This window comes from Stenella coeruleoalba, assembly GCF_951394435.1.
Source record: "Stenella coeruleoalba genome assembly, chromosome: 1".
NCBI lineage: Eukaryota > Metazoa > Chordata > Mammalia > Artiodactyla > Delphinidae > Stenella > Stenella coeruleoalba.
Genome location: NC_137169.1, coordinates 30,139,828 through 30,210,535, shown reverse-complemented (window position 1 = coordinate 30,210,535; position 70,708 = coordinate 30,139,828). Strand labels below are relative to the sequence as shown.

Here is a 70,708-nt window from a genome sequence, read left to right as displayed (position 1 = left end):
ACAGGGCTTGGCACACTGGTAGGCGCCAGATTCTCATTTCTTAAGTAAATGAATTGTCGGAAACTCAGGAAGAGGAGGAGCAATGTGGGAAATGTGGGTAGGTTTGGAGCCCAGGAAAGTACATTCAGGAGAATTCATGGGAGTGTCGACGAAAAATTAACCAGTCGATCTAAGACAGAAATGGAAAATATTATTCGAGTCATATTTGAGGTTTATAACCTGGGAAGAGCATCTCAGAAAGCTCTGAGAGCTGTTCCGCCCATTAAAAGTCAAGGCAGAGTTATATAGGTTTTTTTGAGACAGAGGGCTGTACGTTAAATGACGTATTATTGACAGTTTACATAATCCAGATCAAAGCCCCATGTGATCCCTTAGCAAGAAGGAATGTTATCCAAATGCTGGAGAAAGTGAGGAGAACCCTACTAGCGCTGTTGGTGGGAATGTAAATTGGTGCAGCCACTATGGAAAACAGTATGCAGGTTCCTTAAAAAAACTGAAAATAGAACTACCATATTATCCTGCAATCCCACTCCTGGGCATATATCTGGAGAAAACTCTAATTCGAAAAGACACGTGCACCCCAGTGTTCACAGCAGCACTATTTACAATAGTCAAGACATGGAAGCAACCTAAATGTCCATTGACAGATGAATGGCTAAAGAAGATGTGGTGTATATAGACAACAGAATACTACCCAGCCATAAAAAAGATTGAAAAATGCCATTTGCAGCCACATGGTTGGACCTAGAGATTATCCTACTAAGTGAAGTAAGTCAGACAGAGAAAGACAAATACCATATGATATCACTTATATGTGGAATCTAAAATATGATACAAATGAACTTATTTACAAAACAGAAACAGACTCACAGACATAGAAAACAAACTTATGGTTGGTTACCAAAGGGAGTAGCAGGGGGAGGGGGAGATAAATTAGGAGTTTGGGATTAGCAGGTACAAACTACTATATATAAAATAGATAAATAACAGGTCCTAGTGTATAGCACAGGGAACTATATTCAATATCCTGAAATAAACCATAGTGGAAAAGAATTTTTAAAAATAAGAATGTTATCTTTAAGGAGTTGGCTTATTGATGCTAGGAGAATGTTGCTCTTTATAGTTGAGCAGGTATTTCTGCTGATGGGGAAGATTTGGTCGATGCATGAAGCAGTTATACAATGCACAGTGTGGGGAGAGAGGAGGCCAAAGGGCACATAATTTTTTTTTTTTTTTTTGGTACGTGAGCCTCTCATTGTTGTTGCCTCTCCCGTTGTGGAGCACAGGCTCCGGACGTGCAGGCTCAGCGGCCATGGCTCACGGGCCCAGCCGCTCTGCGGCATGTGGGATCTTCCTGGACTGGGGCACGAACCCTTGTCCCCTGCATCGGCAGGCGGACTCTCAACCACTGCGCCACCAGGGAAACCCATGAAATTTTTTATGTTTAAATTTTTCTGGTCTTGCCATAAAATATGAATTTTATTTCACAGCATTAAGTGTGAATTAATATTAGAGAAATGCAAATCAAAACTACAATGAGAGGGGCTTCCCTGGTGGCGTAGTGGTTGAGAGTCCGCCTGCCGATGCAGGGGGCAAGGGTTCGTGACCCGGTCCAGGAAGATCCCACATGCTGTGGAGCAGCTAAGCCCATGCACCACAACTACTGAGCTTGTGCTCTAGAGCCCGAGAGCCACAACTACTGAAGCCCGCGTGCCACAACTACTGAGCTCGTGCGCCTAGAGCCTGTGCTCCGCAACAAGAGAAGCCACCGCAATGAGAAGACTACGCACCACAACGAAGAGTAGCCCCCACTCGCAGCAACTAGAGAAAGCCCACGTGCAGCAACAAAGACCCAATGCAGCCATAAATAAATAAATAAATAAATAAATAAATAAATAAATTTAAATAAATAAAATAACCTAATAAAAAAAAACTACAATGAGGTATCATCTCACACCAGTCAGAATGGCTGTCATTAAAAAGTCTACAAATACCAGATTCTGAAGAGAGTGCGGAGAAAAGGGAACCCTCCTACACTGTTAGTGGGAATTTAAGTTGGTGCAGCCACTGTGGAAAACAGTATGGCGTTTCCTCAGGAAACTAAAAATGGAATTACCATATGATCCAGCAATCCCATTCCTGGGCATATATCCAGACAAAACTGTAATTCAAGAAGATACATGTACCCTCTGGGACTTCCCTGGTGGCACAGTGGTTATGACTCTGTGCTGGGAGCCCGGGTTCCATCCCTGCCTAGGGAACTAGATCCCACAGGCATGCCGCAACTAAGAGTTTGCAGGCCACAACTAAGGAGCCTGTGTGCCGCAACTAAGGAGCCTTCCTGCTGCAACTAAGACCCAGCGCAAACCAAATAAATAAATATTTTTTTTAAAAAAAGAAGATACATGTACCCCTATGTTCATAGCAGCACTATTTACAATAGCCAAGACATAGAAACCACCTAAATGTACATCAACAGATGAATGCATGAAGAAGATGTGCTACAGGGGCTTCCCTGGTGGTGCAGTGGTTGAGAATTTGCCTGTCAATGCAGGGGACATGGGTTCGAGCCCTGGTCTGGGAAGATCCCACAGGCTGTGGAGCAACTAGGCCCGTGAGCCACAACTACTGAGCCTGCGCATCTGGAGCTTGTGCTCCGCAACAAGAGAGGCCGCGACAGTGAGAGGCCTGCACACCGCGATGAAGAGTGGCCCCCGCTCGCCACAACTAGAGAAAGCCCACGCACAGAAACGAAGACCCAACACAGCCAAAATTAAATAAATAAATAAATAAATAAATAAAGATGTGCTACATATATACAATGGAATACTACTCAGCTATAAATAAGAACAAGATAATGCCATTTTCAGCAACATGGATACAACTAGAGATTATCATACTAAGTGAAGTAAGTCAGAAAGAGAAAGACAAATACCATATGATATCACTTATATGTGGAATCTAAAATATGTTACAAAGGAACCTGTGTATGAAACAGAAACATAATCAGGGACACAGAGAATAGACTGGTGGTTGCCAAGGGGGAGGGGGGTGGGAGAGGGTTGGATTGGGAGTTTGGGATTAGAAGAAACAAACTGATATATATAGAATGAATAAACAAGGCCCTACTGTATAGCACAGGGAACTATATTCAATATCCTGTGATAAACCATAATGGAAAAGAATATGAAAAAGAATGCATATATATGTATAACTGAATCACTTTGCCATACAGCAGTAATTAACACATTGTAATTCAACCGTACTTCAATAAAAAATAAATTTAAATAAAAAAGAAAAAAAAGTGTGAATTAAGTAGAACGTGTTCAGCTCCAATAGCAAACACCTGATTCAAACTGGCTTACACAATGCGGAAACATATCTCACAGTGCAGGAAATCCAATGGGAGGGCAGCGTGGGTAGATGCCCTGGTTCAACAATGTCATTAGGGACCTGGGATGCTTCCATCTCACTGCTCTGCTGTCCCCATCATTGACTTCACACCAAAACTGGCTCCACTCAAAACACAAAATGACTGCCACAGGCAGCATGCTTCCTTTTGCCAACAAACAGACAACGGTAAAACTGATTTCTCTTTCCCAGAAGCCCTAAGAGGCATTGGTGGTACAGTGGTGAGCATAGCTGCCTTACGGAAGTCCTAAGCAAGCATTTCCTTGAATCACATTGGTCTAATATGATTTAGGCCTGTTCAACACAAACAGATTTTTGCCAAGCGGGAACAGAATGACCATGACTGGATTAGATTAAATTTTTGCATTGAGTTAAATGTTGGGGAGAAAACCGTAATGTCTACCATAGAATCAGATGACTCTGGGAATGAATAAGAGAAAAAGAATAAGGATGGAACTTTCAGGAACACCAGGATTTATGGGTTGAGCAGAGGAAGAACATGTGAAGTAAACTGAGAAAGAATCATTAAAGAGGAAGTAAGAGAATTGGGAGTGGGTAGTGTGGTCTTAGATAACTAGTGGGAAGGTTCCCCAGCTCTCAATTATTCCACTATTTCTGGGACTGCTCTGCAACACAGTGGTGGTCCGCACTGGCCATGCCTGGAGTCCTTGACACTACCACCCATCCCTAATGGTTTGACCCAGGGCTAGAACTCTGACCCAAGGTGAACCGACAATAGTGCTCTGTTTCCCATTGTACCAATCATGGACACTGACCCAGGAGTCCTCGATTACAGTCATTCTTTGGGATTTTTCTCTCTGGTGCTGAGGATAGATTCAATCTTTCTATCAAAAGGCAATGCCATTAAAACAGAAGGAAAAAGAGAAGAACTTATTGGTATGGAATTCCTGATTTGGTTTCCTCGAGGCCTGGTTTCAGTGTGAAACCCTGAAGTAACCTAGTAAGTTACAATTTTATTCTAAGTGAGATGAGCTCATGGAGGACACTTTATTGGTTGCACATGTTAACCTAAAACACTGAAACAGCCAGTTGTTTACCAGCAAAACAGGTTTATTCAGGAGCAGCAAAGAATTGGAATTTGGGACAAACAACTATCTGGGGAACCACATGCAAGTCCTGGTAAAACAAAGGAGAGGAAACTTTATAGAGAGGGGAAAGTTGGGAGGGGCAAAAAAATCTATTGGAGGATACTGTGAGTTTGAAGTATAGTGGCTTTTCATTGGCTGAGTTGTGCCAGTCTCTTATTGGCTGAGTTGTTGCCGGGCAAGGAGAAAAATCTGTATTCTTCCAGCTGGCAATATAATTAAGTAGTGTCACTTCCTATTGGAGAAGCAAGGTACCTTCTCTTCCGGTTGGGATCTGTACTGATGCAAAGTGGTACATGCAGGAGAGCTCCACCTTCTGGTCTTCTGACTCCGTTTTATTTAGGTTTCCCTTTATTAACTTGTACACCTGTCAATGTCAAGCAGAGATTGAGAAAACGACTTGGGAGCAGGGAGGTCATTTAAGAGGTAATTCTAGGAAGCAAGAGTGAGGATCTGAAAAGAATGAGACAAGAAAGAAAGAAAAGCCAAACTAATGATGCACGGGGCTTCCCTGGTGGCGCAGTGGTTGAGAGTCCGCCTGCCGATGCAGGGGACGCGGGTTTGTGCCCCGGTCCGGGAAGATCTCACGTGCCGCGGAGCGGCTAGGCCCGTGAGCCATGGCCGCTGAGCCTGCGCGTCCGGAGTCTGTGTTCCGCAACGGGAGAGGCCACAACAGTGAGAGGCCCGCGTACCGCAAAAAAAACAAAAAAACAAAAAAACAAAAAAAAAAACTAATGGTGCATGATGGGGGTTACTGCTGAAACCGAGCAGGACCCTGTGGAGCTCCTGGGCACAAAAGCCTTTCTGTGTCCCCCATTTCTTGTTTGCAGGAAATAGGCTTCATTCAGCCCCCACGACCTTCCCTGAGTTCCAAAGGGCAGGTTCAAACAGGTCCTAATCAGGGAAAGGAGGGGATGCGGAGGCAAGGAAGGAACAGTCAGGAAACAATAATGCAGGACTTCCCCGTGGCCCAGTAGCTAAGACTCCGCACTCCCAATGCAGGGGACCAGGGTTTGATCCCTGGTCAGGGAACTAGATCCCACATGCCCCAGCGAAGATCCCACATGCCCCAGCGAAGACCCGGTGCAGCCAAATAAATAAATAAATATTTTTAAAAAACAAGAGTGCAGCCTTGGGGCAGGGTCTTGGTTCCCCCTCAAGGGATACACATAACACTATCTTTGAGCTGTTTTGCAGAAACTGAACACCCCCATCAGGTGGGAGAAGTTAACTGTATGCTGCCCACAAGCGCATAGACCCCAGATCTGTTGGAACCAGAAGGCTGATGATACTGACTCCCAATTACCTCACCACCAAGCAATCAGAAAAATGTCCATGAGCTGATCACGCCCTCCTCTTTGAACCATTTACAAAAAAACTCCTCACTACTCTCTCCAGGTCGGGACGCACAATTTTGAGGACATTAGCCCGCTGTGGCCCCCTTTGCCTGGCAAAGCAATAAAGCTTTGCCAATAAAGCTATTTTTTTTTTTCTGCTTCACCCAAAACTCTGCCTCCCAGACCAGGTTTCAGCATCACTGCTGTAGATAACGGGGCATTTGTTTCACCAGGACTTCTGAGAAGTGTACGAATGCCTCCCAGAATTAAGAGGTGCAAGGAACTTCCCTGGCGGTTCAGTGGTTAAGACTCTGTGCTTCCACTGCAGGGGGTGTGGGTTCGTTCCCTGGTTGGGGAACTAAGATCCCACATGTGCTGTGCAGTGCAGCCAAAAGAAAACAATAAAACAAAATGAAATACCATTTAGAATTAAGAGGTTCAAGACTAAAGCAATTATCTGCTGGTCCCTGATCTTCTGGGTGAGTGTTTTCTCTAGGGCTGTTAACTTCCTCATACTTCTGGTCTGCTTTGTGCCAAGTAGGCTCCCTGATATCAGAGGAGGTCCTGGGGCAGGCATTAAGACAGAAAGACACATTGTATGATTGAAGTGGGATGCTGCCAGTGAGAAGTAAGTTTAGGCTTGCACAGAACTGTCTACCCTGACTGTGCTGTTGTTAAAAATTGCCACAAATTTAGCAGCTTAAAACAGCACAGAAATATATTATCACACAGTTGCTGGAAGTCAAAACTCTGGGCACAAGTGTGACTCAGCTGGTTCTCTGCTTAGAGTCACACAAGACCAAAACAAAAGTGTTGGCAGGACTATGCTCCTTTGTGGAAGCGTTGGGAATGAATCCATGTCCCAGATCATTGGAAGAATCCAAGTTCTATGCAACAGTAGGACTGAAGTTCCTGTTTTCTTGTTGACCAGCAGTTGGGGATCTTTCTCACCTACAGGCTGCCTGCATGTCTTGGCTTGTGGCCCCCTTCCTCCAACTTCAAAGCCAGCAATATCAGGTCCAGCCCTTCTCACACTTAGAATCTCTCAGACCTCCTCTTCTGGCTCATCTTCCACCTCCCTCGTCTACTGTTTTTTTTTTTTTTTTTACGGTACGCGGGCCTCTCACAGTTGTGGCCTCTCCCGTTGAGGAGCACAGGCTCCGGACGCGCAGGCTCAGCGGCCATGGCTCACGGGCCCAGCCGCTCCGTGGCATGTGGGATCTTCCCGGACCGGGGCACAAACCGGCGTCCCCTGCATCGGCAGGCGGACTCTCAACCACTGCGCCACCAGGGAAGCTCTCCCTCTTCTACTTTTAAGATCTCAAGGGACTTCCATGGTGGCGCAGTGGTTAAGAATCTGCCTGCCAATGCAGGGGACACAGGTTTGATCCCTGGTCCAGGAAGATCCCACATGCTGCGAAACAACTAAGCCCGTGTGCAACAACTACTGAAGCCCATGCGCCTAGAGCCCATGCTCTGCAACAAGAGAAGCCACTGCAAGGAGAAGCCCGCGCACCACAACGAAGAGTAGCCCCCGCTCTCCAGAACTAGAGAAAGCCCACGCGCAGCAACGAAGACCCAACGCAGCCTAAATAAATAAATAAAATAAAATAAAATTTAAGATCTCAAGTGACACATTAGGCCCAGTTGTATATTCCAGGATAATTTCCCTATTTTAAGGTTAGCTGATTAATAACCTTAATCCCATCTTCAAAATCCCTTCACAGCACTAACTAGATTGATGTTAGAACAGCCAGAGGACAGGGTTCGTGGGGATGGGGACATGTTTAGAATTCTGCCTACCACAGAAGCTCCTGCTGAAATCAAAGTGGGCCAAGGAGGTGTGGCACATGGCTTGAAAGGTGTCTGCTTCATCCACTCTATCAGTTAGAATGTGTTTGGCTGCAAATAAGAAGGGAAATAGCTAAAGATGGCTTAAAGCAGTGCTTCACAAACTTTAACGAACATATCAATCCAGATTCTGGGTTCTGGATTCAGTAGGCTTAAAATACAAATGCTGATTCAGTGGGTCAAGGGTGAGGCCCGAGATTCTGCGTTTCTAACAAGATCTCAGGTGGTGCTGATTCTGAGGGTCTCAGACCACATTTTGGGATTTAAAATACAGTGGGCTTGGGCCTCCCTGGTGGCGCAGTGGTTGAGAGTCTGCCTGCCGATTCAGGGGACACGGGTTCGTGCCCCGGTCTGGGAAGATCCCACATGCCGCGGAGCGGCTGGGCCCGTGAGCCATGGCCGCTGGGCCTGCACGTCCGGAGCCTGTGCTCTGCAACAGGAGAGGCCACAACAGTGAGAGGCCCGTGTACCACAAAAAAATAAATAAATAAGTAAGTAAATAAATAAAATAAAATACAGTGGGCTTATTACTCCACTTTTTTTTTTTTTTTTGGCCACACAGCATGCAGGATCCTTGGTTCCCCGACCAGGGACTGAACCTGTGCGCCCTGCAGTGGAAGCCCCCTGCAGTTAACCACTGGCCTTCTGGGAAATCCCTTGAGGAGTCTTTAGGTAGGCAAGATTTAGGGATGGTTAATCTAGTGGTTCAAAGACATTGGGGCATCAGATCATCTGTCTGTGTTTTCTTTGGCTTTCTCCTCATGGTTGAAAAAGGATGGAAGCAGCTCCACGCATCGCATGACCACGTAACAATATTCAGATGCAGAGGAGGAAATGGCTGTCTCATAACCCTTTTAAAGGGTAAGAGAAACTCTTTGAGAAGCTCCCAGTCAATGTCCCATCATTTCTCATTGACCAGAATCGTGTCATAGGCTCGTGCCTAAGCCAATCCCTTGCCAGGGCCATTCAGAGAAGGAAGAACAAAATCGGAAAGAAGAGAGGAAGCCACCAACGGCTATAATGAGGGGGTAACTAAGAAAGTGAGGGGAAACTTGGGATCTGGTAAAAAGGAAATCCAACAGAAGGAAAGCTGCGGGGAGCCCCAGGATGACAGCTGTGGAAGGCCAACAGGCAGTCTGCCCCCGCTAGGAGCAGGAAGACACCCAGAACAGGTATCTCTAGGAATGACTGAAATTGATAGATATCCTGATTTACACCCCTCTCACAAGTTTCCACTTTCAATGCTCCCATGTGGCACTATTATTATTTTAGGTTAAATCCCTAGTGGATACGATATTTTCTATAATATTTTTCACTATTGGGCCAAGTGTGAACCATGATCACACTTCCTTTTTTGTTCAATTTTCGTTCCTCCAGGAGTTAACAATTCTCCCTTTTTTTCACCATTTTGTTTTCTGTATCTTTATTGTTTGTTTTCCCTAAACTCTCCAACACAATGATATCCTTTGAATACTGTTTCTACAGAGTTTCCATATTAGGATGTCTATCAGTCAATGAATAAAATGGAGTGGCCAGGTGATGATCAATGCTATAGAGAAAAGCAAAGCAGGGCTAGGGGAGAGGGAGTGCCAGGGTGGGGAAGGTTTGTAATTTTTAGTTTGTTGGTCAGGGAAGACCTCACTGCGAGGGTGACCTGAAGGGAGACATAAAGGAAACCATGCAGACATTTGGAGGAAGAGAGTTCCAGGCAGAGGTAATATCAAGTTCAAAGTCCTAGAGACAGGAACATGCCTGGTCTATTCTTCCTACATCTACTAGAATTTTCCTTTGCATGTTTTACAGTCACTTCCACTACCCACTTCCCCACTGAAGGGCACTCCAACCTCTCAAGCACCCACATTCAAACTTTAGTCACTCTTGGTACACGTTTTTATTCTCAGTGTCCAAATGGTGACGAAGTCATATTGATACTATTTGCAAAACACTTCAATTCTTTCTCTTTTTCTATATTTCCACTGTCACTCTATAAATACTATAAGATAGAAACTGTAGAACATTAGGACTGAAAGAGCTCTTAAAGACCATCTAGTATAACTCTGTCTTATGAGGCTCAAATTAAGCTACTTCTCTGAGAACTCTCAATCAGGTCTCTGGAGTACCAGGCAAAGCTCGGTTACATCATACCTGAGTCTGCCCCTTGCCTGAATCCACTCCATTTTGCCTGCTGCTCACCAACAAGTGCTCCTTGCACGCTGACTTATTCCTGCCTACCCACCCTACAGTAATACTCTGTGGGTCTACCCCGGCTGGGCTTTCCTCAGCTGCCTCTCTGACATGACCTCTTACACCTAAAAAGAACCCAACATTCAAGTTACATCAGTCGACGTTCACTATTCCTCAAACACGCTATCTTCATCTCTGCCTTTAAGTCTGCACTTCAATTCTTCTCTTTTCTGTAATAGCCTTTCTTTTTCCTTCTTGTTCAAATTCACTTATCTTTCAAGACCTTTTCCAGACATGGTTTCTCTGTCTGATGGAATGGATCAGAAGCCATGTTTTAGGGTACTTGATTTTCCACACCCACACCCTTGTCTTTGTATCAATCTTGTGTCATGAGTATTGTCTTTCCCCATTTTACAGGTGAAGAAACAAAGGCTTAGAGAGGTAGAAAGAGAGTGGGCTAGAATTTGAGCCTATGTCTGCCTGTGCCCTTAATCGTTGTGCAATACTGTCTCCTGAGCTAGTAAATGTTAGCTGAGTTGTTTATGAACTGCTTTGTATATATTAGTGACCTCATCACGCCCCAACTGACCACACCCCTAGGCTTGTAGAGCAGAGTGAGAGCAAGAAAGAACCCCGCTTACGAAGGGCCCACCTTGTGCCAGACTCAGTACCATCTTCAGTGAATGTGAGGTAATACCAGGAGATACAACCAAAAGTGTTGAAAGCAGTTGGCTCTGGGGGATGAAACTCAGGGATGGAGCGAGGGGAAAGGCAAGGACTTTCTATTTTTATAATAAGCCTTATAGTACTATTTGACATTTAGTACTACATACAATATCACTTTGGTTAAAAATGAAAGTGAATTTAAACAAATTAAATGGATAAGTAGATGTAAATAACCTTTTTATAATCTTGGATGGGAAGGGAACAAGGAAATATAAGGCAAGAGCCATCTAATACATTTGTAGTAAGGATTAAACAGAGCAAGGCATTTAATACATGCTTGGCAAAGAACCAGCAGCAAGTATTATTATTATAACATGAAACAGGACTTGGGCTCAAGGTTCAGGATGGGTTCATTTTACCGGAGAGACGTCATAAGAACAACCTATGATAATTAGAGATCACTCTGGTTTCCACCAAGACAGAAAAGTGGTACATTCTCCCCCGGCCTTTCTGCTCCTACTTCTCACCCCTTCCTCCAGATTTTTATTTCAACCCAATCCACCCAATAATTATCCTCACCAACCTCTCCACACACACACTCGTACATACCTCCTCCCTTCATGCTTTCACTTCAGCCCAACCCTTAACCCTGAGAAAAGGGAGCAGTGAACTCTACAATCAGATTTTGTAGTTTAGAGGGAAAGTAATTGACTTCCCTGCGATAGTTAATTTCTAGGAAAGGGAGTTTGGAGGCAATACTGAATCATGTTATTAAAGTCCCATTCATTCATTCCATACATATTTGTTGAGTGCATGCTATGTGCCAGGCGTAGCTCTAGCTACTGAAGATACAACAACGACCAAGGCAAATGCTGCGTGCCTTCGTGGGGTTTCTGTATAATGCCGCCATGACCGGAGCAGCTACCAGGGCAAGTGGAGGCTTCTGGCAAGGATAGTCACCTCCACCTGCTGCTGTCCAGTTTGACGCAATGGAATGAACTAAAAGACATGAACTGGGGTGCCTTCTCACTCATACCCTCCTGCTTAAGTGGCCACCTTTATACCATATGACCCTGTTCCCCTGACTACAGCTTTTTGGACCACAGTAACAGACATTTGACCTAAGCTAGGCAATTAGATTCTTTTTTAAAAAAATTTATTTATTTTATTTATTATTATTATTTGGCTGTGTTGGGTCTTCGTTGCTGCGTGCAGGCTTTCTCTAGCTGGCGGTGAGCGGGGGCTACTCTTTGTTGTGGTGCGCGGGCTTCTTACTGCTGTGGCTTCTCTTGTTGCGGAGCACAGGCTCTAGGCGCACGAGCTTCCTTAATTGTGGTGCATGGTCTCAGTAGTTGTGGCTCGTGGGCTCTAGAGCGCAGGCTCAGTAGTTGTGGAGCACGGGCTGAGTTGCTCCGCGGCATGTGGGATCTTCCTGGACCAGGGCTCGAACCCTTGTTCCCTGCATTGGCAGGCGGATTCTTAACCACTGTGCCACCAGGGAAGCCCGGCAATTAGATTCTTCTCCCAAGAATTTGCCAAAATTAGCTCTGGGAAGGTAAGTTGAAAGGTCAATGCGGAGCCAGGGCCACAGCAGAAGCCAGTAGACACTATGGCAAGCCAATGTCATGGGCAGACCAGAATTGTAAGGGGCAGATACTATGAGTAGGCTGAGGTGAGCCTTCTGTCTAAAAAGAGGAAAATGCAGCAACTATGCTATAATAAGAAGGAACAAAGACCATTTGACCCCAGGAGGAAAGAGGAAAAGAGAGCAAGCAAAAGTTTTTTGTTTTTTTTTTAAGGAGAGAGCAGTGGGAGGAGAGAAATAGGTGAGGGAGATTAAGAGCTACAAACTTCCAGTTACAAAGTAAATGAGTCAGGGTGTGAAAGGCACAGTGTGGGGAAGAGTCAATAATTATGTAATAGCTTTGGATGGTGACATGTCATAACTAGACTTATCACTGTGGTGATCATTTTGAAATGGACAGAAATATCAAATCACCATGTTGTATAATGGGAACTAATGGAATGTTATAGGTCAATTATACTTCAAAAACAAACAGACAAACTCATAGAAGAAGAGATCAGATTCGTGGTTACCAGAGGCAGAGGTCAGGGGAGGGGGAATTGGATGAAGGCAGTCAAAACTACAAACTTTTAAATATAAGATAAATGAGTACTACAACTTAATCACTAAAAGGGATGTTGTCTATAAGCTTAAATTATACCTAATGGCCCAGCTCTGGGAGCCCTGCCTCCCACGTAATGAGTGTTAAGCTAAAATACCTTTGTTTAGCTCACAGGAAACATCCTGACCAGGCCCACCTGTGAATGGCTGCAGGAAGGACGAAATGACCACATCCGCTCTGGAGTCTGGCCGGAGCCAGAACTTTACACCCTACCCTTTTAGTAGAAAAGAAGCCTGAATTCTAACTCGGGGAAGATGGTTCTTTGGGGGCACTGGTCCCCCATCTTCTCAATCTGCTGGCTTTCTGAATAAAGTTGCTTTGTGAATAAAGTGTGGTGAGCAGTACGAGCTTGGACTGGGTAACACTTGCAGGTAGAATGGGGCTATGTGACTGGATCTAGCCAATGATCTGTGAGCAGACATGACTTGCGTTACTTCAGAGCTGAGGTAGTTAAGAGTTTGTGTGTCTCATCCATCCCCCTCTTTCTCTGTCACATGTTCACGATGGTCAAGGTGTCAAAGCCTCTGTCAGCCTCTTTCCTTGAGGACTGTGAATAAGTAGGGTCCCTACCTTACCAGGCATGTAATGAAAGCTGGAAATAAATTTGTGGAATTAAATCACTGACATTTGGAGGTTTGTTTGTTGCAGCGGCCGGCAGCTAATTACATGGATACTCTTAGGCTGCGTTCATATCCCTGGATGTACTCTGTCTTGCACATTCATTCCTCTGTACAAATGCTCTTTTCCCTGATTCCCAGGACTCTTGGTTCGCGCCCTTTTTACTGCAGACCTGGAGGTGTGGTGTGTATGTGGGCGTTTACATGCTTAGAGGCTATTTTATCAGTTACATACAAATTTAGTATTTTTTTCTTCCTAGTTTATTGGCATTTTATTCATTATGCAGTATGTAGTGATGCTTCTTGCCTTAAAGTCTAATTTGTATTATATTAGTTTAGCTTCACTGATTTTCTTTTAGTTTGTAGAGTATGTCTTTTACAACCTTTAACATACCTGTATCCTTATATTTCAGATTTTTTAAAGCAGTAATGAGTTGCTTTTTAAAAACCAATCTGGGGGGCTTCCCTGGTGGTACAGTGGTTAAGAATCTGCCTGCCAATACAGGGGATACGGGTTCAAGCCCTGGTCTGGGAAGATCCCACATGCTGTGGAGCAACTAAGCCTGTGAGCCACAACTACTGAAACCTGTGCACCTAGAGCCCGTGCTCTGCAACAAGAGCAGCCACCGCAATGAGAAGCCTGTGCACTGTAACAAAGAGTGGCCCCTGCTTGCCACAACTAGAGAGCCCGTGTGCAGCAATGAAGACCCAACACAGCCAGAAATAAATAAATTAAAACAAACAAACAAACCAATCTGGGACTTCCCTTGTGGCGCAGTGGTTAAGAATCCGCCTGCCAATGCAGGGGACATGGGTTTGAGCCCTGGTCTGGGAAGATCCCACATGCCGCAGAGCAACTAAGCCAGTGCACCACAACTATTGAGCCTGTGCTCTAGAGCCCGCGAGCCTAGAGCCCGTGCTCTGCAACAAAGAGAAGCCACTGCAGTGAGAAGCCTGCACTGCAACAAAGAGTAGCCCCCACTCGCCACAACTAGAGAAAGCCCGCATGCAGCAACGAAGACCCAATGCAGTGAAAAATAAATTTATTTTAAAAATAAATAAATAAAAATAAACAATCTAACAATCTTTGTTTTTTAATAGAGGTATTTAGTCCACTTATATTTAAAAGAGGCGCTTATACTTTTGAGTTTCAAAATATCATGCTATATTTGTCTTTTATTTCTCCCACAGGTTCTATGTTCCTTTTTTCTCCTTTTAAACCTTTTTTGGATTGTTTTTATTATTCCATATTTCTCTGCATTCACTTATTTTACATATATATATAAACAAAAATAGTTTTAAATTATATATATATAATTATGTATATTTTTAAAACTGTTTTTCCATGACTGCCATGGTGATTACAGCATGCATCCTTGACTTGTTAAATTTTAATATAAATTAATTCTTTTACAACTTTCTGAACAATACAAGAATCTTAAAATATTTTAATTCCATTTATCTGCTCCCACACCGTGTGCCATTTTTGTGGTGTGTTTTAATTCTCTATATGTCTAAAGCTCCACTAGACATTGTTGCTTTATATAGTTATTGTTCACTTATTTTTACCTATATAGTTACTCTTTCCATTGTTATTCATTCCTTCCTCATATTCATACTTCCTTTTGAGCTTATTTTCATTCTGCTTGAAAAATTCCCTCTAATATTTCTTTTAGTGTGGGTCTGTGGATAAATAACTTTTTTCAGATTTTGATTGTCTGAAAACTTATGTATTTTTCTTTCATTTTTGAATGATATTTTCACTGGGTATAGAATTTTAGATTAAATGTTATTTTCTTTCCACACTTTAAAGATAACATTCCATCATCTTCTGGATTTTAGCATTTATATTGTTGAGTCTGTTGTTAGTCTTAATGTTGCTCTTATGGAGGTAATATATCTTTCTTTCCTAATTGCCTTTAACACTTTTTCTTTGTTTTTCGTTTTCAGCAGTTTTACCATGAAGTGCTTAGGTGTGATTTTCTTTGCATTTATCCTGCTTGGGATTGAGTATATGTCTTTCATCAATCTTAGAAAATTTTTAACTACTCTATTGTCAAATATTACTTCTTTCCCATTTTCTCTCTCCTATCTTTCTAGGACTCTAATTTTTTGTATTTAGGCATTTTCATCATGTCCCATATGTCTATCCCTCTCTTCTTTATATTTTTCATTCTTTTCTTTCTCTGAATACTTCAGTATGGATATTATATACTGATCTATCTTCCAACTCCTTAATCCTAAAATGAGCTGTGTCTAATCTGATGTTAGGTCCATTTATTGTGTTAAATACATTATTGTATTTTTCAGTCCTAGGATTGCAACTGCATTCCTTTGTAGAATATCCAGGTTTGGAGATTACCTAGCACTCTACCACAATCCCAATGCAAAATCTTGTCTACACAGATCTACCTCATTCAGTTAAATGAATGGAAAAAAATCTCAGTTTTGTTCAAGCCAGTTTTAGTTGGGTTTCCAGTTACATACAACTGAAAATTCTTAGCTGAAAGTGTTGAGATATCTCTCTTCATGATGCCAAGATTGTTGCAGCAGCTCCAGATGTCAAACGCAGACATGATTTAGAGAAGAAGTGGGATGTTGCCTCATGCATCTCTTTTTATTAGGAGGGAAAACACTTTCTAGAATCCCCAATCAGAAGACCTGGGTTGTATCACATGTCCATGCCTAAGGTGACCCTGACACATTGGAATGGGATGAAAATGATTAGCCAGTAACAAACTTTGCTTATCCTTGAATTTGGTGAGAGGGCCATCTTCTCTGAGCAAAGGACTACAGTACATGAACATCCAGACAAAACTGGGGCTCCCTCAGCAATTAAAAATATGAGAGGATGGGCTTCCCTGGTGGCGCAGTGGTTGAGAGTCCGCTTGCCGATGCAGGGGACGCGGGTTCGTGCCCCGGTCCAGGAAGATCCCACATGCCGCGGAGCGGCTGGGCCTGTGAGCCATGGCCACTGGGCCTGCGCATCCGGAGCCTGTGCTCTGCAATGGGAGAGGCCACAACAGTGAGAGGCCCGCGTACTGCAAAACAAAACAAAACAATATATATATATATATATATATATATATGAGAGGAGCAAGGTCTTAGGTAGATAATCAATGCTGCTTACCTCACTAACAGATACACATTTATTTTCTGTAAAAAGATGTGTGTGTGCACGTGTGTGTGTGTGCGTGTGTATAGAAAATATCAGGGAGGGTACGTATCAGTGTGTTAACATGGTTTAAATTTTGAAGTGGGACTATATGGGATGGAATGAATGGATATTTTCACTTTTTACTTAAAATATTTTTATTAGTGTATGTTACTTTGGTCACTTAAATTTAAAAGGATGAAAATTCCCTGGCAGTCCAGTGGTTAGGACCTGGTGCTTTCACTGCCAGAGGCCCTGGTTTAGTCCCTGGTCAGGAAACTAAGATCCCACAAGCCATGCTGTGCAGCTAAAAATAAAGAAGTAAATAAATAAATTTAAAAGGACTGCTTCAGTCTTAAAATGGGCTGCTCAGAAATGGAACTAGGATTTAAACAGAAACACAGTCAGAAGCGTATGTTGGTGGATCCCATTCCCGGGTCTGGCCCCTAGTATGGCCACTCAGGTGCCAGTAACAGGTTTATCCTCACTGGGGATTTGGAGGCACAAGGCTCTCGGAACCTGATGTCATCAAATATTTAAACCATCCAGCTTCCCTTCTCTCACACTCTCAAAGCAGGCTTCACATCATAAATTGGCTTCCTGTGCACATTTTCCTACAGGGGAAGAATTTGCTGGACGTGGCAATGTGAGCATTCTGGTCCCTTTGGTAGTTGCATTTCTCATCGTATATTAATCCACTGGTTCTTTGGCTCAGATAGCAAGCTAAGAGCTGTTACTATGATCTGCTTCCCAACCCCCCCACCCCACCCCCAGCATATAGGCTCTCTCTTAATGCTGTTAAGGTGAGGTTTATGAGCTTGGACCAGGATGAATTCACAAAGGTAAGTGTCACCTCTGAGGCCACTTGGCAGCCGGCTAGCCAGCTTGCCCTGATGACACTCCTGTCTCTTCAAGCACATCTCCTTCAGGCTCCTGTGCTTTCTAGCCACATTCATGTCAGCCAGCTGTCTCTTTCTTTATCCTTCATTCTGTCTTTTCCTCTATGACTGTCTCTCTAATTCTATTGCTCTCTCTTCCTACCTCACCACCTAACCTTCTTTTATCCTTTCCTTTCTTCTTTCTGTTTTTCACCTTAATTAACCATGGACTTGAATAATAAAATATACCAGAAATATGCGCCAGGAACTGCGCTGGGCCATACATATAAATATATTTTGACCTCACAGTAACTTTGAAAATGTTTTTATCTCTATTTTACAGAGGGGAAAGTAGAGGCTCATAAAAGCTAAGCAGATGTGTTTGATAATTTGAAGTTTTACTGCTTAGTTTTCAAAGTCAATAAATTTAAAGTGTTTTTTTTTTTTTTTTTGCGGTACGCAGGCCTCTCACTGTTGTGGCCTCTCCTGTTGCGGAGCACAGGCTCCGGACACACAGGCTCCGGACGCACAGGCTCAGCAACCATGGCTCATGGACCCAGCTGCTCCGTGGCATGTGGGGTCTTCCCGGACCGGGGCACGAACCCCTGTCCCCTGCATCGGCAGGCAGACTCTCAACCACTGCGCCACCAGGGATGCCCCAATTTAAAGTTTTATATTTGCTTTATCTTAGGCAATAAAATTTGAACATTATTTTTGCCTGTGAGTCTATTGTCCTAGAAAAGAATCACCTTAGCTCTGTTTATTTCTTTCTTAGGCTGGAGAGTGGGAGATGGGATGGAAGAGGAAAGAGACTAACTGGAGATGTTTCTTTGAGCAGCAGGGCTCCCCACTGCTTTTGGCACCCTTCCTCTCCTCTTTCTTGAGAGCAGGGCTTGGCCTTGATTTCTCTGGAGCAATCTTAGTCTTCTTCATGAAGGAGATGACCTTCTCTGTTCAGCCAGGACGAATGTACTTCCGGTATCTGTGCAAAAGGAATAGATCAAATTTTCAGCCACCAGCTATGTAACTTTCAATAACTTGGAGATGGAGGTTGCAGTGAAGTTGGATCTGCTCCCTGGAAGACCACTTCTCTATATTTGGATGTTGAACTAAACTTCTCAGCTCCAGCAGGTGTTTCCTCAGCAGGCTGGAGGTAGTGAGGTAAAAGTAGAGAGAACCCCTGCCATCATTACCTCATATGGGGTTTGAGAGGAGTAGAAGAGAAAACTGGAATTTTGGTTTTTTTTTTAATGCTCAGAATTGAATTCAGTTTATTTTCGTTCATTATCAGCTTTAGAACTATTTCAAGAAGTTGTATATTATCCAAAAACATCACTTCAACATTATATCCTAGTAAAGCACACCACTACTCTCTGTGATTAACCAAAATTACCCATGACAACTTACATGGCCTAATTTTAGAGGATTCCCCAATCTCTTCTCTTCCACCTTAGTCTCATTCTGGTCAGGTACTTGTAATATAGTTTTATTATCACATTTCAATTGTGAAACAATGAAATTTCCAAACAAATATCCCACAGAACTACCATTTTTCTGATTAAAATGTTACACTACTGTGGTTGCTTCTCACATACAATATTTACCCCATATTCAAGTTTCTGATAAATCAACTGTAAGTTGAAATTCTGTTTCTGAGGCATTTCCCGGTATACTACGCAGTGCATTTGAAAAGATATTATATTTAGTCTATAATAATTATCTTTTAAGCGTCTCTATATAATTAACAACCATTCAAAAAGAAAGTGCAAATGAAGGAGAACAAAAACTGGGTTCCAGGCACCTACACTCTTATTCCAGGGAATAAGGCTGATTGTCTCCTGGAGACTCGAATATTTGGATCTTGGTTATAGGCTGGAGGGGCAGGCAGAGAATCAGCGCAGCAGCAGAGAAGTCCCAGGTCCGGTTGAAAATGGAGGCTCCAGACCCTGCTAGGTTCAGCACCACAGACAGAAACAAGACTGCCGCTGGCCCTCGGGCTCATAATTAAGCACCAAGGTCAGAACCCCCTGCAGCACCCCCCCCACCACCACCACCCCCAGCCCCGCGCTTGCTATTCCAGGGAGGAATCTAACCTGGTCCCTGGTTGACTGGCCCCTAGCACGTAAAGTTCGCAGTAAACCACAGTTTAGTTTCCATCTAAATCCCTCCAGAATTTCTACACTGAGGTGTCTATTCCGCAGCCTCCTGGTGAGAGTAGAGTTGCCTTGGAGCAACTCTTATTAAGATCCGGCTGATTTGCATATATCCGCATACACTGGGGCTTCTCCGTTCTGCTTTTATTATAAATGAATTGTTCAAACGAAGAAAGAGAAGATTTATTTCACTCCTTCTTTTCCTCTTCTTTCCCTTATTCCTAGGGTCTCAATCTGGTGATTTCCCCGAGGTACCTGCAGGTAGGTGTGTGTTGTAAGAGAGGGTGGCAACCAGACCATCCTATGTGGTTTTCCCCAGATAATTTCCTTCATCTGTTTGCCTTCTGAATGATCCTTGTGAGAATCATAGGGAGTCTGCATTTTGTTTTAGCAAATGGTCAGAACCTCTGGGCTGAAGTCCCTGGAGCTCAGGGACTGAAGAAACCATGGCTGGAGCTTTAGAGACTCCAAAGAGGAAGGGACCCCGTTTTGAAGAGAGGGATGAGGGGTGGTTGAGTGAGGACTCCTTTTGAAATGAAAGGAGTCCTGGGTCTCCAAGCAGCTTCTAAAAATACCTTCTCCCAGCGCTGGGGGAAGGGGGAGGGGAAAATCGAGCGTGCGGAGAATAAAGATGGGAAGGAGGTGGGAGTGTAAGAGCCCTTCTTCAGGTAGATCTGATTTCAGAGCCTCCGCCTGCATTCAAGGGCCAGCAGGATGCCACATCTCCTTCTGCTTCCTCAGCGAGCTTCAGTCTTCTGCTGTGTCCGAGCCTCAGTCCCTCCTGATGACCTTTCTTTCTATGGGCAAAGGAGCTCAATTCCTCCCAGTCACTATTCCTATTGCTGCTGTCCAGCGACTATGTCTGTGAGCGAGCAAGTGTGCTTGTACACATACCACACACACACACACACACACACAGAAGTGACATATGAAAGTGCCTTGTAAATGACCAGTGCTCCATGATGCCAGAAATTTTCATTCGATTTGGTGCTCAGAGAGGTATGGATTGTGGTAGAGACAGTGTGATTCACCCAGGTATCCTCAGCACAGAGCATGGCACCCAGTAACTGTTGGCTGAAGAGGGGTGGAATATATATATACAAGATGCACAGACATCCAGGCCATGCAGGACTCACATTCATTCTCAAGGTTTCTCCGGCTACTATAGCCTCTAGAGGAGAGGGGTTGCGTCCCCCAAGAAAAGAGCTCTGAAAAGCCACAGGGTGGGTGGAGCTTTCTCCGCTCAAGTTCAGTCCAGATGGTGGCGCTCGACAGCCGCCTCCCTCATCCTGGAGGGCCCCAGCCCTTCCCAGCATCAATGCCTTAAACCCTCAGCTAGCACGTAAATGACCTTCACTAGATAGAGGTCGTGCTCCACGTTTCCTTTCGCTTCTTCAGCGCTGGGTGAACTCTGCGAGGATTGCTCCTCCTCTCGCTGATGCCTGGGAGTCCGGCCGCTGCGCTCCTCACCAGTCCCCTGGGGCAGGCGGAGGGGGATTATGGGGGGGGGGGGACTCCAGGCTGGGGAAAGGGGTGGTTGTGGAGAGCGCTGCCTGTGTCCTGGCAGCAGGAGCAGGAACCTGAGGAACCGGTAGTTCATGCAAAATCTATCACCGCCCGTCCTGGCGTCCACATGGTTTCCCAGCCTCGGAAGAGCTGCTGGTAGGGTGGGACTCTGTCTGCCACTTTACTCTCCTTTCTCGAGTAGCTCTCGAGGTCGGGCTTGGCCTCTTCCTCCAGCCGCTGAGTGTGTGTGTCTCTGTGTGTGTGTGTGTGTGTGTGTGTGTGTGTGTGTGTGTGTGAAGAGGGCGGGGAGAAAGGGGGCGGGGTGGAGATACGAGAAGCCGCAGACACTGGAAGAAACCGAGGGCTGGGAGATAGAGGAGCTTCCCAGAGCTTGGGGTCAGGATACCAGGCTTCAAAACCTCCTGCAAGTCCTAGGTACAAGGGGTCTTCCAGGTTAGCTCTGAGGCTGCAAGTGTCGTTGCCTCCCAGAGGTTCGCTCCTCCTTAAGCCACGCCCACATCGCCTACTTCTCAGGAATGAGAGGCTAAGGTTCAGCGCTCTGGGCCACCAACGTCGGCTCATCCCCCTCCCCATGAGCCCAAATGGCTCTCAGCGCTGCCCCACCCCCACGGTTTGGAGACTGGCGGGACCCCTTCCTTCCCCCGCCTCCAATTCTCTGATCCGCCCCTGGCCTCTGAAACTCCACCCCTCCACCTTCTGCTGGCGGGGATTGGTGGACTTCCCGCGGCGGTGCATAATGCTTGGTCCCCATGGATGATGGTCACCGGCGAGATCCCGCCCCCCGCCGGCGCTGGGGTCTGGGGGCACTGCTCAGCGGTGCTGGGGCTGGCGCGGCTCGAGCCGCCGCCGCACTGACAGCTCGGTTTGCGGACCATGGAGACCGGCGTCGGCCCACATCCGCTGCGCCTGTTCATCTGCCTGACGCCGCTCTGTCTCGCCTTGCTTTTGGGACCAGGGAGGCCCGGGACCGCCGAGGAAGGTGAGGAGTCTGGCGGCTGTTCTTGGAGCCTGGGATGCCAAAATACAGGAGGCTGGAGAGCTGGGGTGCTGGGAGAAGGAGTCGTATGGAGAGACTGGAGTCGGTATTGGGGTTCGAAGCAAGCGGGCAGCGGGAAGCAAAGAACTGGAGACACGGAGGGAAAGGTGGCTAAACAACGGAGAAGAGAGGAGCATTGAGGAGCTTGGGGACTGGAGACCTGGGAGGCTGGGGAAGAAAGAGACCAGGAACCGTGGGAGCCAGAGGCGGCGGTTCAGGGGCCAGTGAGACGGACAGGCTGAGCAATTGGATGTGGGAGGTGTGGGGGCAGGGAGATGCGGAGGTGAGATCAGAGTACGGGGAGACGGGATGGAGCCCGAACGGCGGGGGGCTAGGGGACCACTGCGTGGCGAACAGGAGGTAGAGCGCTGGTGCCGCGGCGGGGGCGCGGGGTCTGGAGGCGAGGGTGGCGGGGCGCGGTGGAGGCCGGGGTGTGTCTGGGTCCGGGAGCTGCCCGACGTGCTGACCAGGAAGCTGTCCGCAGTGCTGATTTTGAAGCGTAAACTAACCAGCGCTCTCCGAGTTGCCGGGTTTGGGGCTGCCCACTGGACCAGAGCCCGCATCTTGCCTAGATTTGGGGGAACTGTACCCTCAGTTGAATCCAGAGGCGTAATATCCAGGTGCAGAATACGGAGGAGCTGGAATCTGAGGCGTTGGCCTCGGGGTTGGTCGGGGCGCTGGATCTCTGATGCTTTCCAATATGCAATTCTGATGTGCTGTAAGTTATACCGAAATCGGGAAGCTGTCAGCGGTCCTGCCCATTGTCGCTGACGCGTCTGGGACCAACACTCTTAAAGGTCTCACCTTGGAGCCCCACCCCCTTGCTTAAGCTCCAGATGAGGAATCTTCCAAGATTTGGGGATGACCTGGGCTCCTGTCTCTGAGTTGCTGCTGTGCTGTCCAAACCAGTGCTTCTTGGGACCGATGCTGAGAGCGGAATCCAGGCATCTGCTGGTCAGATGCCTCCTGGGGGAAGAAAGTGACTTCAAGCCTCTCTGGTATAGAAGGGGCCATGGCTTTATATATTAAAGGAACCCTGACAGTCTTCCAAAAGGCAGTAGAGGTGACAGCCCCTGGGAAAGGGGCTGGCTGAGGAGATGAGAGGTTTTTATCTCTGTTGCTGCTGGCAGGGTCTCTCTACTTTGTTTTCCCCAGAGACCTTGGGAGTCAAACTAAAAAGGTTCAAGTCTTTTCCATCCCTGGTGACCCCAGACCTCAGAAGAACACCCAAGTATGAGTGAATTCAGGGATATATACAGGAATCCTTTGATATGCTCACTTTCTCCCTCTTCTCGACACTCAGTTATAATTTAGGGAACCTGGGAAGGCGGGGGGGATCACTGATCCCCCATTTAAAAGCCAGTCTTATGGTACTTGTCATGGATTCTGTGCCAGGCTGAATAATGACTCCCCAAATATTTCCATATCCTAATCCCCAGAATCTGTGTATATTATCATAAATGGCAATAGACTTTGCAGATGTGGTTAAGGATCTTGAGTTGGAGAGATTACCCTGGATTATATGGGTGGCCCAGTTGTCATCACAATGGTCTTTATAAGAGGGACACAGGGTCAGTCAGAATCAGAGGAGAAGGCAATGTGATGACAGAAGCAGAGATTGGAATGGTGTGTTTTGAAGATGGAGGAAGGGGCCACAAGCCAAGGAATCCAGGTGTGGCCACTAGAAGCTGAAGAAGGTAAGGAAATGGATTCTCCCCGTTGAGCCTCCAGTGTTGCCGACACCCTCACTTTAGACCAGTGAGACCGAGTTTCAACTTCTGACACCCAGAAATGTAAGAGAATAAAATTTTGTTGTTTTAAGCCACTGTTTGTGGTAATTTGTCACAGCAGCCACAGGAAACTAATACAGGCTCCCTCCCAAATCATCATGGCTACCTTTATTTACACTAGAGCTACTCACACTTCCTCGTGGGGAGGTATGGAGTGGAAAAACCGTGTCTGTGTCCTTCACCACATTCTCTGTTTCCTCAGTTAGCTTTTTTTTTTTTTTTTTTTGGCCACGCTGCGAGGCTTAGTTGCCCCACCAGGAATTGAACCTGGACCCTCGGCAGTGAAAACACAGAGTCCTAACCACTGGACCGCCAGGGAATTCCCTCCGTTAGCAAATTTAAAGTGAACTCGCCAAAGAATCTCGTACTCCTGAACTTCTGGCTTTCTGACACTTCTATTCTCCCCTCTCTCTAGTCACCCTCCTGGATTCCAAAGCCTCCCAGGCTGATCTGGGCTGGACTGCACTGCCGAGTAATGGGGTAAGTGTAAACCTTTCCTTCCCTGTCCCAAGGAGCCTCTGGTGGTCCAGGATTCAGTCCCTTTATCTCCCCATGGTTACATCAGATCGAAATGGTCCTCAGAGCATGTGGTCTCCAGCAGCCCTGGCTTCAAGCCAGAGTGACCTATTAGAAAACGTTGAGTCTTCAGTCAGACAGAAAAAGCAAGAAGACAACTGACTGTGTCTAGGAACAGAAACGTGGCATCTGGATGGAGCCAGTGCTGGATGGTGCCTTGCACCCAATAGATCCAGCAAACAGTGCTGTTGATCGATAGATTGACAGAACAAGCAAGACTTGGAATCCTAAAAGAGGCTTGCGGTAGTGGTGGGGAGATGTGGCAGTGTGACAGCAGTTTGGTGTTGTGGAAAGGCACTGGTGGAGAGCCAGGAGACTCCTTTCCTAGCTCTGCTACTAACCCGACGTGTATATCCACTCAAGTCACCATTCTCTGGAGCCTCAGTTTCCCCGTCAGTTGGACTCAGTTGTCTCCAACGTTTCTCCCAGCTCTGCGTCTTATAATTTTAGGGTTGTGTATAGAGAAGGAGGGGAGAAGAGAATGCAAAATGATGGGGAAAGGGTGTTTCAGCCCGAGTCACCGCCAGGGCTCGACCTCTTGGGGGCGCCTTGGCTCTGAGCTGCCCACATCTTTGTTCTCCTCCCCAGTGGGAGGAGATCAGCGGCGTGGACGAGCACGACCGTCCCATTCGCACCTACCAGGTGTGCAACGTGCTGGAGCCCAACCAGGACAACTGGTTGCAGACTGGCTGGATCAGCCGCGGGCGCGGGCAGCGCATCTTCGTGGAGCTGCAGTTCACACTGCGCGACTGCAGCAGCATCCCTGGAGCCGCCGGCACTTGCAAGGAGACTTTCAACGTCTACTATCTGGAAACCGAGGCCGATCTGGGCCGTGGGCATCCCCGCCCAGGCGGCAGCCGGCCCCGCAAGATCGACACGATCGCGGCGGACGAGAGCTTCACGCAGGGCGACCTGGGCGAGCGCAAGATGAAGCTGAACACAGAGGTGCGAGAGATCGGTCCGCTGAGCCGGCGGGGTTTCCACCTAGCCTTCCAGGACGTGGGCGCATGCGTGGCGCTGGTCTCTGTGCGCGTCTACTACAAGCAGTGCCGCGCTACAGTGCGGGGTCTGGCGGCGTTCCCAGCCACCGCAGCCGAGAGCGCCTTCTCCACGCTGGTGGAGGTGACCGGAACGTGCGTGGCGCACTCAGAAGGGGAGCCCGGCAGCCCCCCGCGCATGCACTGCGGCGCCGATGGTGAGTGGCTTGTGCCCGTGGGCCGCTGCAGCTGCAGTGCGGGATTCCAGGAACGTGGTGACATCTGTGAAGGTATCCAGCGCACTGGGGGGTGTGGTGTGGGAGTGTAGCGCGCAGGTGGCAGTTGGGAGAGAGAGTGTCCTAGATGAAAGAGGCAGGGTGGGGAGTGCGGAAGCCACGGGATGTGGAGCCGGGAGTCCAGACATTTTGCGGTGCTTCCAGTGGGTCCAGCCAGAATCGGTGAGTGAAGTTAATGGGAGGTGAATTTGACTCCATATAAGGGGGCATCAGGACCTATATTTTAGGCACCATGATAAGCACCTCACACGGGCCTTCTCCTTTATTCACAGCAATAAAGTCATCATTATTCCTATTTTGCAGATGAGGAAACAGAGGCTCAGAGAGATTAACACCTCACTTGCAGTTAGGAAGTGGGGAACTGGGATTTGAATCCAGATTTGCCCAACTCTCAAGTTCTTTCTACTACACCATGCTGACTCCCCTGTGCATAAGGAAGAATGTTACAGTTGGCCAACTGTATTAGCTAGGGGCTAGTGGAGTTGGTTGCATTATACGGAGTGAGCTCCCTGTCACCGACAATATGCAAGTCAGAGGCTGGCAGGGGGGTTCTTTTTTAATTTTCTTTAAATTAATTAATTAATTAATTTATTTATTTTTGGCTGCATTGGGTCTTTGTTGCTGCGCTCGGGCTTTCTTTAGTTGCAGTGAGCAGGCGCTACTCTTCGTTGCGGTGCACGGGCCTCTCACTGCGGTGGCCTCTCCCACTGCGGAGCATGGGCTCCAGGCTCGCGGGCTTCAGTAGTTGTGGCTCATGGGCTCCAGAGCGCAGGCCCAGCAGTCGTGGTGCACGGGCCTAGTTGCTCTGTGGCATGTGGCATCTTCCCAGACCAGGGCTCAAACTCGTGTCCTCTGCACTGGCAGGCAGACTCGTAACCACTGCACCACCAGGGAAGCCCAAGCAGGGGGATTCTTGAGTTGGAGAGAGAGACTGGGAGGTTGCACTGGATGACTACTAAGATCCCACCCAACTCTCTGAACTAGAATCACTGCACCCCCTGGGGCAGAGCCTCCATGTTGGGGGTTCTTTTGGACTCTCTGGTCTGTGGGGCACCAGGAACAGATCTCTCCTTCTCTCTCCTATCTGCATCTGGAGGACTGAACGGACTGGGGTAGAGAACATAGGACGTGGATGGACATATCAAATTGACGGTGTCCATGGTACGTTCAAGTGGAGGTAGCTAGAAAGTGGGTCTGGAGCTCAGCAACAGAGAGATAGATGCGACTTGAAGATACAGGTGTGGTTGGGACAGACCAGGGAGAATGTGTGGGGTATGAAGCAAGAGGGCCAATGATGAACTCTCACAGAACAGCACTATAGGAGGGGAAGTGGAAGAAATGGAGGCCGTAAAAAAGACTGCAAGGCAGTGATCAGAGGCTGGGGGAGAGTGTGATTTCATGGCAGCCAAGGGCGATGGAGGTACCCAGGAACGAATGGCCTGCAGTGTTGGCGAGCAGTCAGATAAGGCGAGGATTGGCCAGTGTCTGCCTGGTGGCCCTGGTAAGAGCAGTGTCAGCTGAGTGATGGAGAGAGCAACCAGCTGCAGTGGACTGAAGGACGAAGGCAGCTGAGGAGCTAGAGTCGGGGACCGTAAACACTCTCTGGAGGCTGGGTTTGAAAGGGCAGGAGAGGGCCTGGTTTCTTGAGGAGGACATTCGGTGGAGAGAGAATTTCTACTGTAGATGTGAGCCTTCTTTACACATGAGGGAGGAGCCAGTGGGGTACCAAGTAGGGGGTGGTGGGAGCAGTAGGCCTCGGGGGAAGAAGTATTTTATTACTGATGTGGATCAGAATTGCTGACACATGCTGCTAACAAAAAGCAGACCACGTTTTAGTCAGTTTCATTGTTTTTAAATACTCCACAGACAGTGCCCTACTGCCCACACCCTAAACGGACCGCTTTTATGGCTCCGCTCCCTGTACGGTGACCGGGAAGAGCTAGTAGAGAAGGGAATGACCAGCTGATGGCCTCTCTTCCCGCTGTGAGGTAGGAGAAGGGCATCTGTACCAGTGTACAGTAGAATCCTGGTCTGCCTTATTCACTGCTGTAGCTTCAGAGCCTAGAACAGCACCTGGCTCATATTCGATGCTAAAACATTGTTGAATCACTGGATCAGGTGTTGGAGGAGGGGGTTTGGATACACACTCTGGGCAATGAGAGGGACACACACACACACACACACACACACACACACACCCGGGAACCCAATCCCACATCTGACTTTGGTTGAGACCAGACAAAGGCCATTTGTAATGGCATCAACTCTGCCTTGGGGAGTATGGAGGTGGGGAGGATGCCAGGGAAAGCTTCACAAGGGAGGTGTTATTTTGAACTAGGATTTGGAGGAACATAGCAGTTCACCAGAAGAGAAGGGGTGTAAGATTACAGGACAAGATCCAGAGGTGTGAAAGGAAAAGTTCAGTACGGATGGGTGGGGTGGCTGGCATTGGGGAGCTGTGGGAGGGTTTCAAGAAGGGAAGGAAACGGGCTTCCCTGGTGGCGCAGTGGTTGAGAGTCCGCCTGCTGATGCAGGGGACACGGGTTCGTGCCTCGGTCCGGGAAGATCGGGGAGCGGCTGGACCCGTGAGCCATGGCCGCTGAGCCTGCGCGTCCGGAGTCTGTGCTCTGTAACGGGAGAGGCCACAACAGTGAGAGGCCTGCATACCGCAAAAAAAAAAAAAAAAAGGGAAGGAAGACCCTGCAAGTGCCTTCTGCAGCTATTATAGAGCCCTCTCTAAAGGCAGATGGATGTGGAGGCTTCTCTTTTTTTTTTTTTTTTTTTTTTGCGGTACGCGGGCCTCTCACGGTTGTGGCCTCTCCCGTTGCGGAGCACAGGCTCCGGATGCGCAGGCTCCGGATGCGCAGGCTCAGCGGCCATGGCTCACGGGCCCAGCCGCTCCGCGGCATGTGGGATCTTCCCGGGGCACGAACCCGTGTCCCCTGCATCGGCAGGCGGACTCTCAACCACTGCGCCACCAGGGAAGCCCGGAGGCTTCTCTTTTTAGGGACCGTGACTCTTGTTCCTTCTCTCTCAGCCACCAGAGGAATTACTGAAAGACTTGGGGTTTCCCTTGGGGGAAAAATCAGAGTGTATGACTCATGTCTTCAGATCTCTGTAGGACTGCCCTGGAGCAGAGGGACCCAAGCAGACATGCTAAGCTCTACAGGGCACATCAATCCTCTGCAATGAGGTGGCATGAGGCGGGTTACAGGCAGGGAGGCTGCTTTGGACTCAACATAAAGGAAGCACTTTCTAACTGCCAGCATTGTTCAGCAGAGGCGGCCTCAGAGGGAGGTTGGCTCCCCATTACCAAGTATCTGAGCAAAGACTGTGGCTACTGCTAGGAAAGCTGCTGGAGGGTGGGCCAGTGGGAGCTGAACTAGATGACCCCTGAAATTCTGACTCCGAAGAAGGCAGGGGCCGGGAGTCAGGAGTCACTTCCTGAGTCTGCCCCTCAATACAACCTCTTTTAAGCAGAGCCTCTCCAAGTAGAAATAAGCAATGCTGTCTCTGATGGGACCACCCACCTCTAGGACCCCAGACACCCACATACACACGGAGAAAAGGAGCCTCCCACATTCTTTCCCTCCTGCGGTGAGGACCCCACCCCCCACCCCGCTCCTGCTCCCGCAAACAGATCCCTCTCTTATTTCACAATGGAGGTGGGCAGGCCATGCTTATTGTTCTCATTTGACTGATGGTTTCTCAAGGGCAGAGAGGCACAGGAAGTGGCCGAGCTAACACCGGAACCCAGGTCTCCTGAGTCCCAGTCCGGGTGGCTGTTGCCCACTGGACCACGATGTTAGCTAGCTCTGTGCTTCATGCTGAAGGCAGACTTCCAAAGCCTCCTGGGCTTTGGAGACCCTGCCCAAAGCTGCCCAAAGCCCAGGACTCTAGGCAACACGGACGCCCCTCCCCCCCAAACCTAAGCCTTCCAGATAATGGGAACCCTCAGCCCTCTGCCCTCTCCTCCCAGACAGGGAAAGTTCTGAAAGTTCTTCCCAAGTGCTATAGTCTGCGTCCCTTCTTCTGTACTATGTCTTCTTGGGGCTGGAGAGCAGCCAGCCTTCCACAAGCAGCTAAAGCAGAGGAGAGGGATAGAGAAGTCCTGGCGGGGGCAGGGAACCAGGTGAGGACCACCCAAGCTCTGAGAGGAGGGCCAAGAGCCATTGCTTCCCTCCCTGGCCCAGCTGGTGAGGAATTTTTTAAAGTGGGTGCTTAGCTGTTTCCACTTCAGGCCTGAGTTGGAGGAAGAGTGATTACTACCATTATTGTATAACTGTTGTCTGTACTGGGCTAAGCAGTTTGCATGTTTTATCTCAATCTTCCAAGCACCTTTTTGAGGTAGGTATTCTATACAAGGCTCAGAGAGGTCACCAACTTGCCCAAGGCCACACAGCAAATAAGTGGTGCGACTCAGCTGCAAATCCAGGTTGTTTAGATATAAAAGCCTTTGCTCTTAACCATTGACTTCTGGGGGAGGTGAGAGAAGCAAAGTAACTGAGGAGGTGCCAAGGCTAGAACCAGGGAACTTTCACTGTGCCTCTCCTCTCTCCACCTGGCTGGCTCCACTTTCAAATGGGAACCAAGTGCGTCAGTAGAGAATTTATGATGCATTAGCCCCCAAATAGTGGAGGTGGGAGGAAGCTCTGACAAGTGTGTGTGTTTGTGTGCGTCAGAGTTTTTGTCTCTGTAACTGGGAGTGTGTGGGTGTCTGTCCTTGGGTAACTGTGGGACACCCCTTCGAGGCCTCTCTCTTCTGTCCTCACATCAAAACCGGAAAGTTTGGTTCCTCTTCTCCCAGTGGGCGTTAGGGCAGTGTGGTGTGGTCTCTCAAACCAGTCGGCTTTGGCTGGAATCCGTCCATTCACTAGCTGTGGGACATGGGGCAAGTTACTTAGCCTCTCTGAGCCTTAGCTCCCTCATTTAAAAAATGAGGATAAAGCAACATACCTCACAGGTTGTTATGAGCATTTAATGAATTACTAAAAGAGAAACACTGCAGTGTTTGCACGTTAAGCGCTTACTAAGGGTTAAGTAATACTGCATTGTTCAGTCACGAGCTGCCACCCCCGGGGCGGTGCTGGAGTAGCTGAGACCCCCGCCCCCCACTTCCCCATCACAATTCGAGGAGATAAGGCCCACCACAGTGGGGGCAGTCAGGAAAGCGGGGGGGGGGGGAGCCAGAAGCTGTGGCGGAGCCCCCTCCTCACGCAGTTCCTCCCCGCAGCCTGTCCCCCAGGGTTTTACAAGGTGTCCCCGCGGCGGCCCCTCTGCTCGCCGTGCCCGGAGCACAGCCGGGCCCTGGAAAACGCGTCCACGTTCTGCGTGTGCCAGGAAAGCTACGCGCGCTCGCCCAGCGACCCGCCCTCGGCGTCCTGCACCCGTGAGTCCCCCTCCTGAATGCCTTCCGGATGGTGGGTAGGGCGGTCCATAAGGGCGTAATCGAGGCGTTGTGAGGGCAGGGGTTCCACACTCGGGGGCGCCAGGGCGCACGTGGGGGCCAGCGATCCAGACGGCAGAGTGGAGGGAGGGGAGCCTGGGGCGGTGATGGGGCCCGGGGCCCGGGGTTGGAAGAAGCAGGACAACAGAGACAGTCCAGACGGAGGGATGAGGTTAGGCTTGTTGGGGGATCACCGTGTGCGCCGCCTACAACCATCCCCGCCCTCACCTCTCCCAACTTTCCAGCCAGGCGGGGGACTCCCGCCCCTCACACTCTGCATCCCCAACCTCATCCCCTCACTGACATCCTCCCACCCCATCACTGACCGCGCCCCACTCCCACATCCCGCCCCTCACTGCTCCACGCCCCCGTCCCTCCCCCTCACTGCCCCCGCCCCCATCCCGCCCTTCCTCTCCCCGCCCCTGACGGCGCCCGCCTCTGTGCCCCCAGGGCCGCCGTCGGCGCCGCGGGACTTGCAGTACAGCTTGAGCCGCTCGCCGCTGGCGCTGCGGCTGCGCTGGCTGCCTCCGGCCGACTCGGGCGGCCGCTCGGACGTCACCTACTCGCTGCTGTGCCTGCGCTGCGGCCGCGAGGACCCGGCGGGCGCGTGCGAACCGTGCGGGCCGCGCGTGGCCTTCGTGCCGCGCCAGGCGGGGCTGCGGGAGCGCGCCGCCACACTGCTGCACCTGCGGCCCGGTGCGCGCTACACCGTGCGCGTAGCCGCGCTCAACGGAGTGTCTGGCCCGGAGGCCGCCGCGGGAGCCACCTACGCGCAGGTCACCGTCTCCACCGGTGCCGGGGGTAAGGCCTTCCGCACCCCGCGCGCCCGCCCGTCCGGCCCACCGCGAGCATCCCCACAGCCCGCAGCCACCCCGGATAAACTGCGATCGCTGGTCTTAAACAAAAATCCCCGACCCTGGCGACCCCCCATCGAGGTCAACCCCCTTCCCGAAGGCCATGGAGGAGAGATTGAGGATACAGGTGACTCTGTGCCTCTGGGCCAAAGAGGTTATGAGTGTTAGTGATTCTGCGGGAGCCAGTGCGTGCTCCTTCTTCTGACCTCGCGGAAAGCCTATGTCCCACATCCAACTCTGCAGTTGCCTTGCCTCTCGTTTCCCGGCAAAAGGGGTGGAAGGTTCCTCAATCTTTTTGCCCTCCCTTCTCAAAAATTTCAGTGGGAACCAGAATCATACCTCCTTCTTTCCTGTCTTAGAAAGAGGGACACTGTGTGTATCCCTCTGACTTCGTCCCTCGGCCTCTGCAAGGGTGTTGCTGCATTGTCACCCTCTTTCATAGTCCTGGAAAAGAGCAAGGAAGCACGGAGGGTCAGACTGTCAGGGGCGATAGAATTCACTGGTCAGCACATAACAGTCACATTTCGGAGTCTGGAATTGAGATGAATAAATGAAGACCTACAATCCTTTTATACTACATCTTCCTCATTCTTGACATTTACTTTTGATTTGTCTCACTCAGCTTCAAGTAATCCTTCAAGTATCCTTTGCAAGAAAGATAAGTGAGTGAGTGGTATGGTCTTTTCATATCTGAGAAGATATGTTCCGTTTGTGACTCTGCTTCCCCGTCTGATGGCAGTTGTACTGCAGAAGAGTCTGAGGCGAGGGTAATCGTCATTGTTTTGTAGGTGACTTGAATACGAATGTGTACACGCATGGATGTTTGTATAATTCTTAGGCTACTGGTGAAAATAAACTTTAACCAATATTGACCTCTTTTCATTGAGTTTGGCTAGAACATAGTAAAACTTTGGATCTGCATACCTTTTTTTATTCCTGGAAAAATTTTTTTCAGTTTTTATTTCCAGTTATTACTTTGAGTAGAACTTCTAATAACTCTGATCTCTCTCTTAAGACTCTTTCTAAACCTTGAGTTGTACGTCCATTTTCTGATTCTCAAATCTTGTCGCTTCCTTTATCATTTTCAGCTCTTAATCCATTTCCTCTGCCTTTTGGGAGAGATTTCCCAACTTGCCTGATTTTCTGGGACAACACTTTTTTTTTTTTTTTTTTACTATCTCTATTATGATTTAACATTTGCTATTGCATTTATATTTTAAAAAATTCAGAATAGAAAAAGAAAATGAGCACCCATAATCCTATTATCCAGAGATATACAACTACTAATATCTTGGAGTATATCCTTCCACATTTTTTTCTATTTCTATATCCATACCTAGAACTATCTACTGTAAAACCCCTTTTGTATAATATACGTAACACAAATTTTTATCTGGTATTTCCTGATAATAATCCTGTTTTGATATAGATGGATTTAAAAATCATGTTAAGGAAATACTCTTCTGTTTCCATTTTGTTAATAAAAATACTTTCACTGATTGAGTGCTGCTCTGTGTTTGGCACTGTGCAATATGATTTTCTACATTAATTCATTTAAATCAAATGATAATCATCTTTCAGATGGTGGAACTGAAGTCTGAGAGGCCAAGTGAATTATCCAAAGTCAGCCAGCTAGTAGTCGAGACCCATCTTTGAACTCAGGTCTGTCTAATACCAAAGCCCTGCTTTTAGCCCCTTGGCCATATAATGCTTTCACTTTTTACTGAACTTTTCAGAAAAATCAGCAATGGATGTTAATTTTACAAAATGCTTCTTGAGCATCTTTCAAGATGACCACGTTTTTTTGTCTTTGACCTTTCGATACGATGAATTCTACTAATGGATTTTTTTCAATGTGAGTTCTTTTTGCCTTCCTAGATTATACCCTACTGCAGATGAGTGTGTTATTCTTTTAATATTTGCTGAATTAATTTGCTTATATTTTAATATTTTTTCCATCTACATTTATAAGAGAGAGTAGTTTTTTTTTTTTAATTTATTTATTTATGGCTGTGTTGGGTCTTCGTTTCTGTGCGAGGGCTTTCTCTAGTTGTGGTAAGCGGGGTCCACTCCTCACAGCGGTGCGCGAGCCCCTCACTATCGCGGCCTCTCCCGTTGCGGAGCACAGGCTCCAGATGCGCAGGCTTAGCAACTGTGGCTCACGGGCCCAGCCGCTCCGCGGCATGCGGGATCCCCCCAGACCAGGTCCCGAACCCGTGTCCCCTGCACCGGCAGGCAGACTCTCAACCACTGCGCCACCAGGGAAGCCCCCGAGAGTAGATTTTTTTAAAATTATTGTGTTCTTTGTCAAGTTTTAGCATTTTGGGCTGGCTTTGAAAAAGGCATCAGGAATAATCTCTTCTTTTTCTCTGTTCTGGAACAGTTTAAATAGCATAATTATCATTCTTTGAAGGCATGCAAAACTGCCTGGGAAACTGTACCTTGCTGATGTTCGCAATCTTTTCTATAACTTCTTCTTGAATCAGTTTTGTTAATCTGTACTTTCATAGAAAATCTTTTGATGATCTTTTTCTAATTTATTAGCCCAGAAATGCTTATTTAAAAACTTTCCATAGTATCTGGAGTTAACGCTTACTTTCTCTTTCTTCATATTGTGTCCTGTGATGTCTTTTTAAAAATTATTCTGGTCAGAAGTTTATTTTGTTGGTTATGACACATAACCAGCTCTTGAACTTATCAATTCCACTGCTCTTTACTTTTGTCACTTATTTTATGATTTTATCTTTATTACTACCATCCTCCTGATTTCCTGAAGTCTTTTTCTAGGTGGCTTCAGTGCTTAGTTGTTTTTTTTTAATATTTATTTATGTGTTTGCCTGTGCCAGGTCTTAGTTGCAGCACGTGGGATCTTTGTTGCTGCAGGCAGGATCTTCATTGCAGCATGCGGGCTTAGTTGCAGCATGCGGGATCTTTAGTTGTGGCATGCATGTGGGATCTAGTTCCCTGACCAGGGATCGAACCCCGCATTGGGAGCATGGAGTCTTAACTGCTGGACCACCAGCAAAGTCCCAGTGCTTAGTTTTTATATTATAGTTTTAATATTTTAAGCCTATGAAATTTCCTCTAAGAATAGCTTTGGTCACATCCAGTATGTTTTTATACATAATATATCACATTGTTCGTATTGTCATTTTCTTTGTAGATATAATTCACATACCATAAAATTTCACTTACCTTTTAAAGTGTACAATTCAGTCATTTTTCCTAGCAGCTATCACAAACTCTCTAATTCCAGAACATTTTCATCATCCCCCAAAGAAACCCATTAACAGTCACTTCCCATTCCTCCCACCCCCTCCAGCCCCTAATAACTACTAATCTACTCTCTGTTTCTATGGATTTGCCTATTCTGGGCATTTTATATACAGGGAATTATACAGTATGTGGACTTTTATGTCTGTCTTTTTTCACTTAGCATAATGTTTTCACGGTTTGTCCATGTTGTAATATGTATCAGTATGCCATTCTGTTTATGGCTGACTAATGTTCCATTGTATGGATATACCACAATTTTGTGTATTCATTCATCAGTTTATGGACTTTGGACTGTTTCTGCTTTTTGGCTATTAGAGTAATGGTGCTATGAACATTCATGTACAAGTTTTTGTGGAAACAGGTTTTCAGTCCTCTTGGGTATATACTTAGGAGTGGAATTGCTAGGTCATATGATGTCATAGACTGAATTGTCTCTCCCAGGTTCATATGTTGAAGCCTTAACCCCCAGTGTGACTGTATTTGGAGATAGGGCCTTTAAGGAAATAATTAAGGTTAATGAGATCCTAAGGATGAGGCCCTAATCCCAAGGACTAGTGTCCTTACGAGAAGAGGAACAGACACCAGAGCTCATTTGCTCTCTTTGTGCATACACAGAGGAAAAGACAGGTGAGGACACAACAAGAAGGTGGCTGTCTGCAAGTCAGGAAGAGAGCCCTCACTAGAATACAAACATGAGTCTGCAAGCATCATCTGGGATTTCTAGCCTTTAGAACTATGAGAAAATACATTTTTGTTGTTTAAGCCACCCAGTCTACAGTATCTTGTTATGGCAGCCTGAGCTGACCAATACATATGGAAACTTTTTTATCTTTTTGAGGAGCTGCTGAACTTTTTGAGGAATTGCCAGACTGTCTCCCAAAGCAACTCTACCCTTTTCCATTCCCACCAGCAAATGTACAAGGCTTCCAGTTTCTCCACCTCCTCACCAACACTTGTTTGTCTTGCTGATTTTAGCCATCCCAGTGGATATGAAATGGTATCTCATTGCAGTTTCAGTTTACATTTCCATAATGACTAATGATGTTGAACCTCTTTTCATGTACTGGGTTTTCTTTTTGTCATTGAGTTATAAGAGGTTTTTTGTCTAATCTGTATATTCTGTATACCTTTGTATTACTTTCCTAGGGCTGCTATAACAAAGTACCAAAAATTAGATGGCTTAAAACAAAAGAAATTTCTTGTCTCACATTTCTGGAAGCTAGAAGTTTGAAATCAAGGTGTCAGCTGGGCCATGCTTTCTCTGCTCTAAGTGAGAATCCTTCCTTCCTTCTAGCCTCTGGGGTTTGCTGGCAGTCCTTGGCCTTCCATGGTTTGTAGATGCATCGCTCCAGTCACATGGCCCTCTTTTCCCTGTGTGTCTCCACATCATCTTCTCTCTATGAGAGACCCTCTCTGTGTCTAAATTTCCCCCCATTCAGAAGAACACCAGTCACATTGGATTAGGGCCCACCCAGATGACTTCATGTTGACTTGATTACCTCTGTGAAGACCATATTTCCAAATAAAGTCACATTCTAGAGGTACTGGGGGTTAGGACCTCAAAATATCTTTTTGGAGGGACACAGTTCAACACATAATGACCATTATGATACATGGTTTGCTAATATTTTCTCCTACTCTGTGGGTTGCCACTCACCTTTTTTTTCCAAAGGAGATGTAATTGACATATAACATGATATTAATTTCAGGTATACAACTTAATGATTTGATATTTGTATATATTGTAAAATGATCACACAATAAGTCTAGATCATCCACAGCCACACATAGTTATAAGAACTCTTTAAGATCTACTCTCTTAGCAATTGTTTTTTTTTTTGGCCACACTGAATGGTTTGTGGGATCTTAGTTCCCTGACCAGGGATTGAACCCAGGTCTTTGGCAGTGAATATGTGGAGTCCTAACCACTGGACCGTCAGGGAAGTCCCAGCAATTTTCAAATATACAATATAGTATTATTAACTATAGTCACCACGCTGTACATTACATCTCCAGGACTTATTTATTTTATAACAGGAAGTTTATACCTTTTGACCACCTTCACCCATTTTTGTTTTTGTCCTTTCCTTTTTGCGGCACGCGGGCCTCTCACTGCTGTGGCCTATCCCGTTGCGGAGCACAGGCTCCGGACGCGCAGGCTCAGCGGCCATGGCTCACGGGCCCAGCCGCTCCGCGGCATGTGGGATCTTCCCGGACCGGGGCACGAACCCATGTCCCCTGCATCGGCAGGTGGACACCCAACCACTGCGCCACCAGGGAAGCCCCATGACTCTTTTTGAATTATGGTTTTCTCAGGGTATATGCCTCGTAGTGGTATTGCTGGGTCATATGGTAGTTCTATTTTTAGTTTTGTTTTTTTTTTTAATTAATTAATTTATTTTTGGCTGTGTTGGGTCTTCGTTTCTGTGCCAGGGCTTTCTCTAGTTGCGGCAGGCGGAGGCCACTCTTCATCGCGGTGCGCGGGCCTCTCACTATCGCGGCCTCTCTTGTTGCGGAGCACAGGCTTCAGATACGCAGGCTCAGTAGTTGTGGCTCACTGGCTTAGTTGCTCCACGGCATGTGAGATCTTCCCAGACCAGGGCTCGAACCCATGTCCCCTGCATTGGCAGGCAGATTCTCAACCACTGCGCCACTAGGGAAGCCCTATTTTTAGTTTTTTAAGGAACCTCCATACTGTTCTCCATAGTGGCTGTATCAATTTACATTCCCAACAACAGTGCAAGAGGGTTTCCTTTTCTCCACACCCTCTCCAGCATTTATTGTTTGTAGATTTTTTGATGACGGCCATTCTGATGGTGTGAGGTGATACCTCATTGTAGTTTTGAGTTGCATTTCTCTAATGATTAACCTTCACCCATTTTGCCCACCTCTCACCTCCACCTATGGCAGCCACCTGTCTTTCACTTTCTTAGTAGTGTCCTTTGAAGCTCAGAGTTTTAAATTTTGATCAAGTCCAGTTTATTTTTCTTTAGTTGCTTGTGTTTTTGGTTTCATATCTAAGAAACCATTGCCTAAATCAAGGTCATGAAGACTTACACCTGTGTTTTCTTCTAGTATTGTAGTTTCGACTAAAATTATTTTATTTAATTCATTTATTTTTAAATTTATTTTTGGCTGCGTTGGGTCTTTGTTACTGCGCACGGGCTTTCTCTAGTTGCGGCGAGCAGGGGCTACTCTTTGTTGCAGTGCGTGGCCTTCTCCTTGCAGTGGCTTCTCTTGTTGTAGAGCACAGGCTCTAGGCATGCAGGCTTCAGTAGTTGTGGCACACAAGCTCAGTAGTTGTGGCTCGCGGGCTCTAGAGCGCAGGCTCAGTAGTTGTGGTGCAGGGGCTTAGTTGCTCCGCGGCATATGGGATCTTCCCGGACCAGGGCTCGAACCCGTGTCACCTGCGTTGGCAGGCGGATTCTTAACCATTGCGCCACCAGGGAAGTCCCCAATGTTTACTTTTTAAAGTAACTATTGTGGTTTTCTTTGAGGGCTAAGGTATGGTAAACATTTTAACTATTCTATGGCTACCTTGAAGCAATGCGTATTATTTTTATACTGCAGTGTTCTCTCTCTCCCCCTCCATCTCCATATATATTAAGTATATTATTTAATCCTTCTATTTCCTTCTTATTGTTTACTTGATGTTCCAAGGACTAAGAGGTTTAACTTTCCCATTCTGCTTGTAATTTTGTTAAATTCCTTATATTTGTAATGACTTTTAAATATTTTGATTTTGCTAATGCATTTTTAGTTTCCCTACACGCCTTTCTCACTTTCTCCACTTTTATCTCATCTCATCCTGTTTCTTTTTCTTCTCCATCTGTTTTCTCTTCGTGGCCTTCTGCTCCTATTTCAGAAGGCTGTGTTTTCTTTCATCTTCTTCAAGATGCCAAACAGCCTCCTTACTTGTTCTTCTAACTGTCATATTAATCGCTCTTAAAGATCTGCTCCTCCTGAGTCTTCATTTTTTAAAAATATTTATTTATTTATTTTTGGCTGCTTTGGGTCTTCGTTGCTGTGTGTGGGCTTTCTCTAGTATGGCAAGCGGGGGCTAGTCTTCATTGCAGTGCGCGGGCTTCTCATTGCGGTGGCTTCTCTTTGCTGTGGAGCATGGGATCTAGGTGTGTGGGCTTCAGTAGTTGCGGCGTGCAAGCTCAGTAGTTGTGGCTCGCGGACTCTAGAGTGCAGGCTCAGTAGTTGTGGCGCACGGGCTTAGTTGCTCCGTGGCATGTGGGATCTTCCCGGACCAGGGCTCGAACCTGTGTCCCCTGCATTGGCAGGCAGATTCTTAACCACTGCGCCACCAGGGAAGTCCCCTCCTGAGTCTTTAGAGTAATACTTTTTTTTGCTTATTCAGAAATATTTTTTCATATGCCCAATTTCTTAGTGTTTTCTGTTTACTTGTTCTCGAACAAGGAACTAGCTGATGTTTGCCAAAAAACCCAAAAACCAAAACAAGATATATGAATTGTCCTTTTTACCAGTTTATGAGGCTTTCAGCTGCAAGTAACAATACGTCTCAGTGCAAATGACATTTGACTGAAATGACTTATTAGCTTACCTAAGAAGAGGGGAATTAGAGCTTGGTTAATTCAGCAGCTCAACAGTGCCCTCAAGGACCCAGGTTCTTTCTTTCACTCCACTCTGCCATCCTTATAACATAGGCTGGCTCCCTTATGGTGGCAAGTTGGATGCAGCTGCTCCAGACATCATCATATCCTTACCATCCAGGGCAGAAAAAGAACTGTTTCTTCCTCGTTGGTACTTTTTTTATTTTAAGTTGTGACTCTATTCCTTTATTTCTTTTTTCTTAATAGATCTTTATTGGAGTATAATTGCTTCACAATACTGCGTTAGTTTCTGTTGCACAACAAAGCGAATCAGTCATATGCATACACATGTCCGCATATCCCCTTCCTCTTGAGCCTCCCTCCCATCCTCCCTATCCCACCCCTCTAGGTCATCGCAAAGTACCGAGCCCATCTCCTTGTGCTATGCTGATGCTTCCCACCAGCCAGCTATTTTACATTCGGTAGTGTATATATGTCAATGCTACTCTCACTTTGCCCCAGCTTCGCCCTACCACCCCATGTCCTCAGTTGCAGGGCAGGAATAAAGATGTAGACATAGAAAATGTTGGTATCTTTTTAAAAGCCAGAAACCTTTCCCATAATCCCTCCTCCCCTTAGGTGACTTCTCCTTTTGTTGGCCAGAACTGGATTATGAACTCAACCCTAACCCAATCATTGGCAAAGGGAATGAGTGCACACAGATGTTTTAGAACAATCAGAATTAACCTGAGTCATCTCAGGGCAGACAGTAGACCCTGAATCAAAAACTGGGCTCAGTCAGCGGGGAAGGGGGACATGGCCGTTGGATAGGTTTCCAGTAGTGTCTGCTGTACTCTCAGCCCCACTTTGGTGCTGACTGATCTCATTACCAATCTATAGTGGGAGAGCAGGTGCTTGGGCTCAGTTTTTAGCTCCATTGTCAGGATTTATCAGGCTTTCATCTAACATAGCTCTGTGGGGCTGAAATTCAACCTTCTTCTACCTCTGTATCCTGGCCATCTGATAACTTTCAACAAATGTAGTTTTTAAAAATGACATTCCTGGCTCTTTCCTGTCTCTGCCCTCCATCTGTATCTACAAGGGATTGTGCCCCTTCCTAGGATGTTTCATCACTCTTCTCCCCTTTGTGCCTACATCTTTTCTGGGAGCTGCCATCTCCAAGTGTATCTAGGCTGAGAGACACTCTCCGGAGACAGGGAAGAACACTTTTCCTCCAAAGCAACTATGCGGTAGAGTGATGGCTGTGCATTCGTTGTCCAGTTGAAAAAGACCTTGCTTTTTTTTTTTATTTTAAGGGTCAGGCAGTGGGAGGAAGGATGAAGTATCTTCCAAGTTATTTTCAGGACGGGAGGCAGCGTCACTCTGTGAGTAGCGTAGCCGGGGGGTGCACTACAATTGTATTTTTCAGTCCAGTACCACTGGCTTTAGCGTAGGTGGAAATATGCCGCTCTACTCCCCATCACCCCATTCTGGCAGTCAGCTGTCAAGATTAGTTTACGGTGACATTCTGTGTTTTCAACTCTTTCTGTATCTTTGGGTCTTAATTAGAATTTGGGGGAGACTGGAGGTGGAGCCTGTTAGATGGTTACCATTTAAAACTGGAAGCCATGTTTATACGCTTTTCTAAGAGTGATCTCCTTATGCCCTTCTCTCCACTTCCTCGGCCCGTTGCCACCTGCCGTCCACTTCCCCTCTGTCCCCTGAAGTCACCAGGAACCTCCACACTGTTAAAGCCAGTGGGCACTTTGAATCATCTTGCCCCGTCTCTGCTCAGCATATGACACTGCCAACCAGCAGTTCCTCTTGCTGGTAAACTTGGTATTGAATGCTTGTTCTGTGTCAGGTGTTGTGCTAAGCTCTCCAGATGCATTAATTCATAAAATTCTCACAGCAGGCCTAAGGAGGTCATTCTTGTTCCCAGTCTACATATAAGGAAACCGAGGCTCTTGCTTGTGGCCCAGTAGCTGATAACTGGAAGAGTCAGGAAGGAACCTTCCTAAATGTCCTCTTCCCTGGGCTTCTGTAGCCTCCTTTGCTCCTGGCTTTTCCTCCTACCTCTGTGGCTTCTCCTTTCTAAGCTCCTCTTCCTTTGCCTGCCTTTTTTTGGGCTTGTTTCCTGAAAGCTTTGCCTTCTCTCTCTCTGTGCATTGCCCTGGGCAGTTTCATCGAATCACCTCCTGATGGCTCTCGGATCTCTATCACCCTCCCAGGTACCTTTTGGGAGCCTTGGAACCCCTTATCCAGCTGCCTTTCTGGCATCTTCTCTTGGGAACCCCTCTGCTCAACACACTTAAAGTGAAGTCATGATCTTTCCTCCCAGTAACCTGGTGGTACCTTATTCTGGCATGATTACACTTCTGTTTGTTTCTTTTTGTTTGCTACTGTCTGTCCCCCGCAACATTATCTAGACTAGGTTCTCAAATCTGTCTGTACACTGGAATCATTGAGAAGCTTTTAAAAAAGATGCTAATGCCTGAGTCCCACCCCACAGAAATTATGATTTAATTGCTTTGGGTTTATGACCTGGGCATCAATACTTTTTCTAATTGTGGTAAAAAATGTATAATTTACCAAATTAACCATTTTTAAGTGTACAGTACAGTAGTGTTAACTATATGCAATTATTGTACAACAGACCTCTAGAACGTTTTCATCTTGCAAAATGCAAACTCTGTACCCTTTGAACAACTCCGCTTGCGCCTTCCCCCAGACCCTGGCAACCACCATTCTACTTTCTAAGAGTTCGATTACTTTAGATACTTCATAGAAGTGGAGTCGTGCAGAATCTGTCTTTTCGCTACTGGCTTATTTCACTCAGCATAATGTCCTCAAAGTTCATCCATGTTGTTGCATGTGATGGGATTTCATTTTGTAGGCTGAATAGTATTCCATTGGATGTCTACATCACATTATTTTTTCCCCCAGCTTTACTGAGATATAATTGAATTACACCTTTATGTAAGTCTAAGGTGTACAATGTGATGGTTTGGTGTATGTGTGTATTGTGAAATGATGGCCATGGGAAGGTTAGTTAACACATCCATCACCTCACATAAGTATGTTTTATGAGTCTGGTGAAAACATTCAAGATCTCTCTTAGCAGTTTTCAACTACACCATGCCATACATTAGATCCCCAGATGTAATTCATCTTATAATTGGAAGTTCGTACCTTTGACCAACATCTCCCCATTTCCCCCACCCCCTAGCTCTTGTCAAAAACCAATCTACTCTGTTTCTATGAGTTTGGCATTTTTTTTTTTTTTTAATTATATATTTATTTATGGCTGCATTGGGTCTTCTTTGCTGCGCACGGGCTTTCTCTAGTTGTGGCGAGTGGGGGCTACTCTTCGTTGTGGTACGCGGGCTTCTGATTGCGGTGGCTTCTCTTGTTGTGGAGCACGGTCTCTAGGTGCGCAGGCTTCAGTAGTTGTGGCACGTGGGCTTCAGTAGTTGTGGCTCGCGGGCTCTAGAGCGCAGGCTCAGTAGTTGTGGCTCACGGGCTTAGTTGCTCCGTGGCATGTGGGATCTTCCCAGACCAGGGCTCGAACCCGCGTCCCCTGCATTGACAGGTGGATTCTTAACCACTGCGCCACCAGGGAAGTCCCGAGTTTGGCATTTTTAGATTCTACATATAAGTGAGATCATGCAGTATTTGTCTCTCTTTGTCTTATTTCACTTAGTATAATGCCTTCAAGGTTCATCTGTGGTCTTGCTAGTGGCAGGATATCTTTTTTTAATCACTGAATAACATATCATTAAATATATACGTATATAATTTTCTTGTCTTTATCCGTTCATCTGTCAACAGACACTTATGTTGTTTCCATATCTTGGCTATTGTGAATAATGCTGCAGTGAACATGGAAGTGCAGAAATTTCTTCAAAATTGTGATTTCATTTCCTTGGGCTATATACTCAGAAGAGGGTTTGCTACATCACATGGTAGTTCTATTTTTATTTTATTGTATTTTTTTATCGATTTTTTAATTGAAGTATAGTTGATTTACAATGTTGTGTTAATTTCTGCTGTACAAAGTGATTCAGTTATATGCATATATACATTTTTAAATATTTTTTCCATTATAGTTTATCATAGGATACTGAATATAGTTCTCTGTGCTATTCAGTAGGACCTTGTTTTTTATCCATTCTATGTATAAAAGCTTACATCTGCTAAACCCAACCTCCCACTTCACCCCTCCCCCTTGGCAACCACCAGTCTGTTCTCTATGTCTTTGATTCTGTTTATTTTTCATAGATAGGTTCATTTGTGTTATATTTTAGATTCCACATATTAAGTGATATCATATGGTATTTGTCTTTCTCTTTCTGACTTCACTTAGTATGATAATCTCTAGTTGCATCCTATTTTTATTTTTTTAAGGAACCTCCATACTGTTTTCCATAGTGGCTGTACCAATTTACATTCCCAGCAACAGTGCACAGGGTTCCAATTTCTCCATAGCCTCGTCAACACTTGTTATTTTCTGTTTGTTTGTTTTGTTTTGTTTGCTGTTGTTGTTTGTTTGTTTTTGATCCTAACGGGTATGAGGTGATATCTCATTGTGGTTTTGACTTCCATTTCCCTGATGATTAGTGATATTGAGTATCTTTTCATGTGCTTATTGCCCATTGGCACATCTTCTTTGGAGAAATGTTTATTCAAGTCCTCTGCCCATTGGGTTATTTGTGGGTTTTTGTTGTTATTGTTGAGTTGTAGGAGTTCTTTTAATATCCTGGATATTAAGCCTTTATCAGATATGTGGTTAGTAAATATATTCCCCCATTCCATAGGTTGCTTTTTCACTCTGTTGATTGTTTCCTTTACTGTACAGATGTTTTTAGTTTGATGTAGTGCCATTTGTCTATTTTCGCTTTTGTTGCCTGTGTTTTGGTGTCATATTCAAGAAATCATTGCCAAATCCAATGTCATGAAGCTTTTCCTCTATATTTTCTTCTAGGAGTTTTATAGTTTCAGATCTTACATTTATGCCTGTAATTCATTTTGAGTTAATTTTTGTATGTGGTGAAGGTAAGGGCCCAAATTCATTCTTTTGCATGTGGATATTCAAATTCCCCAGCACTGGGGACTTCCCTCGTGGTCCAGTGGTTAAGACTCTGCGCTTCCAATGCAGGGGGCGTGGGTTCAATCCCTGGTTGGGGAACTAAGATCCACATGCTGCACAGCGTGGCCAAAAAACAAAACAAAACAAAAATCAAATTCTCCAGCATCATTTGTTGAAGATACTTTCCTTTTCCCGTTGTGTGGCCCTGACATCCTTGTAGAGGAGCATTTGACCATATATGTGAGGGTTTACTTTTGGGCTGTCTGTTCTGTTCCATTGGTCTATAGTTCTGTTTTTATGCCAAGTACCATACTGTTTTGTTTACTGTAGGTTTGTAACATTTTGAAGTAAAAAAGTGTGAGGCTTCCAGGTTTGCTTTTCTTTCTCAAGATAATTTTGACTGTTCATGGTCCTTTGAGATTCCATGTGGATTTTAGAATTTTTTTCTATTTTTGCAAAATATGCTATTGGGATTTTGATAGGAATTGCACTGAAATTTTTTAGGTCACTTTCGGTAGTATGGACATTTTGACAATATTAAATCTACACTCCATAAATATGGATGTCTTATTTTTTTAAACACAGATTTTATTTATTTATTTATTTATGGCTGTGTTGGGTCTTAGCTGTGGCACGTGGGAACTTTTGTTGCAGTACACGGGCTTTTCATTGCGGTGTGCTGCGGGCTTCTCTCTAGTTGTGGCACATGGACTTCTCTCTAGCTGTGACGTGCAGACCCTGTAGTTGTGGCACGTGGGCTCCAGAGCATGTGGGCTCTGTAGTTGTGGCATGTGGGCTCAGTGGTTGCGGCGCGCAGGTTTAGTTGCCCCGCGGCATTTGTGATCTTATTTCTCCGAACAGGGATCGAACCCACGTCCCCTGCATTGCAAGGAAGATTCTTAACCACTGGACCACCAGGGAAGTCCCAATAAATATGGATGTCTTTCTGTTTATTTGTGTCTTCTTCAGTTTCTTTCAGCAGTGTCTTGTAGTTTTCAGTGTGCAAGTCTTTTGCTTTTCTGGTTAAGTTTATTCCTAAATATTTTATCTTTTTTGATGCTATGGTAAGTGGGATTGTTTACTTAATTTCTGTTTCATATTGTTCATTGTTAGTGTGTAGAAATGCAAGTGATTTTGTGATTTGATTTTGTATCCAGCAACTTTGCTATATTTGTTCTAACAGTGTTTTCTGTGGAATCTGTGGGGTTTTCTACATATAAGATTATGTCATCTGTGGAGAGAGATCATTTTACTTCCTCCTTTCCAATCTGGATGCCTTTTATTTCTTTTTCTTGCCTAATTGATCTGTCTAGGGCTCCCAGTACTGTATTGAATAGAAGTGGCAAGAGTGGGCATCCTTGTCTTGTTCCTGATCTTCAAGGGAAAACTTTCAGTGTTTCACCATTGAGTATGATGTTAGCTGTGGGCTTTTCATATATGGCCTTTATTATGTTGAGGTAGTTTCCTTCTATCCCTAGTTGGTTGAGTATATTACCTCTTGCCCAGACTATTAGAATAGTTGAGTAGCTTGTCTTCCTGCCTTCTGTGCTCCCTAATGTCTCCAAACTGCAGAGAGTGTAGAAAGAGCCTGGGGGATTAGAACCAGCCACCATGAGGGAAGCTGGAGTATAGGGTGTGGGCAAGCAGCACGTGACCTGATGCTTTCCCCCTAGGAGCCAGGGGAGCAGAGAGCTGTGGGGTGAGAGGGGCCTCCCTTCCCTCTAGTCCCGCAAAGTCGCTATCCCTCAAGCCCCGTGCCTCAGGAGCATCCTGTCCCCCACAGACCCTTTGGTCATGCTTCTGTGGCTCCAGTAGCCCCGCCCCTAATCCCCTCTTGTCCAGACTTTCCAGCCCCTGTCCCTGCCCCACAGTCAGATCTGGGTCCAGAACCTTGCCTTACTTACTTTCAGCACCATGGGAGGAGGATGAGATCCGCAGGGACCGAGTGGAGCCCCAGAGTGTGTCCCTGTCATGGCGGGAGCCCATCCCCGCTGGAGCCCCTGGGGCCAACGGCACGGAGTATGAGATCAGATACTATGAGAAGGTGAGTCGGGGTCTGGGAGGGACCTGGGGCTGCATTCCTGGCTGTGATCTGCCCCACTCACCCGCTGGCTTCCTTCTCTTCATAAGCACCTCCCAGCAGAAGTCCTTCTTACTTTCTTTCAAAACATTTCCACAGGCCCCCTCAGGGGCCTCCCCAGCCGGGGTTTCTTCCTGTCCTCTCCTCACCATGGACCCCACTGCTCTCCCTCTTTCCCCACGTCTCCATTCATCACTGGTCATCAAGTCCATTTTCACCACTTCTGCCTAGTGTGTACAGTTGACAAGAAGCCTTCTCTGGGGGCTGATCCAGATTTTGTGTGGTGGAATCATGTACCTACAATTTGCAATCCTTTTAAGAAAAAGAATGCAGAGATACATTGTTTCAAATTTTACAGAAAGGTACCACGGTGGGAGCACACTAGGTCATGGGACCCCCGTGTTGGTAAACGTTTAGCAGCCAGCTCTGCAGAACAATGAACGTGTGCAATATTATTATAATTTTGCTGACGTGAGGAATGTGTAACCCATCATTTACAAATAAGAATAGAAAATATACAGCGATCCTTATTGTGAACTCCATATCGCCAATTGGTTCCATAGGATACTTCTTGCTGATTTTTGCTGACCTCTTGCATCTGTTGTCATCTGTGGTTGCAGCCCAACCATGGTTTGGCGAGTGGAGTTACATCCGGGTCCGCTGTCTCTTTTCCGCATAAGTTAATAAACTTATGAATTTAAATTCAAACTGTTTGAATTTGACATGTAATCTGCCGTTAAACTCTTTCTCACCTTGGTGCCAATTGCGAAACCTCGCTTTCAACTTAGCACTACATGTGTCAGGACTTCACTCCCTCCTCAGTGACTCCAGGGAGTTCTTTGCTGAATCAGTCAAAGATTTTGAGTACGAGAAGTCTGGAGAGCTGTGAGTTGAGAGACAGAGACAGAGAGAGAAAGACAGAGAGAGAAAGAGAGTTGGGGGCTTTCAGCATAGAGATAGTAGCTGAAGCCAAGGGAGCAGAAGGGATGACCAAGGGAGCGGGGCATGAATGAGAAGAGAAGTCAGGGCAGAGCTCTGGGGATCCCTGATGTCTAGGAGACCGCGGCGAAGGTCACTGGGAAGGAGCGAGGCACGCAGCAGTTGCTTAGAAAGGGCTCCTTGAACTGACACTCGGGGATCACAGCATAGATACAGTCCCAGCACTGAGCTGGGTGGATGCTTCCAGGCCCTTAGGGAGTTTGAAGTTGCTGGGAACAAAAACCCTTGAGAAGAGGAGCCAGTACCAAAGGCCTGTGTTTGAAAGCCTTCAGGAACGTCTCACGGAGCCCGATGGCCAGAAGTGTGGCTGGTGTCACGAGCTCCTCGCGCCGACTTCTCTCTGTGCACCAGCTCCACCTCCTCTGCGGGGGCCTTGCTCCTAGCACCTGGCAGCTGCGAGGCTGGCAGCCTTGCCCCTTTCCCCCTCCCCACCCCGAGCCTGTCCCGTCTCATAGGTCATGCAGTCATTGCGCTGTCTTTCGGTGGTTTGTTCAAATGCCCGGAAGGGAGATTCTGATTGGCCCAGCTTGGATCAGAGTCTTCCCTGATTCCTGAATACCATGGCCCTAGAGCTGGGGCCACAGGTATAGGGGAGGTGCACCTCTGGGGGCTGTGAGTGTGGCAGGGGCTCTAATAAGGGGGTGTGGGCAGAGACAAAATAATGGTGGCATGTCCAGCAGGTACCATTATCAGATGTGTTGGGGGCAGGACGAGGTAGAGCACAGAGCACGGGACCTGAGGGAATCGAGAAGGTGTCACCCCAACCCTTCTTTGATGTGAGCCTCACCTGTTAAAGGAGATAGGAATGCTGCTGTGAGGACTGTAGGAAGTTGGCTCCTATAGGGTCTAGCCCAGCAGCGGGCAGTGAGTGGACCGTTGCTGGGGGCCGTGGGAGAGCCTCTCTACCCCTCTGAGCCCTATTCCTTATCTGTGAATCCATGCCTTGCAGGACATTGTGAAAGTCCGATGTCAAGGGGAAGGAAAATGTGTGGATCCGACAAGGGCCGAGCAGGTGTCAGGCCCTTGTCTTCTTCTTTCCTCTGAGGGGTCAGGTGCAGCTCACCCTCTGGACTGCCAGGCCCTGATGCCCTTCATTCTAGCATCCCTTTGAAGGCCAGCATCTTCTCTAAAGTTTCTCTTACTTGGAGGTGGGGCTGTTCTCAGCCACAAGTACCACCGAGTAGGGGTGGGAGCTCGTGGTGGAGAAAGGGGCTGGTGATCCTATGGAAGAAAGCTGTGGGATCTCCCCAAGACAAGTGGAGTTATTCCACCAGCCCAGGTTCCTCCCTACTTCTTCCCCCCGACATTCTCCCAGGAGCATGGGGCCCGCCCTGGGTCTGGGCCTCACTTCTCGGTCCCTCCCCAGGGTCAGAGTGAGCAGACTTACTCCACGGTGAAGACAGGGGAGCCTGCGGTCACCGTCACCAACCTCAAGCCGGCTACCCGCTACGTCTTTCAGATCCGGGCGGCTTCCCCGGGGCCCTCCTGGGAGACCCAGAGCTTCAACCCCAGCATTGAAGTGCAGACCCCGGGGGAGGGTAAGTGATGTGTCAAGTGAAGAGAAAACCCAGCCCGGGACTGGAGCAGGGAGGCAAATTGGGGCGGGGCGGGGGGGGGCGTTATCTGTGCAATGAAGGGAACCTGCAGAACAGTTCAGTCACAACCTAATTAATGGATGAATTCGGTTGGACTTCCCTGGCGGTTCAGTGGTTAAGACTTTGCGATTCTACTGCAGGGCGCACGGTGGAACTGGTGGGAGAACTAAGATCCTACGTGCTGCTCAGTGTGGCCAAAAAAAAAAAAAAAAGCATGAATTTGGAATCCAACAACTAGTGGCTTACATTGGGTACCTGTCCTGGAGGAACTCACAGGGGAGGGGCCCATGAACAACTATAACCCAGGTCTCAGCTGGTGTCTCCCTGCCCCCCAGAACCTCCCACGTCTCGTGGAAACATCCTGTGCCCTCTCCAAGATTCTTCTCTTTGCTTGGGAGAAATTTTTGTCTCCTGGTCACTTCTTGCCATTGACTGCTAAGTTCTTGTTCCCATCCTGCTGCTTTGTCGCTGCCGTGATACAGACTCAAACGTGGGCCCCCATCCCTCTTCCCACTAGGCCTTACAGTGTGAAGCAGAGGGGTGAGGCCCAGCTCACCCTCACCATCCTAGCATCCAACCTTCCCTGAGGGTTGGGGCACACGAAGGGAGCTGCACCTGCAGCGGTAAACAAAACAAAACACCGGGAGAAGTGGTTAGGATTCGGCACGTTCATTGCCAGGGCCTGGGTTCAATCTCTGGTCAGGGAACTAAGACCTCATGAGCTGCGTAGTGCGGCCCAAAACAAACAGAAAAACACCAGGAGAATTGTACGCTTTCAATGGGTGAATTGTACGGTATGAGAATAATTTCTCAATAACGCTCTTATCAAAACAGAAGCTGAACATCAGATATGCCCAATCCTAACGCAGCTCCAGCTCCTCGGCATGGTGTGGCGCTACCCCCTCTTCCCTTGGCTTCCCTCCCCTGGTTCCTCTTCTCCCCACCCACCCCCAGTCCCCCTCCTGATGCGCGCAGAGCGTTTAGCGCTCTCTTTTGTTGTTCTCCTGCTGCTACCCCAGCCCTCAGGATCTCACCTCTATCTACCCGAGCAGCTCACGCAAGTATTTTCCCGGACAAAGGCAGTTCCCCCTAAGAGGCATCCTGGCACCAGCTGTCTAGATAATAATTCTTTCCAACCTGCTACATGAGTCTAATCCAAGATAGGAAGAGTTCTGAGCCCAAAGGGAGGTGGAGATAAAATGTGGAGGGAGTTTGAGTTCTGGGAAAGGAAAACAGCACTTCTTGCTCGAACGCCTGTGTCTCTGCCAGACCTCGGCCAGGTGCTGGCAAGAGATTAGAGCCGTGTCTTGAAGGCTGGGGAACGTCTGAGTGTGTGGAGGTGGGCAGGGAAGGCGTTTTGGGTAGAGGAAGCCATCAGAACAAAGGCTCGCGGGTTTGGCTGGAGTGGGTGTGGCTGGAGTGGGTGTGGCAGAGGGCGGGAGCTGGGAGCCGGTAGCTGAAGAGGGCTGATGCCTTCCCTTAATTTGGTGCTTCTTAGTTGGTAGATACGCTGCTCAGCTTCCGGGCAGCCTCCTTTGCTGTGGCCCTGGCTGTGGGGAGTGGTTCCCCAATCTGCAGAGTACTTTTTCCAGTGAGCTGTGACCCCAAATCAGGATCACGAGGAAGGACCATGCTTCACCGCAGTATTAGTTACCCGTTGCTCTGTAGCAAATTACCCCCAAAACTCAGCGGCCAAAAACAACAGATGTTTATTATCTCATGGTTTCCTTGGGTCAGGAATATGGGCAAGGCTTAGCTGGGCGCCACCTGTCTCAGGTCTCTCAAAGGATGCAAGCAAGGTGTCCTCTGGGGCTGCGGTCATCTCCAGGCTTACCTGGGGCAGAGTGGGGAGCGGGTGTCTGCCCCCCTGCTTGGGCTCTTGCTGGCTGTCTGTGGGAGGCAGGCATATGCCTCCTGGGCTTCTCCAAGGGCTATTTATAACCCAGCAACTAGATTCTTCCAGAGACTGAGAGAGAGAGAGAGAGAGAGAGAGAGAGAGAGAGAGAGAGAGCGAGCGAGCGCAAGAAGGCACCCGAGACAGAAGCCAGTCTCTTGTAACCTAATCATGGAGGTGACATCCCATCACTTTTGTTGTATTCTGTTCATGAGAAGCAAGTGACTATGTTCCGCCCACACTCAAGGGGAGGGAACACCAGGAGGGGGCGAACCCAGGAGGGCCATCTCAGAGGCTGCGGACCACAACCACTTTTAGCTCCATCCTCAGTTTCCGCGTCCACATGGATACTTCATTTCAAACAGTCCTTGGCAACTCCACTGCCTGCTGCCACCAGCTGGACCCTGGACCCAGTTCCCCATCTCTGAAAATGTGGGCTCTGAAATCTGCTCTTTGACCCTGACCTTGTTGGCCTCTAACTCTTCCTTCCTCTTCTATCCCTCTTCCTCACTTGCTCTGTGACATCCTAATAGCAGCTCTTGGGATCTGACCTCATCTCCCAGGCTCTCAGCCCCTCCTGTCCCCACAATCATCTCTCCCCAGTGAGCACAGATTCTCCCGGCAGAAACATGCCCCACCTCTGCCGGCCCTCATTCCCCGGACATCGTGCTGCACCTGCCCCGCTAGTCCCCAGGCTTGGCTGTCCTCCTCTGTCCCTCGCCAAGGCTGCCTGCAGAGTTGTATTTTTCTAATCTCAGTTTAGTCTTCAGGGCTGCATAGCATTTTCCCCGTTCTTGTCACGTCTCTCAAACACCTCCCCTCTCTCCCCGCTCCCGAGCCAGCAGATCCCCTCACTCCTCTCCCTGTGGGCAGGAACTCTGTCTATCGCTTGAGCTCCCTGTTACCCTCGGGATATCCTGGCTCATACTGGCCTAGCATTCAAGGACCTTCCGGTTCTGTCTCCTCCCCCAGCTCCCTTCACCCTCCTGCCCTCCAGCTTCATACCTTCATATCTTGCATCTGCATCTCTGCCTCCAGGCAGTCTGTTTTCCAGCCACATGGGATGACTTGCCGTTTTCCAGACCCAGCAGGTGCATCTAAGCATCATCAACAACCCTTTCAATCTTCCAGGTCCAGTGCAGATGACGCCTTTTCTACAAACCTTCCTCGCTGGCTTTAGGAAGAAATTATCATGCCTCTGCTCAGCTCTGCTCATTCATGTCTCTGTTTTTTTTCATTCTACAGTTAAGATTTTTCATTTCTGTCTCCCGCACTGGTCGGTACACCCCTCCAGAGCTGGGATTTTGGCTCATCCATTGCTATCTCCCCAGAACTAGTGCCAGCCTGGCGCACATGTTGGATGGATGGATGGATGGGGCTGAGGGCCTGGCTCTTCCCCTGGGGAAATAGTTCAAAGCAGAGGCTTTAGGAATCAGGTTCGAATCTTAGGTTCACTGTTCGTTAGCTGTGTGACCTTGGGCAAATTACACAACTTTTCTCAGTGTCAGTTTCCTCAGCTATAAAATGGAAACAGTAACACCTTACTGGCTTGGACCACTTAGTCTTGAATGGAGCAAGTGTGCATTAAATGGTAACTCATCATTTTTGCTGGTGACACTTCCGGATGGGGGCTGGGGAGCTTGGATGCGAGGCCACCCCCCTGCAGAGCTACCTTCCTTGTGCATCAGAAAGGCAAAAAGGGAGGCCTGGGCCTGCCTATCTGGATGCCTGCTCCTCTCTCTCAGAGCTGGGCTGCAGTGGAAGTGCCTTGCCCTGGGAAAGGAGGAAGCTCCAGGTGCCACTGTGGCTGGTGGGGCTGCCTTGGTCCCTTGCCGCCGGGAGGCCGGGCCGAGTGCGGAGGTGCTGTGGGAATCCTGCTGTGGGGTGAGGACAGGAGTCTGTCCTGGAGCTTCCCCGGGAGCCTGGTCCTCTGCCTCTCTCAACCTCGTGGTTTCCCTCCCAGTTGCCTCGGGGTCCAAGGACCAGAGCCCCGCAGTCGTCGTCACCATCGTGACCATCTCAGCCCTCCTCGTCCTGGGCTCTGTGATGAGCGTGCTGGCCATTTGGAGGAGGTAAGGTGGCTGGTCCCAGCCTGGATGATGCCTGGTGGGCCGTGTCCCTGCGCACATTCACATGTGCTCACAGGCACTCATGTCTGTATCTGCATTTGCACCTGTGCGGATGTGCACGGGCGAGCACACCGCTGTGTAGATACAGGCGTGGCTGGTGTGGTCCTGGCCTTCCTCCCACCGCCCTGACCCCCTGCTCCTGCAGTCGGCAGCGTGGCAGCCAGCACGGCAGCTAGCTCAGCCGCTCTGGGATGAAGGGGATTTAGCTCCTTAACTCATTAAATGTCAGAAGGCATCGCTGAGGATGGAATCAAGCTCCAGCTGCTCCGCTGTGATTAGGATCCCCCTGAGGCACTCAGAGGCCCCCGGCCCCTGCCCGAAAGGGATCTGGAGGCCCTTCAACACAGGCAAAAGGAAGAAAGGCAGAAATCGTGTGTGTGTGTGTGTGTGTGTGTGTGTGTGTGTGTGTGTGTGTGTGCGCGCGCGCGCGCGCCTGCGCCTGCGTGCAGGGAGAACAGGGAGGGGAACTCATAAACCAGAAACCCCCAACCCCCAGCAGAAGAAGCTGGCAGAGTGGGCAGAGGAAGGGGATGGGAGGAGGGGCAAAGATGTGGAGCTTGGGTCCGGCCCTTTGGCATGCAGCAGAAATCTCATGCATATATATCGCCCTCCTCCCCAGGGCCACAGTCTGCCACATGCAGAGGCACCCGGGTGGGTTCCAGGCTGGGGCTGAGGTCAGCCGACTGGAGGGGCTGGAAAGTCTGCATGTGACAGGCTGGAGTGGGGGGAGCACAGGAGAGGAATGGGCTGGCCCGGGAGCCACACATCAGCATCCTGGAACCGCCTGCGGGCTGGAGGGACCGTGAGCTTTCACTTGGCTCGGAGGGGACTGTTTGCTTGGTCTTGAATAAGGTGCTGAAAGTGACTGAGGAGGAGTGAGTCTGGGAGCCAGCTCTGCCCGGGGCCAGGTGAGTCAGGAAGGCAGGACAGGAGTGGAATCTCCTTCCTCACAGAGCTTAAAGGTCCTTATATGAGACCTGTTGGAAAAGCGGGAATGGACAGGAGCTGAGAGCATCTTGTCCTGGCTGTGAGCTCAGGGTCTCTGGGAGGCAGAAGGAGGAAAGGGGAGAGAGGTGAGCAAGGAGGGCCTCTTCAGGCAGACCCTACAGAACAGGGGCAGCTGCCCAGCAGCTCCTCGGAGACAGATGCACCAGAGCAGGCAGCGTAAGCCAGGGGTGGATTTCAAAACCTGCTCAGAATCAAACGGCACCAAAACGAGAATCTCCCTGGCCTAGCGCTGATGTGCAGAGAGGCACTCATCTCCAGCACGTGTGTCCCAGCTTTGCAGACGGTAACACCTCCCTCAGCCGTCTCCTCCTCTCACAGTCTCTGCGGTATCCGCTCTGTGCGGCGGGCTCCTTACCTCCGCTTTCCCTCCCCAGTCCATCTTGCGTCACCCAGTGGGAGCTTCTCATTTTCTCTGCCACCACTCCTCCAGCCACTCAGCCTTGCCCCCTTCATCCCTCGTTACCTCTCCCAGGTGTTCCCCTCATTCATGGAAGTCCTGTTCCCGTGCTGGATGACTTCAGTAGCCATTGGAGGACCTGCCCCACCCCTCGGCCTCTGGGTTCTTTGACTCCCTTGTTTCCGCGGACCTTCTCTCCTGTTCCATCTCAGCTGCCCTCTCCCACCTCCTGACGTGGACCTGGCCATCACCCCAAACACTGACACCAGTTCTGCTTTTGCCCTGCAGACTCCCCGTCCTTGCAGCTCGCTCCCTCAGCCATGTCTGCTGCACCTGCCCTTTAACAGCAACTTTAACCCCTCAACTTCTTGCCCCCAAGTCTACACACCTGCCTATCTCTGCATCCATCCTCCCCCTCCTTTTGCTCTAGAGGAGGTGCCACTCTCCCGGCCAGGATCTTCTACCTGTGACCATACTTCCTACCATCTCAGGAACCCATTACTATTGATAATGTCCACTTCTTCCCCACGATAGCTAACATTTATTTAGTGCTTAGTAAGCTCTTGGCACCAGTGTGATCAGGCACGGATGTCTTTATCCTGATCTTATTAAAGAGAAATCCCAGCCACCTGGTCCCACAGACAGTGAGTGGACCACCTAGGGAGCCGGTCGTCAGATTCCAGAGCCCATGCTGGCGACCGCCATCATGACCACTCCAGACTACAGGACAGCCTCCTCTTTCCCACTGGTATCGAAACGTGGTCATCTCTCTCCAGTCTCCCCTAACCCCTCCTCCTAGAGCCTTCACGTGACCTCGGGCCTCTGCTCCACTTTTTCTTTCCTTGCTTCCTGTGATATCGCCCGCCACCTCCCCCCACCCCTGCCCCCGATTTCCCTTCTGTTTCCCTCCAGTTTCTCTGGTGGTTCTTTCATGATCTCCTCCATGGCATCCTTCTCCTCTACCCAATTTTTAAATGGTGGGGGTCCTCAGACTTGTTCCCTGTCCCACTTCTCAGGCTCCCTCCTCTCCCTGGGCAATACCCCCAGCTCCAGAACTTGTATCTCCAGAGCACACCTCTGCCAAACTCCAGACACACACATAGCAAACTCCCTGCTCATTGATTGTCCCTGCTTTTACCAGAGGCCCTGCAAACTCAAATGTCTAAATGAGAACTCCCGATCTCAGGAACTGGTACACCCCACACCCTGCTGGGCAAGCTGGAATCCGAGTTGTTCCAACCTTCCCCCCTCCCTTTCTGCCTTCCAGCTATCTCCAAGCCCTGTGGCCCTGTCACCTAAATGTGACTTGAGTCCTCTTACTTTTCTCCGAGTCCATGGTCACCACATAGCCCGAGCCACTGCCATCTCCCGCGGGGACACAGCAGCAGCTGGGGTGATCTTCCTAAAATGCAAATTGAACCTTGGCTCAAAACCCCCCAGGGGGTTCTGGGGCCTCTCCTCTGCCCCCAGAATAAGACCAAAGTCTTTATCTGGGCCTGCAAGGCCCTGCCTCAGGGGGCCCCAGATGCCAGCCTGTGGCTCTGTTGATCATGATGCAGTCCTTTGGTCCATGGCTGCCTCTGTCTCAGGAAGCCATCCTTGACGGCCCCGGCCACATCAGATCCATCTGTGAGGTGCTCCCCATGGCGCACCACCCTTCTTTGCTTGGACCTGTGAGTGGGCTTGTGGTTCCTTCTCAATGTTTATTTTCTTGACTAGACACAAGCTCTGCCTGTTTTGTTAGCTGTAGGCAGGGGGGCAGCTTGGGCTTGAAGTCAGGGCATGGATTTGGGTGCCTCTGGAGTTGCAAGAATACACTGTGTCTCAGAGTGAAAATAACTAGGAATGCGGAGGCGGGTGAGGGGTTAGGTCTGGGGCTAGGATTGTGTGTGTGATGTGGGGAGAAGCTTTCAGACCAGCAGGACAAGAAGGCCCCTCCCCTGGGGCACAGACCTTATCCTTTTGGAGGAACAGAGAGGTGCCGCCCTGGGTGCTGGTGAGATGGGAAGGGCTGGGACAGCCTGGCTCAAAGAATGACTACGGACCCCCTCGACCCCCAACCCCCTACCCCAGGACCTGCAGCTATGGCAAAGGAGGTCGGGATGCCCATGATGAGGAGGAGCTGTATTTCCACTGTGAGTTGTCTGGGCCTGACGCGGAGCGGGGCGGGGCGGGCACCCCCCTACCTTACCCCTCAATCCTCTTCCTTGCTGCCATTGCATAACCCCCACTCCTCCAGTCGTGGAGGCCCCTTATCCCACCCCCCTCTCTTTCCCTGCGTTCCCAGTCAAAGTCCCAACTCGCCGCACATTCGTGGATCCCCAGAGCTGTGGGGACCCGCTGCTGGCTGTTCATCTGTTTGCCAAGGAGCTGGATGCGAAAAGCGTCACGCTGGAGAGGAGCCTTGGAACAGGCAAGCTAGGCACCCCGGAAGCCTTGTCCGTTGGGAAGCCCCGCCTCCGCCCCCACCCAGCCGTCTCTAGAAGCCTGTCCTCCACCCTACCCCGCCTCTATCCTGTAAGCCCCGCCTCCGCCCCGCCCACTAGAAGCCCCTCCTTCACCCCACCCGTCTCTATCCTGTAAGCCCGCCTCCACCCCAAGTCCCGCCCCCATTTCTGGAGGCCCCGCCTCTACCCAGTCCCCACCCTGTCCAGGAAGCGCCCCCTCCACATCAAGCTGGACCTCCGTCCACCAGGATCCAGGGAAGGAGGTGGCAGAGGAGTCTGTGGCCCTGCCTTCCTACCCTTGGCCTGTCCCCAAGGTCAGAATTCTCTCCATTCAGGCCCTTTCAGAGCTGGCTCTGCAGACTGCCACTGGCAGAAGTTTGGTCCCAGGCCTTCAAGGGACGATGGGGAGGGGCCTTTGCAAGCTTGGGGACCAGGCATACCTGAGTTCTAGTCCTGGCTCTACCACTGACCAGCTGTGTGACCAGGGGTACGTCCCTTTTCCGCTTTGAGCCTCAGTTTCTCATCTGTTAAATGGGCATGATATTTGCCTCAGACAGAGCTGATGTGGGGGCTTTCCAGCACTCAGCCCAGGGCCGGGTTCACAGTGGGTGCGTGCTCTCTAACGGTCAGTCCCCTCGCTTCCTTTTTTCCTGTCTGCAAACCCTCAGCCCCTGCACTAAGGGAGTGCTTTCACCAGGAGCCTGACACTCTTCCCTGGCGCTGTCAGCAGACTCGCTGGGTAGAGACCAGAAAGGGGCAGCGTGGCAGAATAGGTGTCATCGTTACCCTTCCTGGGTCACCCTGCGCCTCTGGTGTGCTGGCATGTGCAGCGTCCTCTCTTTGAGGCTTTGGAATTTCCCGCTGAAGCAGGCAGGGAGGACTTCCCATTTCACAGAGGAGAAAACTGGGGCCAAAAGAGGGAAAGAGCAGAAGCCCATGTCACACGGCTGGTACTCAGTTTACCAGGATTTGAAATCAGGAGACCCGAGTCCCATGATCCAGAAGCGGCTTTCTCCTCGGCTCACCCTGCCCAGGTTGGCCGAGGGAGCGGCCTCCGGGGGGTGTCTGAGGTGCCTTTTCCCCCCAGGGCGGTTTGGGGAGCTGTGCTTCGGCTGCCTGCAGCTTCCGGGCCGCCAGGAGCTCCCCGTGGCCGTGCACACGCTGAGGGAGGGCTGCTCCGACTTGCAGAGGCTCAGCTTCCTGGCCGAGGCCCTCACCTTGGGCCAGTTCGACCACAGCCATGTGGTGCGGCTGGAGGGCGTCGTCACCCGAGGTAGGGCCCATGCTGCACCAGTGTGGGAGGAGATGATGGGGTGGGAGGTGGAGGTGTGCCGTGCCCCCAGGCCCTCTGCTCAGTCACGAGAGGGAGCCCTGACGCTGCCCACCATGGAGAGAAGGGCTCAGCCCTCCTTCACTGACTCTGGGTGGCCTCTCGGACCCTGCGTGATCTTTGGGCGTGTGGTGACACTCGGTGGGGTTGGCTCACTTGAACCTTCAGAGTGATCGCCCTCAGCTAACTTGGTGCAGATCCTCACCTTGGCCTTTGTTCCCCTCAGACGACACCTCTTTTGTTCTTCAGCACAGAGGGTCCTGGGCTGGGCAGGAGGGTGGCAAGACTCAGGGAGCTTGGCCTTGGTTCTGGCCTTCTTGGAGGGGTCTGGGGCCCAGGTGGGGGAGCACATGTGCTCACAGAGGGCAGCAGGCACTTTAGCGTGTGTTCCCCTCCGTGGGTACAGGAAGCACCTTGATGATCGTTACTGAGTACATGAGCCATGGGGCCCTGGACGGCTTCCTCAGGGTGAGTGGCCTGGGCCCTGCGGGGAACTGATGACCGTGATATTCTTGGTCCCTCACTTTTCCCTTTGGTGGGACTTGGGCTTGGCCTCATTCCCTATAAAGATGACCACTGGCCAGGCTGACCTGGCAGGTCACATGGCAAACTGAAGCCCAGAGAGGGCCAGTTGACTTCCCCGGGGTCACCCAGCAACAGGGGAAGCGAGAGTGCAGCCTGGCCTCGCTCTCCTCCTCTCACAGCGGCACGAGGGCCAGCTGGTGACTGTGCAGCTGATGGGGATGCTGCCCGGCCTGGCGTCGGCCATGAAGTATCTGTCGGAAATGGGCTACGTCCACCGGGGCCTGGCGGCCCGCCGGGTGCTAGTCAGCAGCGACCTCATCTGCAAGATCTCCGGCTTTGGGCGGGGACCTCGGGACCGAGCAGAGGCTGTCTACACCACCATGGTGAGGAGCCCTTCCCTCGGCAAGCTGCCCTGGAGTCCCCGTCTCCCCACATCCCCCTTCCTGGCTGTGTCAGGGTCACTCCTGCCCCTCCATCCAGTTGTCCATTGCCAGTGTGGGCCTCGCCTAGATGAGCAGCCGGGGAGATGGCAGGGGGGGCTGGATCTGTGGCTCTGCGGGTGGGGAACCCTGGCTGTGTGACCTGGTCCCCTCCTGCCCCTGACCTGCCTGCCTGCCCGCAGAGCGGCCGGAGCCCGGCACTGTGGGCCGCCCCCGAGACGCTTCAGTTTGGCCACTTCAGCTCCGCCAGTGATGTTTGGAGCTTCGGTGTCGTCATGTGGGAGGTGATGGCCTTTGGGGAGCGGCCCTACTGGGACATGTCTGGCCAAGACGTGAGTGACGCCCGTGGCTTCTGCTCCTTGCCTTCTGATCTTGTTGCTCCCTGACCTCTGCCCATTAACCCTTGACCTGTTAGCCCCAGGCCCCTCTTCACTGTCTACTTGCTTCCAGTCCTGCCTGGTCACCACTTGAGCCTTCCTTGGGATGGGGTGAGTGTGTGTATTGGGGGACCTAAAACCTCCTGTCTGCCCGCCACCCCCATGGCCTAGGTGATCAAAGCCGTGGAGGATGGCTTCCGGCTGCCACCCCCCAGGCACTGCCCCTCCCCCCTGCACCGACTGATGCTTGACTGCTGGCAGAAGGACCCAGGTGAGCGGCCCAGGTTCTGCCAGATCCATGGCCTCCTGAGCAAGATGGTGCAGGATCCAGAGCCCCCGACGTGTGCCGACTCTACCTGTGCCAGGTACAGCTGTCACCTCGCGTGTCCCAGGTACATCCCCAGGTATCTCCAACCATACCAGATGTAGCAGAACTCTCACCTGTCCACGAACGCCCCCCCCCGCCACCATGTACAAGTACAGCTGCCCCACCTGTCCTCCCCCACCAGTCCAGGTACGACGACTCACTCAGGTACCCCAGATAGATCTAATACTCCCACCTGCCTTAGGCATGTATAACTTTTCATCTTAGTCACTTCTGCTTGTCCTGGGTTTTGCCCCACGTATCCCAGGTACAGCGACCACATACATAAATGTGGTAATAGTCCTAACATATCTGTAGTTCCAATAAATAAGTGCAATTAGTGTTAGTTGTCCCCAATACCAGTCACTTCCCAAGTTCTCCTAGGGACATCCTACCCTAGACTGTCGCAGACACTCCCTTTACCTGGCTCCTATGCAGCTCACTCTCTGCCAGCCAGAGCATCGTAAACCCGCGCCTGCTCTGAGGTTACCTAGAACCCTGTGTGAGCCAGGCCTGTCGGAGGCTCGGCCATCTTCCCCTCCTCCTGGCCGTTCTCAGACGACCTCTCCTCAGGAGAGTGACCGGGTCTGGGCCCCAGGTCCCTGCTGTCGACTGACCACTGCTCTTCTGCTCCCCAGGCCTCCCACGCCCCTGGCGGACCGTGCCTTCTCCACCTTCCCCTCCTTTGGCTCCGTGGGCGCGTGGCTGGAGGCCCTGGACCTGGGCCGCTACAAGGACAGCTTCGCTGCCGCCGGCTATGGGAGCCTAGAGGCTGTGGCCACCATGACTGCCCAGTGAGTCTAAAGGGCCCGGGGGCCCTGCCCCTGCCAGCATGGGAGGCCCAGCCGGTCCTGATTCCGGTTCCCGGGCTGGGCAGGGGATGGGAGGGACAGCAGAAGGTGGGGAAGAGCCAGCTGGGTCTGACCCGCCCTTCTTCTTCGCAGGGACCTGGTGAGCCTGGGCATCTCATCGGTGGAACACCGGGAGGACCTCCTCAGTGGGATCAGTGCCCTACGGGCCCGGGTGCTCCAGCTGCAGGGCCGGGGGGTGCAGGTGTGAGCGGCCCCACTTTTCCAGGCCAGGACCCCAGGGGGCTCCAGCCCCCAGCCTTGCCCAGGACCCCCGCCAGCTGCACTCCACCCGTGCGGAAGTGAGCTCCCAGAGCTTGTGTGGAGCCCCGGTTTCCTCCATTTCCCCGCCTTCTCCCCCCATTTCCCCCAGTCTGAGCACCTTGGCTGACTCAGTCCCCCTGGAAAAAAGGTTCAAAACCTGGGGAGGATCCCTGAGATAACAGTGGGAGGAAATGCAGGGTCTCCGAGACTAAGGTGGGCAGGGGCAGGGAGGAAGACATAGCTTTAAATGGCCCGATTCATGCCCTTCTGTCTTCCATACCCACTGGGGTCTGGGGCCTACTCCAAAAGGTGCCCCACTTTCCCACAGACCATTGGCCAGCAGGCAGCACAGGTCCCTGATGGATGGGCTCCTGTCAGTGACCACCGCTGCCTGGCCGCCAATCCTGATGGGCCATGGGGCCTCAGTTCCCCGTATTCCAGCTGGGCTCTGTCTGGACACTGGTCCCGAGGCCCAGGCAGGCAAAGGTGGTGCTGAGATCAGGGGCTGGACCCTGAGGGCCCCGGACTTAGGAGCTCATTTCTGCTTCCCCCACCCTTGAGCTGACCATTCAGGGTGAGGGTGAGGTCCCGGTGTTCCCCTAAGGCCCCACTAGGTGCCCCCCACCCCCTTTGCTTTCCTTTTATAAACTCACTGGCCAGGACATCTGGGAAGAGCATGAGGAGAGAAGCTTTCTCCCCGGGGCCCCAAGAGCTTTGCTCCCCAGACTTGGGGGATGATGAAGACATGACTCTCAGAGACGGAGCTTCTCTCTCTAACACGCCGGTCCAACCCTTACCGTACAGGTGGGGAAAACAAGACCTAGTGAGGAGTCAGGGCCAGAGCTGGCGTTGAACCCATGTGCCCAACTCCCGATCCAGAGCCGAGGCTGGCTCTGGAGAGAGTCATTGGTCCTGCCCTGTGTCACCAACACTCTTTCCTGAGGCAGCCCAGGGGTACTCTGAGGTGACCCCCTCTTGCAGGCTCCATCCCCTGCACCCAGCCTCCCGTGGAGTACCTCCTCCCTCTGGCCCCTCTTCTGCGGGGCTTTGGCAGAAGCAGTTGCCCTGAGCTGAGTCCAGAGTTCCTTATCCAGGAAGGCTTCCCGGAGGCGGGGGTGATCGTGAGGCCAGGGCTTTCGTGGCACAGAATGAAGGCAACTGGGTCTGGATAGGGTCACCCCTGACCTATGCCTGCTGTGGTTTGGCTGCGTGTGGGTCGGGTGGGATGGGCTGGGAAGGAGACAAGGGCTACAGGAAGGGGTGAAGGAGACGCAGCCAGCCCTTGGAGGGCCCCGACGAGGCGGGGAGTGAACTCAGGCTCCAGGAACTACTACACGTCCCCCACGGGAGACCTTAGGGCCTGTGGGCCGGACACTCCTGGTGTGTGTATATGGAGGGGTGTCTGGAAAGGTTCCTTGACTGAGAGTCTGACGCATCCATTGAACAGGGCCTTGGAGGAGCTGGGGGAGGACTCTTTCCTTAGGGTTGGTGGAGTTTTCCGCAGGCCAAGACGGAGGGCCTAGGACAAGAGGAATCCAAGCAGAGGGGCCAGCATGGGAAGGAGCCTGGAGGGTGGGAGATGCAGCACATCTCTGGGGAGTGCTCCGTGGTGGGGGACGGTGCCTCTCAGCAGTGCCTTTGGCCTCATTCTGCCAGCAGGGCAGGCGTCCCCCCAGCCCCGCTGTCCATCTCCTGAGCACCTGCCCCAGCTCAGTGTCCTGGGGGGTGCTAGGGGAGGCCGAGATATTTCTTCTACCTTTGACAGAGCTGGAGGGTCCCTTGCCGGTGCCCTCCAGGCCCTGCCCCGTGGGAAGTCTGGAAAGGACATACCAGCATCCTGTGGAGGGAGCCTCATTCCCATCTCCAGCCTCATCAGTCATGCCCTGAAGGTCAGAGTCCCCTCCTCCTCCCCCCCGCCGTTCTGCAGAGTCCCCTGGCTGTGTTGGCAGGACTTCGGTGTCCAGGGTAGACCTCCCTTCCACTGAGGAGTGAGGTCCCAGCATCCTGATGGGTCCCAGGCCTCAGCCCTGCACAGGTGCCGGCAAGATGCAGGCTGATGGCTCCCTGGGAGCCCTCTTCAGATCTATTTTTATATGGACCTTATTCACTGGATAGAGAGGTGGCCTGCAACTCCCCAGCACCCATATCTGAGCCCATCCAGGGAGGGAAGGGGCTGGTTGGTGGTGGTGGGGGAGTGGTTCCTTTGACTAATTCTGGAGGTGTTTTTATAGTTCTTGGGTTCTATATGCAGGACAAAGTAATAAAAACTTGTCTGTGGTATGGTGCCTCTGTCAGTGACAGTTGCTTAACTGTTAAGTAACTTGTGTGGGAGGGTTTCGCCCCCCCCCCGCCCCACCACAGGGGTCTCCAAAGTGTGTGTCTGAGATCTCTGGGCAAGAGCCACATTTAGGAAATAGATGACAGGACGGTGTGATCAGGGTTTACCCTAGGGGCGAGCAGTGGGTGGCTTCCCCGAGGGGGCAACACTCCGTGGCGGTGCCATTGCCGGAGAGGGACCACGTAAGGGGAGGGGAGCAGGTTAAGCAGCGATGTGGGAAGTGACGAGCTCGGTTTGGGACCGGGCTGCAATGTGTCTGACGCTGTGAATAAACGATGCTTAGGTGGTGTCCTAGCACAGCCTCCGCGAGAACTAGCTCTTCATGTGGCTGATTGAACCTAACTGTTCGTAAGGCAGCACATTTGGACTTCTTTCAACAGGACGTCCCAAGTAGGGCTTTTGGAACGATCGGGGGGCCTGTAGGGCAAAGATTGAAACTACTGTTCATTGGAAACGCCCCTGGTGCGGGGAGGGCCTCATCCTCCCTTGAGCTCAGAGCAGCTCTGCTTTTATTCGCTTTATACACACAGCAGAGGCTACAAAGTAAACTGCCCACAGGGATGAGGTAAGAATTCCTTTGAATGGGAAGAGGCCTCTGAGGGCCAAGGAAAAGTGCTACACAGCTCCTCTTGACTGTGGCCCGTGTTGCTAGATATTTGTTGGTGGCTAGTGACTATTTTTGTGAAATCTCATGATTTTTAAATTGTTAGCAATTCATTTGAAAAGACAAAATCCAAACAGTGAAAAGCGTTTGCGGCCCTTTTTGGTCTATGGGCTGGCGGTAAGGTTTGAATTTTCTTTGCCGCATGCCAGCCCTGTGATAGTTCAGCCCATGCCTTAAATCCTGGGATGGGGAGCTCATTACCGTCTCCCAGCCAGCTCTTGTATGGAATGAAGGACTGCTCCATCTTTGTCGTGTGACTGGTATTTACTACACATTCCCTGCAATTGGGTCTAGGCAGTAGTGCAGTTGGAGCCAAACTAGGGTGAGGGTGGCTTTGAGTAAAGAATGTTGGATCCTAAGTGTTTTCTTGACGTCAGGCTCTACTTAACAACAGTGTACCAGACAGTGAAGGAAAAGGTACAAGCCTCAGCTTTGGTGACTTAATCGCTTGAAATGAGTAACCTCTACTCTAAATGCTGTCACTGACTGAAGGGCCTTCTCCCTAAACTGTCAACACCGATGACCTGCTGAACCGTGACCCCAGTCTGTCTTCTCTTCCGCCGTGAGCCCCACGTCGATCATTTTGGCGAAGAGCAAATTCCAGGAAGGCAGATCTGCCAGAGCCTGGAGCTTGGGAAGTGAGAAGCACGATCACTGAATCACCTGGGCCCCTGCTTTGTCCCTGGCCAACGAGACTTGCTACACAAGTAAACTATAGGTACCCTAGATACTGTGCCCCCATGATGTAAATTTCTAGCTCATGGAAGGAAGATGTTGGGGAAAAGCTTCTTGGGCTAGGTTACCTGTGACCTGGATCTTGGGGAGAGGGCCCCCTCTTCAGGTATCAGAGAGGTTCTGCCTGAAGTAAAGGTTTTCGCATCTTCTGAGGAAAGTAGCTGCTTGCAGACCCTCACTCCAGTAGCTTCAGCTCCAAAATTGTCTCTGGTCCAGGTAGCACAGCTTGGAGATGACAGGCAGGGCGGAATATCAATTAAAAACAAATCCACAATTTATTGAAAACAGGTACCTTTCAGTAGCTCTGATTAGAATAAATCAGCTTACAGATACCATGACTCAGGAAAACAGTATGTACAAAAGTCTCAGGAAAGGGAGAATAAAACAACTTGAAAAGAACACATCTTGAACAGGACTGGACTAGAATGGTCATGTAGGAAAATAATAGAGTACAACAAAGAGCCATTCACAGAACACTGTGCTCTCAGGCTTGGGGTGGGGACTCTCAGCTCCCACGTTCTCAAACCACATCTAATGATTCTTTGGGGCACAGGTGCTGGCTGGAGCGCAGGGATCTCAGTGCCCATGTGGCAGCCCACGCCAGGGCAGAGGCCACCAGGCAAGCTATGCCCACTCCCCCATGAACCTCAGAAGACAGAAGTGCTCTCTGCAAAGGCTACAGGCCTGGTGGGGACCACAGGGCCATGGACAGCTTAGAGTCCCTCTGCGGCCAGTCATGTAAAAACCCCTGATTAATCTAAACCCTACAGCTCCCTTATCCAGATTCCCACTAACTGGACTAACCAGAGAGGTAGAGGAGTAAGACATGGAAACTGCCCACAAACCAAGTTTTGGTCTTTGGTAAACAGGGATAATACAAAATACTAGTCTACAAGTCAGCTTGAAACCAAACTACTGGGCATGGCAGGTGTTACGATTGCAGAGCCCTGTCAGTACCCACCACAGAAGGGAGGGGATGTGCGCAGGAGGGGAGATGTTTCCTCCTGTGGTCACTGCTGTGACAGGTCCTGCCCCATCTGCACAGTCCCTCCCAGCTCCTGGAGCCGCCCTCTCACGGAGCTCACTTCTCTGAGCCTAGCTCCCAGCCTCAAGCACGCACAGGGCGGGAACGCCAGCTGGAGCGGGCTCTCCGGTGAGGGCGAGTTGGCAGTCTTCCCGAGAACAGGAGGCTCCCCTGTGCAGCCTCGGCTGGAGTTAGGGCAGGGCGGAGAGGACGTGGAGCTACGGCAGGCAGAGGCGGCAGCTGAGAGCAGGAAGGAGAATTCAGCTGGGAGAACGGCAGGAGGTTTGGACTGTATGGACACAGAGGCAGTGTCTGTCATCTGGGTTGGGAGGTGCCAATAGCAACGCTTCCTGAATTCTCCAAGAGGAACGCTTCTCCCTGCTCTGGAACTTCACGTTCAAACAGACAATAAGCCCAAGGGAAGAGGTATCTTCAGGGTCCCAAAAGTGCCCATTGAAGGTCCATCCTGTGAAATCTGGCTTCTTGGAATAGCAGCCTCATTTGTGAGTCCGTATGCTGCTGCAGATTTGAGCAAGACGGCTCTGAAAGGACAAGGAGAGAGGCCCTTTAGAGAGGACGAAGCTGGGAGCCTTGCCCACTTAGCACATAGTCTGCTCAGGTAGCACTGGCTTTGGGGCCGGGCTGGTCTGAGTGAATCTCAGCCCTCCATCCTCTACTGGTAACATGAACAAACTAACCTTTCTGGAAGGCAGCTATGCTCTCCTCTATACCACCAACGCAGACCGAACTAACCTTTCTGAATCTCCATTTCTCATCTGAACAAAGGAGCAAAATACCATCTCAAATGAGACAGTGAAGGTATAATTTGGGAACAGCAATGCTGTAGGTCCAGCTAGATGATGCATGTCACCAGATCCGGGGGGCTGGGTATGTGCCTGATCTCAGCACCGGCCTCTGTTCTGTACAACATGTTTGGGAAAGTACCTCCGCCCGTCCCCTTACTTGGATGTACCCTTCACAGACCTCCCCCCAGGAGGGGGGACCTACAGCAGTCATGTTTGCACTAGGTGTTCCCATCCACCAGCCAAAATCAAAGCGGAAGGGACCGGGGAGGCCCGTCTGACCACAGCTGAGCTAATTCAATTCTTCCTCTTGAGAATTTAAATAAGACTGAAACTGGACTGTCCGCGTTGGGCAATGGAGCAATAGAGTCAGAGCTGGGAGTGTGGCTACCCAGAGCCGCATACTGACTCAAGGTAAGGGAGAACAGAACCAAGAGCCTCGTGGAGAAGGTTACCCGCTGAGTGGGGGAAGGACGAGGTGCCAGAGAGGTGAGGGCACGGGCCCCAAAGACAGAGTTGCTAAAGGAGCTGGTGCACCAGAGCGGAGCCCCATCAACTCCTGGCACTGGTGGTCCCACCACTCAGAGGGCCTGCCTGTTCAGTGCTTTGATTCTGTGGGATTCCTGGTAGCAAGCTCCTCACCCTGTTCCCGAACTGTTGTGAGGAAGTTTCAGTCCCCAGGGGGTCAATTGTGCCCTAACATACAGGCACCAACTGCCTGAATGAGGCAGGATTTGATTCTCTTGTGGAACTTCTGTGGCAGGCACTCTGGTTGGACCAAAACTCAGCATCAATTTAGGGACAGAACTGCTGCTCAGTAAGCAGGATAACAGTCAAAATCCCTTGGGGGAAAGAGGCCACACAGTTGTAAGTGTAAAGCAGCAGGCCAGACCCAAAAGGCGATCCTAAGTACGGCTAAACCCAGAAGGCTACTGGAGGCCTCCTGTGTGTGGAGAGGAACCCGAGACTTACAGAGAGCTTCTTAATGTTTCCCAAGGCCTCTGGATCCAGCTGTGCGATATCAATCCTCTGCAAGTCACTGGCCAATAACCGCATGCTCTGTGTGGAGGGGAGAGGGTTAACGTGGCACGTCCCTCAGGGCAGGAACCTCCACCCAGCAGCCCAGTGTGCTCCGGGGGTCCCTTGATGTCCTGCACTTGTGGAGGGGGATGGCAAGGCAGGCGGGAGGGGAGTTAATCCGAAAGAGACAGTGCCGTCGGTGTTTATCACTGGGCCGATAGCTGGATCAGCTGAGTAGAAGGGGTGCACGTTAGCTTAGAAACGCCCTGCAGACCTCATCTGAGATAAACCATCCCCTCCGTCCCAGGAGCCGAGGTCAGCAACTTGCTCTGCCTGCTTCAGACCCCTTGAAGCTACACAAAGTGGAAGACACAGCTCGAGCTCCCCTTTCCAGACTAAGCACGCACGCACCCCGATAGTGCCCTCCTCTGCACGCCCTTTAATATCTCCCTTACTGCACACATCACATGTTACAGTTAATTGGGAGCCTAGCTTGACTACTGAACTGCTTCTCAAGGGCAGGAATGTCTTCTACATCGAATGTCTTCTACATCCTGAACCTGCTACAAGACAGATGGGCAAATGTTAGTGGATGAACAAATGAAACCCAGAGCTGGGCAAGGATCTTGGCACTAACCTGGGAGAGGAAATGGTTCTGAGTCCTACAGAAATGTGGATATCAGAAGCCATGCAACCAAAGGGACTTTGGGTTTTGGGAGGGAAGTGAGTGATGGACAAGAGAAGAAATGCTGAGTAAGCAGCACGCCATGGCCTGATCGCCCTCTGGAACACTTACCTCTCCGCCTCCCACTGGCACGGTGAGGAATATCTCTTTGCTGTCGGCAAGAGGACTGCCATTTACAGAGACATTGTAAATCCGCTCTCTGGCTGCTGGAGTGCGCAGGCCTGGGGTCTTGAAGACCCTATAAAGTGGGAAAATCTCTGTAAAGATGGCTTGGCAGACTGAATGACACCTTGACCCCATCTGGCCTCAAGCTGCAGTTTTCAAATCACACATTTCTAAGAAGGCGCATTCTAAATTTAGGGTTAAAAAGCAGTATTGACTAAACACAGCTGGAGGAAGGAGGTTGTAATTATCAAACATACATCTAGTGAAAGTTAATTCTTATCCATGTGTATTTTAGGTCCAGAGCTCCATATGGATACCAGTCTCCATCCATCCATCCATCCATCCATCCATCCATCCACAAAGTCAGAAATAAACTGTGGTTAATATACTTCCAAGAGTGGCTAAGCGCTTCCATCAGGAGGACTTTTCCAGGGTCAAAGTTGGATGATTCAGAGATTACATCATTATATTAATTCCCAAAGTGACTTTCTCAAGACCTTTAAAATGCTGCCATCTATTTTTCCCTAAATGTCTTTTGCTATATACTCATGTAAAAAAAAAACAATAAGCAGTTAAGGAAGAGAATTAGAAGTAGAAGGTAAGTCTTCCTCACTCTCCCCACTCCAGATAACCACTCTCAGTTCCTTATGCGTCCTTCTAGAAACTTTCTATCAAATGGGGTCATCTAGGACACGCTGCCCTGCCACCTGCTTTGGAGATGCTTGTGATCATGAAGCTCTTCCCCATCAGCACATGCGGATGTACTTATTTAATGGCTATACCCCATGTCCTATCTAGTTGACCAGCACTATGGAAGGGATTAATTTATGCTATAAGAACATCCTTGTTTATACTGGTCTCCCAAAAGGTGGTGTCCATTTTCACTCCTACCAAAAGTGTGGGAGAGTACCTACCAATTTAAAATAAACTTGATCAGAATCGGAAAAGACCAAAACAGTCACTAGAGGCCTCCTAGTCATCAGGGACAGGTAAAGAATCATTTTGTCACCAAAAACACGCAAACCTACACTCAGGGGAGAGGCAAACATTAGGAAACCCAGGCGGTTACCTTCCTCTGTTAGGGGCTTCCCAGTATTTTCTTAAACACCCTTCTTTTCTGGCAAACATCAAATGTTGGGCTCCCACAAAAATCCAAGTGCTGCTGTCAATACTCACCTTGAGTCAAACCGGGGTGTCAGGCCCGGAGTTGGTTTCACCATAGACAACTCCAGTCGGCCCACAGCAGGGGTAACAGTGGCACAATGGTTTGACCTACAGGTGAGACATGACCATTAGGTACGCCAACTCTCAGGTCCAGGGACGGCAGCCGCAGAGGCAGGTAACACTGACCATGTCAGAGCCTATCCTGGGCACGTTACACACATTAGCTCGTGCAGCCCTCCTAACCACCCTCTGAGAAGCACCATGATCCTCATTTCCGGATGCAGAAACTCAGGCATATTGAGTTAAATAACTTGCCCAAGATCATACAGCCAATTAGGGCAGAGCCAGAACTCCGAACCCAGGCCGCCTGCCTCCAGAATCTGACTTATCAATCAAGCTAACGAATGAGGGGAAGGAGCCAGCCCCTCAGCACCCTGCAGGCCC

At 49.4% G+C, this 70,708-nt stretch overlaps 2 protein-coding genes across 2 annotated transcripts in view; one reads left to right on the top strand and one right to left on the bottom strand.

Moving 5' to 3' along the window:
* Nucleotides 1-21,943: 21,943 nt before the first annotated feature.
* Nucleotides 21,944-62,854, top strand: EPHA10 (EPH receptor A10; the record flags this gene model as incomplete). The annotated part of the gene is made up of 17 exons (XM_079942154.1): nucleotides 21,944-22,049; nucleotides 24,312-24,376; nucleotides 25,061-25,739; nucleotides 30,979-31,134; nucleotides 31,642-31,992; nucleotides 46,880-47,013; nucleotides 49,415-49,586; nucleotides 53,501-53,609; nucleotides 57,145-57,206; nucleotides 57,359-57,484; nucleotides 58,606-58,791; nucleotides 59,255-59,316; nucleotides 59,553-59,756; nucleotides 59,996-60,145; nucleotides 60,362-60,555; nucleotides 61,193-61,348; nucleotides 61,499-62,854. 17 exons carry the CDS (start codon nucleotides 21,944-21,946, stop codon nucleotides 61,611-61,613), a joined length of 3,027 nt encoding a protein of 1,008 aa, XP_079798280.1. The 3' UTR covers nucleotides 61,614-62,854.
* Nucleotides 62,855-66,924: 4,070 nt separating this feature from the next.
* Nucleotides 66,925-70,708, bottom strand: part of CDCA8 (cell division cycle associated 8) — a gene marked incomplete at its 3' end in the record, with an annotated part of 14,018 nt that continues 10,234 nt past the window's right edge. Inside the window, exons 8-11 of the mRNA XM_079924884.1 lie at nucleotides 70,277-70,372; nucleotides 69,047-69,173; nucleotides 68,203-68,289; nucleotides 66,925-66,969 (exon numbers count right to left, since the gene is read on the bottom strand). Coding sequence (XP_079781010.1) covers nucleotides 66,925-66,969; nucleotides 68,203-68,289; nucleotides 69,047-69,173; nucleotides 70,277-70,372 — 355 coding nt within the window. The remainder of the gene's footprint in view (nucleotides 66,970-68,202; nucleotides 68,290-69,046; nucleotides 69,174-70,276; nucleotides 70,373-70,708) is intronic.